Source organism: Equus przewalskii, chromosome 16, assembly GCF_037783145.1.
Source record: "Equus przewalskii isolate Varuska chromosome 16, EquPr2, whole genome shotgun sequence".
NCBI lineage: Eukaryota > Metazoa > Chordata > Mammalia > Perissodactyla > Equidae > Equus > Equus przewalskii.
The window spans coordinates 44710046-44782134 of record NC_091846.1 but is presented as its reverse complement, the minus strand read 5'-3'; the positions used below and the strand labels follow the sequence as shown (position 1 = coordinate 44782134).

General features: G+C 34.0%; 2 pseudogenes; both read right to left on the bottom strand.

Moving 5' to 3' along the window:
- Positions 1–39340: 39340 nt before the first annotated feature.
- Positions 39341–40179, bottom strand: LOC139076364 (uncharacterized; annotated as a pseudogene).
- A 5-nt stretch (positions 40180–40184) lies between these two features.
- Positions 40185–50072, bottom strand: LOC139076363 (uncharacterized; annotated as a pseudogene).
- Between the last annotated feature and the right edge of the window lie 22017 nt (positions 50073–72089).

Below are 72089 nucleotides of genomic sequence, written 5' to 3'. Positions count from 1 at the left end.
GGAATGCTTGAAGTGACTGCAAAGCTTGGGTCTGTGATGTGTTCAGGGTTGGTGGGGGTTGGTTGCCCTGGTCCTTGGATGTCATAACAGGAGCTTCTTCCTTGGGGAAGGAATGGTGTAGCAATGTCTCTCTCTTTGAGAGTTAGTAGTGGCCGTGACTATTGATTATCTCAGTGGTGAAAGCTGCTGGTGTCCTCTGTGGAATGAGCTGATGGCGTTCATGCTGATGAACACTATGGAGTCCTTCACTGTGAAAGCTGTGGGGGATCCACGACTGCAATCTGCTGTGGAGGTGGTCGAGGTCCTCATAGGTAAATACTGCCAGGGTTCTCTGCATAGCAAGCCACTGGGGACCACAGTGGCACTTGCCACATAGCTAATACTGATATCCCTCACCCTTGTATTTGTTTTTAACTGTCTCCTGATATCTCAGCTATGCCAATCTCCCCAAAAATCCTTTGTGTGAGGTAGTTCTCTGTTTTGCTCCACTGTGTTGCTGCAGGTTCTAAATAGACTCTTGAGCCCTCCCACTGTTATTTCCATTTGTGGGGGAGGAAGGCTAGTATCTCCTACTCCACCCTCTTGCTGACCTCACCTACAAAATTCTTTTTATAGATACACAACAAAGAAATGCATTCAAAGCATCAACAATATTACCAAAATATTACAATACCAAGAAGTCTTTATCTTTTGCATTTAAATATTAGCTTATCTGTAATTTAAAATAGATATTTGAAGTTAGATAGATCTCCAAGCTTTTATGACCCTAAACAGTTTGTTAAATGTTTTTATATAGTTTCTGGTAAATTATTATAATTTTTCCTCTGAGCAATATTTTTGCTTATATTCAATGTGTTAATATACAGTGAAATGATTGATTATTTGATAAATATCCTTTTATTCAGGCTTTTTTTTTTTTAATCTAGGAATGTTCTTAATTTTTTTCATTTCCAAGTCATGAGGTTTTTATTTTCTTCTAATATTTATTATGATTTCTAGTTTTCTTGCATTGTTTTGCTATCTAAATTATTATCTGATCAATTTTTTATATGTTGAATGAGTGCTTTGTACTCTTAACACCAGTATCAGGGCCATAATAACACTAAAACCAAAAGTGAACTCAAAAACACACGAAAAAAGAGAAGCTTTTTAAAAACAAAGAATATAATCCTCAGAGGGAATAAAATTAGCTTAATTATATTTATACAAATAACATAAAACACACAAATTTCAAATGCAAAAAATGTAAAAATAAACAGACAGGAACAGGATATTATTAATAGGTATCTTACCTCACCGTGTAAGCCCATGAAACAACAAGTAGGTAAAAAATAAATAGTGGTGAAGACACTATAAATGATAAAGCCATGAAACTAGTAGTGATATTTCACCAAAAACGATCACTTTTTGTAGAATGAAATCTTATTTATTTGTGTTACTTAATAATTTGAGACATATATAATACTATAAAAAGTAGTGCCATGCAGGTTTATAATAATGCCTAATTTTTTAAAAAGTAATAGTGTGTCTTTGTCAAGCAAAGACTAAATGATACGCTGATGTTCTGCTTCAGGGAAGGCTCAGCAGAAATTCAAATAGCAAACATTTTTGGGAGAATTCCGACACCAAATATGAAATGGTTATTTAACATAGACCTAGACCCTAGTGGTACAATATAGACTTAGATAACGGTTGTGTAATATCTACTTAGAACTTTCCACAGCAATAGGTCCACAGTAACATTTTAAACACATATAGTGCACAATCTTTTGTACATATCACCATACAACAATTTATTAATAGAAGGTTTAATAATACATTCACGAGGAAGAATATTAGACAAATTATGTATTTTATTTTTCAGTATTACATTTAGAGTATGATGGTTGAGATAATAACTATGATTCAAAAAATATTTATTGAGTCTTTTCTGAATACCAAACCGTACATAAAACGCACTGAAGGCCTGGTCTTTTGGGAATTGTATTCTAAGCTTGGCAAGCGTGGAGGATGAAAAATAATAAATATCAAATTTGACACAAATATTGAATACGTATTTCTTTTTCTTTAAGTTAGCATTGCTTGTTTCCTATATTCCATTTTAATTCCATTTTATTTATTTTTATCTATTAAATCTTCATTAATAAATTTTAGTCAACTTCTGAAATCTTTGTTACTATTGGGAAATCATTTTTGTAAAATTGGTTGACCTCAAAGTTTTTATTTTAAGGTACATTTTTGTAGTTTCTAGACTTCCTTCTCTTTCTTCCCTTCTTTGTCACACTTATTTTAAAAAATTTTTATTTCATTTCAATTTGTTAAGCCCTGATAAGTGGTGTAAATAATGATTATTTCAGATAATTTTAGGAGGTTTTTTAAATGGATTTTATAGGAATATACTGAATTCCAAGATTTTTCCTGAAGCTCTACTTGTTTGGATTTTAATTTCTGTTTTGTTTTCCACAGGTGACTTTTCTGTGACTGAAACCAAAATAGTGATTTCAAAGGTCAGCATTTTAGGTATCAGGATGGGAGAGGCAGATATATTTTAAGCATTTTTATGTTTCTCAAATTGCACGTTAACACCTTGCTATATTATGGAAAGCTAGTATGGACAGAGCAATTTCTCTTTTCGTGGAGGCAGTTATCTTTATTGGTGACAACAAACACATAGTTACACAACAAACCTTTGTCATAATACTGAACTATGTTAAATTGCTGTGATTTTGTGAATACTCTAGATTATTAAAATAACAGAACACACACCACAATCTCTTTTCAAATGCCTTTTCCTTTAATAAGATTTCCTGAAAAATGCATTTTATAGTTATTTGATGAAATATGTGGCAAGGAAAATTCAAATACTAAAATACAAAACTTTTCAACTTATTCCATTTTAATGGAAAATTCATATACATATATATATATCTTATAAACACAACAGATTTTCCTTGTATCTCTTAGATGTTTTATATATTTTTAGGTATAGCAGCCCAATGCTAATAGTTACATTTTATAGGAAGCTGCTTCTTTATAGTTATAATTGTATAAATCACTTGAAAGTATTATATTTGAAAAAAATTACATTGTGCAACAAACAGAAAAATGAGAAGAAAGTTACATAGAAATGCATACATAATCTAAATTAATATTTTTATGGGTTTTTAAAATATATTTTTGTTTGCTAATTTTTCCTGGGAATTAGATCTCCATGTTTAAATCTGTAACTTAGGAAGCTAGAATTTCTTCCCATTAGAGATAGAGTAATAACTTTGTAATTAGTGAAATCATTGTCACACTGCATAATCAGCTCATTGAACACATACATTATAGTAAGAAAAAATAATAAAAAATCCGTGATAGTAACATAACTGTCCCATTAAAGTCTTGATTAACTTTATAACAATAATGTAGTATCATTTTACTTTTATAAATTAGCAGACAAATTGGAAATACATCAAAGAATGCTCCTGTATCTTTACAGAAGGGAGGGATGCTTAATTAAAATAATATAATGCTGGCAACATTAATTTCTTATTGTGGGGATTTAGCAACTCATTTCAGAATGTGAGGCCAAAATTATATTTCAGCAGTTTTATGTTAAATGTTTCAAGGAAAGCCATACAGCCCCTGGGCACTGCATGACATACAGTAGTATCAGAAACAATTGATGTGTGTAATGACAATTGCGAGCATCCTTTCCAGATGAGCTGACCCACCCTGGTTCCACCCTGCTGCTCCTGTTTGGTCAGCAGGTACCTTTCACCATCTGTTTCTCTCGTAGCAGCTGAATTGTTTCTCTTATTGTGCACCTAGATGGTGAAGCATGTTGAATATGAAATATAGCTTGTAGGTCATGGGATATTCTAAGAATTTCTGTTTAGTTTGGTAAGACTAATCTTAGCTTTGAATGCATTTTCCTTTCGTAGTAGGGAAAGAGTTTTTATTCTGAGCGGAATCGGACCAAGGCATGTAAATTTTTAATAGGGACCGTACATATAATTATAGATATTGCTGTAATTTGTTGTTTGTATTATTAACATCCTATGATGATATAATAATCATTCCTTTTAACTAAATACTTCACGTGATTACTAAACTGGCCGTGAAAACTATAGAGCCTTGAAGAAAACATGTATATTCTGTTGATTTAAAATCTGGACATAATTTTTTCATTGTTCTTTGTCTTTCTTCCAAAAAGATCAAAAATTACATTGTTTTTTTTATCTTGTATTGAAATTTATTAATATTTTTAAAATTTTGATAGAGCCTGAAATAATAATATTATATCCAGGAGATTTATTTATACTTCCTTGAAGCAATTCTGTTCCTCTTGTTTAGAGGGAATGAGAGATAAGAAATTAATTCATGCCAGAGCAAGCCTAAATTGGGATTCTTCTGGGGAACAATTAGTAGGTCCCAGGCAAGAAAAGGGTAGAAAAACAGCTCATTCCTCAGAGAAGAAAGAGAGCAGCTGAAATCTGAGCCTAGTTATGATAAGCAACATTTCCAAGAACATTCAAGAATTTCACAAACTAACATTTATAAAATGTTATTTTCATCACATTACTATTTATTTATTTGATTATTTTAATGTAAGGGTAACTCAGAGAAAATCAAGCATGCTGGTTTTGAATTATTCCATTAGCTACTTCTATGATCTAGGATTAATAATTCAGAATTCAAGATTTTATGGTGGCCTTCAGGTCCTGCATGATCTGGGCCTGCAGTTATTCTACGCACTTACCTTTCATTCTTGCCCTCCTTCACTTGCCTCCAGTCATGGTAACGTCCTTACTGTTCCTTGAAGATTCCAAATTATCCCATCACCAGCTTTTGCAACTTCCTCCACCTGGATCATTCTTACTGCAGATATTTTCACTTCCTTCAGTTCTTCGTTCTAGTAGAACCTATCAGTGACGATTTCCTTGACCAAGTAATGAAAACTTGAGTCTACCCAAAGAACTTTCTCTCTCTCTCTCTTATTCTGCTTTAATTTTCTCCAAGCCCTTCCCAAGCATCTTGACTGAATTGATATTCACTTGTTTATTTTTTTACCCTCTTTTCTACAATATAATTTCTATGAGATACAGCCTTTTCTGCTTCACTTATAGTGTAGACCTCCAGATGCTAGAATGATGCCTGGCACATAGTAGACATTCAATAAATTGTTGTTTCATGAAGGAATTAATTCAATAACCACTTAATCAGCGACCTTTTTGTACCAGCATTATATTAATGTTGGATAGAGATATAGTGCTGCATAAGACAGGCCTGGCACTTGTGAAGATAAACTCTTAGATACAAAATATTTATATATTTATAATGCGATAAATGTATACATTATTTAATCTTTCTTTACCTGTTGTGCATTAATGAAGGGTTGAAGTCACTGATCTCCAAGATTTCTTTCAGTTCAAGAATTCTATAATATTACTGTTCCAAAGTCAAGTTGGAGTCCAAATCCTCCTTAATCTACCTCCATTTCACTGTTGTAACTTTTCTCTCTGAAGCCTCTTTTATAAGCACCAACCTTTATTCCTAAAGTATGCCCTCACAATTACCGACTCTGAACTTGTATAAAAATTCGTCGTTGTACTGAGATCATTCTCTTGCTCATCTCTGCCTGTCTGCATCCTATCCACTTTCAAGGGTGTTCCAAATCCTTCTTATTTGTGAAACTTGACTTTACTAAACCAGCTCACGGTGATTACAATAAGAACTTGCTGATTACTTTAACCAACCTCATTCACAGTGAGAAAGCAAATAAACAGACCTAGAGACATTGCTTCTTACTCAAAGCCTCTAGCTACTTGATGATAAATTTTGCTTGTGTCTCTAAGCTCCTAACTTAAAGATCTTTTGCTTGGACCAGGAGATCATATATTCCTTTGTAGTGCTGTCTTAGTCCATTCAGGCTGCTATAACAGAATACCATAGATGGCTTATAAACAATACAAATTTCTCACCAATCTGGAGAACGAGAGGTTCAAGATGAGTTCCTGGTAGATTCGGTGTCTGATGAGACCTGCTTCCTGGTTCACAGATCGTCATCTTCTTGCTGTGTCCTCACACGATGGAAGGGCAAGAGATCTCTCTGTGGTCTCTTTATTAAGGGTACTAGTCCCATTCATGAGGGCTCTGTCCTCACGACCTAATCAGCTCCCAAAGGCCCCACCTCCAAATAGGATTGTACTGGGGATTAGGTTTCAACATATGAATTTTAGGGGGATACAAACCTTCAGTCTACAGCAGCTGTTAACTTATCTCTTTATTTATAATGCCAAGTAAACTCAAATTAGTGAAACACAGCTTTATGTTGGAAGAGCCAGGGCTTTTTGATTATAATAACTCTCAGAGTTTTCAAAACTATTTTTTCCCCAAGATATCTTATCCTTTTGTAATATTTTCCAAAAAAAAGTGCTATTTAATGGGATCTCAATTTGCATGACAGATTATTGTGATTTATTCTAGAAAAACATTTACATACCCCAATGTGTGTATGTTTCATCTATGTTTTTTCCTAAACAGAAAAATGAGCACATTAGAGATACTTCTTAGATCTTTACACTTTTGCTTAATACTCTTTGGAGATTTTTCCATATCCGTTTTCATTCTTTCTAACGTTTGCAGAGTAGTCCACTCTGTAGAATGCAATAAATTACTTAAGTAAGCATCTGGGCATCTCTTGATGGACCCTTTAGGTATTTCCATCGTTTTGGTTTGCTATTCCCAATAACAGTTAATGAATGGAGAATATATATTTATAAATTTTATACACACACCATATAAATATAAGTCATTTTTCATAAATTTATGGGCCATTTATTCTTTTTTGTGAACTACATGTTCCTATCCTTGGTTGATTTTTGTATTGATTCAATCATCCTTTCCTTTTAAATTTGTATGGGCTCTTTGTAAATTGAAGGTATTAGATCTGTGTCAAGTGTTGTAAATATGTTTTGCCAGATGTCATTGTTATTCACGTCTTTAAGATTTAAGACAACTCATGAAAGTAAGGCTGGGAAAGCTACTCAAAATTAAGTGGCTATCTGAGGCAATTATTCAGCAGAGTCTATCCAAGAAAAAATGCTCAATCACTTTAATATTTCAAAAGGAAGTGTTAATTTGGCTTATTTTTTTAGGAAATAAAATAACTGACATAGCAAAATAGTCTTTTATCTGGAGTGCAATGGCATAAATAATATTTAATAGCTTCTGCAACATAGTTCATATATAATTTGGACATTTTATAGGTGTCACAAGGAACTTTTTCTCTTCTCAGTTCATAGTCATCTCTTGAAAATAGTTGTTTCTGGTCGTATGGACGTGTGTTGTGTCTCCTCTATGTCAAAATCATGAATAACCTAATTTAAAGTAAAACAAAATTGTATCTTGAGAATTAAATACTTAGGAAAGAATAGTAGTGATCATTATGTTGACAAACAAAGGTCATTTAGGATATATAAATATGTTCCAAATAGAGGTGGCATCCTCCCCACTTCCCCAAAATTGAGAGGTCGGCCTGATCTACTTTTTCTGTCTCTTCATAATTTCTGCTACCTACTTGAAAAATCTCAGTTCTTTTTGAGAGAAATTCAGTTGTATGGTCCTCTTTTCTGGTCATTATGTGGAAAGTTTGAATCCCTCCTTTCTCATATAATTTTTTTTATTTATGACAAACATTTACATCATTCTTATTTCAATTTTCACCCTTTCTGGCTTGAATTCTCTCGAGTAGGCATGTCAGCTTACAGTTAGCAAACATGGCCTCAGGGTTCCATGTGAGCTCACCTGACACTTTTCTTCTTTTAAATGATGCTTATTAGAGGCATAGTGGTTTCTATTATAATTTCTTTTTTTAGCTTAACATAATTCTTCTTCACATTTATTTGCTACATATGGAGATACCATTTAAAATGTTTTCTGGAAAACATTATTTATAAACAGATATTCCTATACACACACATAAAATCTTTTAGCTGGAATGAAATAACATAGATAATATTCAACAGCTTCTATGACAAAACGTTCATTTAGAACACACAAATATGTACCAAGCAGAAGTGGGATACTTTCTCTTTCATATCTATCTATTTATCATCTATTTATCTGCTTACCTATACAGATAGATACATATAGATAATAAAATAAAACAATGCACATAACTAAAGAATATATATGTGTGTGTGTATTTACATATATACTTGTATGTGTATATATATATGTGTGTGTGTAGAGAGAGAGAAGGAAGGAGAAAGAATTCCACTTCTATTTGGTACTTTTTCCATCATCTGAAAATATTTCAAATGCTATTCTCTATTAGAGAAACTGCAATGTTTAAAAATACAGAATATCTGGAATAAATCCTACAGATTTTTCTATGGAGAATTGGCAAAGTGAAAACAAAAATAAAACAACTTTCCATCACCTACAGCCAAGGTTTAAGCACTTCTCCTGGGGGACGAGGGAACCAGGGAGAAGTCACACAGCGCAGATGTTAAGAGGGTGGGCTCTGGATGCCTGTGACTGGGTTCCCTAGTTGTGCCTCATTGGCAGTGACATAACTATTCTATGTCTTTTTATATAAAATAAAAATAAGCCTCATAATAATCTGCATCCCATCAGGCGGTGTGAGGGGGAAATGAGTTAATACATGTAAAATTCTCTGAAGAATTTTTGGTGTGCAGTAAAGGCTGAATATCTGGTTGTATTATCACTGTTGTTATCGTAAGCCTGTCGAGAAGAGACTTTTTCCACACCTTCCTCATATGCAGCAATCCCTCTGCTTTATTTGAAGTTCAGGAGTGGGCTGGCTTTTAGTGGAATGCAAACAAAGTGAGAGAGCGAGGAGGGGCATGCCAATTAGTGGAATGGCAGCTGTGCATGTTTGGGCCTGATGGTTCCCATGAGACTAAGACCTCGGGCACATGGGAGGGTTGGCAGTAAGGTGAGAAAGGTAGGCTGGCATCAAACTGTGACCAGTGTCATTGTCCTATTGAAAACATTTAAAAGTCACTGAACCCCAGCTCTAGGGCCAATTTCTACAATGCTCCCTTTGATAATGACTGTCTTTCTTCCTGAACAGTCTCCTGATCAGATACTACAGATATTTTAAGTATTCTTTTCCAATTTTTAAGTGAAAAATGTGGTAGACATAGTAGAATGTTGTGAGAATTAACTGAAATTAAATAGGAGAACTTAGTATAGTCCCTGGCTTTTAGATGTGTTCTATAAATGATAGTTATTATTGTTATCAGCATCATTATTGTTTTTATACAGTTCACCAAAGGAAATGTAAAGGGTCAGAATTACATATATTTACATAAAGAGAGGGGCAAGGAACAAGGCAAACAGACTTTTTTTCTTAAACTACAATAAGACAAATTTTAGATTTGTGTCATTATCTGGCTGGTACACGTTATGTAGACAAAAGTAACTTTAGTTATTTGTTATTGAATGTTATCTTATGTATCAATCTTTTTCCCAATAAATTTCATTCATAAAAGATTGTATGTGAAAAATACCTATGTGGGGATAACATAAGAAACCTAAAAGGCATGGCAGCCAAGTGAATAAGATCACGTCAGCATCCTAACCATTCCACAGCCTGAGGACAACTGCAGTGTAGCCAACACAAGGGCAAACAGAGGCTGCCAAGGAGCCAGATGCTATTGCTGGAAAGAAAATTTTCTCAGCTCAGCATCTGGGTCTTGTAAATGAGATCCAGAAAGCATGAGGGGAAGCAGAGCTTTGTGGAGGGGAACAAAGTATCCTTATCTAAATGCCGAATATATTACAAAAAGGAATATTTGTAATGATTTTTAAAAGTTAATTGACAAACACAAAACCAGACCAGACCTTGCACTCAATATCCATCCATGTCAGTGATCACATTCATGAAGACGTTTACCATTATAAGGGTTGTAATGACATATATTTGTGTCTTTGGAGGAAAACAAGAGGGTTCTATACAACTGTGTCTTCAGGATAACTTCCTCTGGATGAAGAAATCATAAGTGGAAGCTTCTGTTCCTTGCATACCTCTATTTGTAGAAAGATGTAAGACCTGCAGCCTTTGGAATTCTACTGTTTGCTCCTAATGTAAAATAGTCTCCATAGGGAAGAATGCTTATCCATTGGAAAACATCAAATAAATCAGAGATTAAATGGACAAGGCGAGAGTTAATATTGACACCAGGCAGAATAATGTGCTTGTTCATCTGAAATGATTTTATAATCTTTACTTTTTAGAAGTGTATTTTTGTTTGGACAAGAATAAAGTATACACAAAAAGATATAAATATTTGCAGAAAATATCCTTGTATGTCAGATAATTATATTCTGCTGTGCAGAATTTGTCATAATTTTCTGCAGGAATACTTATGTGTACATCTAGAAGTCTGAGATTGGTTATAATGCCATGTCTTTCAATGAATAATCTTAATATCTTAAAATTATAATTCAGTATTTGGTAATGAAAGCCTAAGATTTAATTTCCTAATAACATGTACCTAGCATTTGATAATTTGAAGTTCAGGAAGTTGTGTATTAAAAAATTCAATTTAATCCAATACATTCTAGTTGATGTCCTATAATGTACAAGGCATTAAAAAATTTCTGGAGCCAATTCAAAGAATTGGGATGGACTTTTTCTGCCCAGAAGTATACTATATTTTGACATAACTACAAATATAAATCGCTGATATTTTTCTACCTGTTTAATAAAGGGCAACAGCCAAATATTAACAGATAAAGAAAAATCATTATGTTTTAAAAGACAAATGTAGATCTGCTTTATTTCATTTTAGAAGTCTGCCAATTTCCTATTACTTTTATGTTCTCTGCTAAGCAATAGGATTTATTTGTGTGTTTGTTTGTTTGTCTATTTATTTATGTCTACCAAAACAATTTACTTTTAATTTGCAAACATCCTGATAATTAAAAAATATTAATAACACTTTCTAATGGCAAAATAATAACTCAAAAGTAAAACAGATAAAGTTATTTATGTTGAATATGATATACATTTTTGACTTATAAAACCAAATATGTGCTGAGCTTTAGTGCTCCTCCTCTTTTAACTTAGGTGGTTTTTAATTTATGTGGTTAGAAAAATACCGTCAATGAGATCAGGGCCAAAGTCTAAATTCCCATTTAAACTACTTAATTTCTTGGTCAAGAGATGTGCCAGTAAATTTTTAAGGCAGTTTTGGAAATATGCGACATCAGTGCTAAGATATACGGGCATACCTCATTTTATTGTGCTTTGCTTTATTAGGCTTCACAGATATTGCAATTTTTACAAAATTGAAGGTTTGTTTTAACTCTGTGTCGAGCAAGTCTATCAGCGCCATTTTTCCGACAGCGTTTGCTCACTTCGTGTCTCCATGTCACAATTTGGTAATTCTCACAGTAGTTCAAGCTTTTCCATTATGATTTTGTTTGTTATGTAATCTGTGATCAGTGATCTTTGATGTTACTGTCATAATTGTCTTGGGGTACCATGAGCCACACAAGTAGAAGATGACATATTTAATTGAAAATGTTGTATGTGTTCTGACTGCTCCACCAACTGGTCATTCCCTCATCTCTCTCTTTCTCCTTGGGTCTCCTTGTTCCCTGAGAATCAACTATATTGAAATTAGGTCAATAACCCTACAGTGACCTCTGATTGCTCAAGTGAAAGGAAGAGTCGCACATCTCTCACTTTAAATGCCAAAGTAGAAATGATCAAGCTTAGTGATGAAGGCGTCTTGAAGCTGTGGTAGGCTGAAAGCTAGGCCTTTTAGACCAAACAGTTAGCCAAGTGGAGAATGCAAAGGAAAAGTTCTTGAAGGAAATTAAAAGTGCTTCTCCAGTGAACACATGAATGATCGGAAAGTGAAACAGCCTTGTTGCTGATATGAAGAAAGTTTTAGTGATCAGGACAGAATATCAAACCAGCCACAACATTCCCTTAAGCCAAAACTGAATCCGGAGCAAGGCCTCAACTCTTCAATTCTGTGAAGGCTGAGAGAGGTGAGGAAGTAGGAGAAGAAAAGTTTGAAGCTAGCAGAGGTTGGTTCATGAATTTTTAGGAAAAAAGCCATCTCCGTAACAAAAAAGTGCAAGATGAAGCAGCAAGTGCTGATGTAGAAGCTGTAGTAAGTTATCCAGAAGATCTAGCTAAGATCATTGATGAAGATGGCTACATTAAACAATGGATTTTTAATGTATATGAAAGATCCTGATATAGGAAGGAGATGTCCTCCAGGACTTTCATAGCTAGAGAAGAGAAGTCAATGCCTGGTTTCAAATCTTCAAAAGACAGGCTGACTCTCTTGTTTGGGGCTAATGCAGCTGGTGACTTTAAGTTGAAGCCAACGCTCATTTACCATTCTGAAAATCCAAAGGCCCTTAAGAATTATGCTAAATGCACTCTGCCTGTGCTCTATAAACGGAACAATAAAGCCTGGATAACAGCACATCTGTTTATAACATTGTTTCCTGAATATGTTAAGCCTCCTGTTGAAACCTACTTCTCATAAAAAAAGATTCAAAATATTACTGCTCATTGACAATACACCTGATCACCCAAGAGCTCTGATGGAGATGCACAACAAGATTAATGCCGTTTTCATGTTGCTAACAGAATGTCTATTTTCTAGCCCATGGATCAAGGAGTAGTTTCTACTTTCAAGTCTTATTATTTAAGAAATACATTTCATAAGGCTATAGCTGTTATAGATAGTGGATCCTCTGATAGGTCTGGGCAAAGTCAATTGAAAACCTTCTGAAAAGCATTTACCATACTGGATGACATTAAGAATATTTGTGATTCATTGGAAGAGGTCAAAATATCAACATTAACAGGAGTTTGGAAGAAGTTGATTCCAACCCTCATGGATGACCTTGAGGGGTTCAAGACTTGAGTCAAGGAAGTAACTGAGGGTGTGGTGGAAATAGCAAGAGAACTAGAACTGGAAGTGAAGCATAAAGATGTGACTGAACTGTTGTAATCTCATGATAAAATTTTAATAGATGAGGAGTTGTTTCTTATGGGTGAGCAAAGAAAATGTTTCTAGAGATGAAATCTACTCCTGATGAAGATGCTGTGAAGATTGTTGCAATGACAACAAAGGATTTAGAATGTATTACATCAACTTAGCTGATAAAGCAGCAGCAGTTTTGAGAGGATAGACTCCAATTTTGAAAGAAGTTCTATTGTGGATAAAATGCTGTCAAACAGCATTGCATGCTACAGAAAAATCATTCGTGAAAAGGCGAATCAACCTATGCGAGAAACCTCATTGTTGTCTTACATTAAGAAATTGCCACAGCCACCCCAACCTTCAGCAACCAGCACTCTGGCCAGTTGGCAGCCATCAACACTGAGCCCAGACCCTCCACCAGCAAAAAGACTTACCCACTGAGGTTTCAGATGAGGGTTAGCAATTTTTATCAATAAAATAATTTTTAATTAAGATATGTATATTGTTTTTTTAGACATAACATTGCACACTTAGTAGTCTACAGTATAGTATAACATAACTTTTATGTACACTGGGAAACCAAAAAACTTGGGAGACTCGCTTCCTTGCAGTGGTCTGGAAAGGAACCTGCAATATCTCCGAGGTATGCCTGTGTTTGACAATCTAGTGTGAATACAAAATTGCTATAACTTAAAATAAATCCCTTCTCCCTCCCCCCCAAAAAAACCCCATGGATCAGTAGTGTTTTCACTTCAGGATTATAGATTCTATGTGTGTGTTGTTGTGTACTTGTATATGCTTATACAGTAAATGAAAATGAGGTAGAACTTAAATACATCTGAAAAAGAATAAAGAAAACGTTATTTCACATGTGGAACTTTCCCTGAATAGTTTGTTTTCTGTTAAATCAACAGTTCTACTTGCAAACTCTCTAGGGTTTTCAAAGTCACTGAAGAGAGCCCAAATTAGATTACTTGAATCAACAGCCTCGCGGCTACCCATATATTCAACTCCCTGCTTTTTATTGGATAGAAATTGTTCCAAGTTTTCCAGCTGCATAATCTCTGTACTTTGCATACAAACCAAATCTATTAGATGTATAATAAGGGGGGAGGGGGGGGGCTGTAGCCATGTTTTTTCTTGGTTGTGTCCAAAATAGTTTTCACATCTTCTTTCTATAATTCCCTCAGCATCTAGCATTGTGTATATTGGCATTTACAAAGATTGTTTGTTGAATGGAGGGATAAAAAAATGAATGAAAAAAACAAAGAAAGAAATAAGATATGAAGAATTTAAATTATATTGAAGGATCCATAGAGATGAAAGGGCCAAGGAGAAAAAAAGCAGAATAACATATACAGAATGAACAACCTCACTTATTGCCAAGGATATCATAGCATTGGCCAGAGAATGAGCAGCGGCCCAGTGTTGAAAGGTGAGTTTCTAGCTGCAGCTCCGCCATGGAGTGTTTGATAAATCATATGGCTTCTCTAGGCCTCAGTCTTCTCATCAGTTCTGGTAGGTCATGAATGCAAACTAGGAGCCTAGTGACTGCAAGTGCCAATATATTGGCAATGGTTTTCTGAAACCACCTCTCTATGTAGTGAGCAGTCAAGAGTACTGTGGATGATTGTGTAACAATGGCTATCACAGGCCTGTGGGAATTATGGCATCCCTGAGTTAGAAGTTTTCTGAGTGTTTTCCATGTTTTCTCCGGATTCTTTGTTGTTTCTTTGGGCTTAAAATGCTTCCCTTACCTCTTTCACCTCTTGCCAAGGCTCAGTATTACTATTTTCACTTAAATCTTTTCCAGAAAGACATTTCAAATTCATCATTGGTTAACTGTGAATCATATTCCTTGTTGTCTTTTACTTATTGTTTGGTTATCATAGATGAGAAATTATGATCTTAGGTCTCAGATATGAACAACCTTATGTAAAGCAATTAAAATTTTTAGTACTATAAAAATGATTTACTGTCTATTTAATAAGAAATGCAAAATTATTTGAGATCATATAATGCTTCTTCAATTCCATAAAGCTAGTTATTTCATAACATTAAGCAACTGGTAATTCTTGTATAACATGGAGTTTTCATATAGGACTAAACAGTTACATTCAGGTTTTACCATAACTAATTATGTTCCCAGAAGTGTTACCCTAAACCGCCATCTATTTATTTCAAGGCATTAGCAATCCAGGTATCATCAAATGAATCTGTTATTACCTTTAAACAATTCAGTTCAAATTTTCATAAGTTAGTTTGCACAGGTAGATGCTTAATAACTTGCTGTTATAAAGTTTAGTCAATCTTATTACAAAAATTCTTTTCTGAATAACAGCCATAACAATGTACCGCATCTAATGCATTTTAATTTATCAGTTTAATCAACATTGGTATGCATGTTGCCAATTTTTTGCCTTTAAACAAGAATATATGGCAATTGATCAGAAAGAATACGCTTTCTGTGTGACTTTGAAACTCTGCCGTTCCTGCTGCATTTGTGTGGCTGCGATGGATGACTTTCACGACAGGAAATCAGGCCAATTTAAAGTCCAGGCACCAAGCAATTTGAGAAGCACCAGCTTTATGCAGTAATATAATTATTCCCTCCGAGGCTCTTAATTGTATTCATCACACCATGATTTCTGCACAAATTAAGCATGCATTTACTGCTATATATAACTTGCTTTGCAGTTAACATTCTGGAAACAAATTTCAAGGAGATAGAATTTTGGACTTATTCATCCCCTGAAATCACAAGTTCCAAATGTTCCCTATGCTTTAAGGTCACGTTTTCTACCTTCTAGCCTCTAAATAAATGAAATACCAAACTGTTTAAGAGAGAACAAATATCTGGGACTGGATTTTTATATACATATTTTTCATTACCCTAAAAATTTACAGCACTTCAAATTCTAAATATTTCTTGCATGTATGCTGTTTTCCTTAGCTAAATCTAAGTTACGTGTAAAATCATTCAAAATAAAAAATTGTTTGAATATATATTCAACATGAAATGCTAATTACGCATGAAATAGATTGCACACACTGATGACAAAAGTAAATAACCAAAAATGACCCAATGAATATACATAGATAAACTTCCTATGTTACAACTAAATAGTATATTTTACCCGATATACTCAGAACATGAATTTATATTCGTAAGTCTTCCTAAAAAAATTTAAACCAGAAAAATTAAGCTTCTTTTTGTTATTTCATTTAAAAATCTTAGCTATAGGAACATTGGATTTTTATAGTATTTGCTGCTTATGGCTTTTATTACACTACCTGCCGTTACTCTGCTTTATTTTTACCCATATTAGAAACAGCACTTGCTAATATTTGATAGAGATTACGTATTTCCTCTATTTTGTCTAGATTATAAACTCTGTGAGAGCAGGGCTTTCTCTCTCTCTCGTGTATATATCTAATCTATCTATCTGTACTGCTGTGTTACTAGTGCTCCAATACTGCCTACCAATAGTGAACATTCAATAAATATTTATTGAATGAATGGCTAAGTCACTTTTTCCTGTGTTATTCCTATCTCATTAGATAGATTGTAAACTCCTTGAAGGCAGGAGCTCTAGGGAGACAGCACAGTGATTTGCATTTTGTTAGTCATTCATTCATAAACCTTTGTTGCGCAGCAGCTGTGGACCAGACAGCAAACTAAGAGAGATATATGATCTTTGCATTCATTAACTGCGGTAGTTCAGAGTGTGGGCTTTCAAACAACTTTGCCCTGTTTTAGCTGAATAACAAAATTATTTAAAGTCTCTAATATTCAGTATGTTCATTTGTAAAAGATTAATGACAATTGCTTATAAAATTGCTAGAAATTAGATCCTTTGCACACTGTTGGTAGGAATGAAAAATGACATAGTCACTATGGAAAGCACTATGGAGATTCCTCAAAAAACTGTAAGTAGAACTACTACATGATCCAGCAATCCCACTTCTGGGTATATATCCAAAAGATTTGAAGTCAGGGTTTCAAAGAGCTGTTAGCACACCCGTATTTCTTACAGCACTATTCACAGTAGCTAAGACATGGAAATAATGTAAATGTCTATCAACAGATAAACACATAAAGAAAATATGGTATATCATACAAGAGGATACTGTTCAGTCTTAAAAAAGAATGAAGTTCTGCAATATGCAGTAACATGGATGGACCTAGAGGACATTATGCTAAATGAAATAAGCCAGACATGGAAAGGCAAATACTGCATGATCCCACTTATATGAACTATCTAAAATAGTCAAATTCATAAAATTGAAGACTGGAATGGTGGTTATCAGGGGCTGAGGGGAGAGGGAAGTGGGGAGTTATTAATCAACAGGCGTAGTATTTCAGTTAAGTAAGATGCATAAGCTCCAGTGATCCGCGGTACAGCATTGTATGTGCAGTCAGCAATAATGTATTGTACACTTAAAAGTTTTAAGAGGATAGATCTCAGGTTAAATGTGTTACTGTAATAAAGAAAGATATCATTCCTATGTTGACTTTTACATTTTTCTGAATTAATAAATAATTTTAGAAGCAAAAATAAAGTTAGGATTTAATACAATACTGAAAATATAATGCTGTAAACACATGTCTGGTAGAAAGTAAACACCTAGCAGATGCTAACTGTTACTTCAAATGGATTTTTATCGTCTATATTTTTTGACCTAGTACCTTAACATACTAGGTGAGCAATAAATACTTTTGAAAGGTTGACTGATTTCTTTCTGGCTCCCATCATCCAGTCAATTATCCTTAGATGATGGGAATCTGGAAAAGGAAGATGTCCTGATTTTAATTACAGCTCTGAGAGCAGCTATGAAAATGATCTTTGTCAAAGTTGGGGGGCCTGAGCCATAGAGACATGAGAGGGCCCCCAAGGGAAGTGGGGAGCTCAATTTGATGGGTTGACCTATCCTCTAAGGGCCAACAACTACAAACATGTGAAAGATGTTTTGCAAGATGAAATGTCTCTGGGTATTTTCTGGGAGGTTAAAGAATTAGATTAGAGGAAACTTGGTGACCAGAAAAACATTGTTAAGCTTTCTCATTAATGCAAGTGGAAAACCATGAGGGTGATTGTAAAATGAATATAAAAAAATAGATGAGAGAAAACTCAAAAGAACAGAATAATTGGGTGGTAGGGCTTGCTCCTGGGTGCAGATGAAGTAAAAAAAGTAATCGAATATAAAATTCAGATATCTAAGTGAATGATTATGTCATTTACTAAGAAAGGGAATATAAAATGAAGAGTAAGTATCCTTTGGACACATTTCAAACACATTTTTTAGGCAAAAAAAATATGCTGTATAATTATTGGGCAATATGTTAATTCCCCCTTCCTATTTCCTCACCTAAATTTAGCAAGTTTTCTTCTGCTTGTAAATTTAGTCTGCTCAGTGATCCACAGATTCAAAATGTAAGACTGAAAATATTTAGATATTTTCTCTATTGCTATTGTTATAATAATGAATCTGTAAATTCAATTAATATTTGTATTAATTTGTAGAAAATTCCTATACTGGGGTAGAAGGATCAGGAAGTCCAAATTGTAAAAGTAACATCAAAACAACAAACGACAGAAACCAAACCTTCTTATCTGTAATATGTCATTTTTACATTAATGTTTGAAAGTTGATGATTAGAATAATTGATTCCCTGTATATGCACTTAATTGCAATATTTGCTGCCATAATATTGAGCTGAATATTAGGTTGGCATTTTGCAAACTCTTTCATTTGCAGATTGTAAGCTTTTAAATCCTGTGCTCCCATCTGTCAACTTCAAGTCCATCCAGTCTATATCGTTTTTAAGTGGTGTTAACACAACTTCATTACATAGTGATATACACTGTGCAAATGTTAATTATGTATTTGACCTTGTTAATGACATGGCAATGTTACAATTTTGATTTGCTTTTAAAAACTACAGATAAGACAAATTATGTAAAAGGATATAGAAAAGAATCATTAATGCAATTAGATCCAAACTCATTTAAATACATAAGCATAAAATGTCCCTAACATGTTATTAATTTACTCAATCTATTTTTAGGGGAAAGCAATAACATTCAAGATACATTGTTAATTTTTTTTATTTCATATACTATCATTCTTATGTGCTAATTAAAGAAAAAACTAATATAATAACATGACATTGTTTCAAGGTACATCAAAATAATTTTATGTGTTTTACTAAGTAAAATTCAATCTCATATGTATTCTCTTTTTGTGACAAATGATAGTAAGCACAATACTTTGAAATAGATTATTATCAGGGTTGTGTCTTTTAATATTAGAATATAACAGCCAGTAAATTCTGCGCACTTCTGGATTTATGCTACCCACCTGTCTTGTCATATAATAATTGACATAGTGATAAAGTAGGAGGAATCGGAGAGAGAGAGAACTAGGAACTGCTAGGTAGCAATTTTCCCAGTAAAAAAAGAAATCAACCGGAATAGATTCACTGGTATTTTATGTGCCTTCTCCTTCCAATAGGATCACATTTTCTGAAAATCATATCTGCATAGATAGTAAAATCCAGGGCTACTAAAGTCACTAAGCTCCAGACTTCTCGAATGACTGACAAAGATAAAGAGCAAACAAATAGACAAAAGAGTCTAAAGGAATCAGTTGTCTGCAACAGGAAAGAGAGAATGAATACAAAACAAAAAACATTCTACGGAAGTGTCAAGAGAGAAGAAATTACTGTCAGAGTGTAAACTGCATACAAGGAGCATTTATTGTCATGAATATTCATGCCACTTGTGTTCCACATGCAAGGAAACCTTAGCAAGAGCTCCACGAGACTTCACAGCATTGTAACTAACAAGGTGGGTCCTGAGCGCCTTAAGCAAAAACTAAATTTGCTCTGAGGGAAGAGAAGGGTTGGGGAAGAAAGACCAATTTGTTTTTGCCAAGTGACACACAGCTGTGTGTACTGTTTTCTAGTCATGGGACTTTTGATGGGACAATTCATTGGGCCTTTTGCATTCCAGGTTCACTGAAGAAAGAGCTCGTGCTTGAGTGACAGGCGGAGTCCCGAGTGAGCTGGTATCAGCTGTATTACTCTTAAACTCAGCGCCACAAGTTAGGCTAGAAACGCATTTGTAACAATTTTAAAACAATTAATTCACAACACCTCCCTGAAGACGACTTGCTTTGACTTCTGCTATATATTTCAGCAAGCAGGTAGTGAAAGTGTAAATAAAAGAAACCCAGATAAAATGATTCAGAGGAATAACAACATAAACAAGCAATATTTGAGTCTAAATCTTCTTTATAGTTTGACAATTTGTTGATTGGGAAATCAATTTCCTATTTTTCTTTATTATGCGCAAAACAGACACTAGTTTCTTTTATTTTATATGATTTTTATATTTTTTGATATGAAGAGATACTTATGTATTTTAAAAATAATAGCTGCTTTCATTCTAAGTTATGTTAGTTTGTAAAATTACTGAGTAATGTTTGGTTGTTTATGAAAAGGATAAACGCTAAACTTTGTGGTTTTGAGAATATACCATAAATGTGCAGAAAACATGGTTTGTTTCAGCTATTCTTTTACACCTTTAGAAATAATGTCAATATATCTTAGGACTTTTATAATCTGTATAGACAAGTTTTAATTACACATAGAGTAAAGGCGTAAATCATGAACGTAAAGATTATTCATTCAAGAAAGAAAGTTTTCATCTTAGGAGCCAGCACTGTATTAGGAGCTGAGAATAGAGTCATAAATAAAATGCATATCCTGCATTTGGGACTCTCACATCAGCTTGATACCTAAACATAACACAACATATTTCTGGCTTTGCTAAGTTGAATGAAACATACCTTCTACAAAATTGGCAAAAACTTTTATTGATGGTAGGGAGAGAGATTCTGTACATATACAGGGTAGAAGGGTTAAACCTTTTAAAAGAAAACTGCAACCCCATAAAGATGATGCATTATAAACACACTTTGATGTGAGGTACAGAAATCACATTAGAGCCATAACACTGGAGATTTGGGAGTTGAAGTACCAAAGTACCATAATTAAAAAAAAAGATACATATGGTACAGCATTATACGTGGTTCTTACTCTGAATTTTAGATTTTGTACTTTAGAAGATTATAATACTAAGCATAATATTTTAAAAAATACAGATGTGCATGCAATCATCTACTTTTTATTGGAGATTTGAACCTCTACATTGGCAAGGATGCCAAGGAGTTGGAAGTTAAGTAGCTGGCAAGGGACAATCAATCTGGAAGCATTATCTTAAAAACGTGCCCAACTCACAACAGACTGAGAGCCTTGCCTTCTGCCAGCACTCCAAGCTTTTCCCTCTGTTTGATACTCAAATTATTGACTGGGTCATCAACTGGTGAATAGTCTGCATATTATGTACAGTCACTCTCACTCTTCTATAATGCAATTACTTGTCTCGTCCTCCAGACCGTTGGCAAAGACAGGTTACAAACATTTTTAGTATTGGAATTGGAACAGAAAGGAAGAGAAATGAAAAATGAAGAGAAAACAAAGAAATAGATGAGAGAACGTTAAAAAAACAAAAATAGAAGACAGGAGATTGAGTTAAAATGCTCAGGATGGCTTGGTGTTGAGTAATCTTTAATAGGATCATGATTTAAGGATAGTGAACATGGAAATGTGGGTTTTAAAAGGAAGAGAGATTTATGCCATGCACAGGGAAAGATGTGGGCTCCGTTGGTTCACTGCAACCTAACCTCACAAAAAATCAAAATGAACAATCAAAAACTACATATATATGCTTGCCATGTATACTTACTATATATATTCTCCAAAATGAAAGCATTTCCAATTGTACTATTAATTTTTGCTCCCTCAAAAGGTGTAAAATAATGGCAAGAGCATGAATGTTGGAATCAGAAAATTTGGCTGTCTGTCTTGTAATCGGATATTATGATACTGATAAGATTACTTAACTTCCCCAAGTCTTTTTCCTCCACAGTCTATTGGGGATTAAATTCCCTTGTTTAACTTTATAAGTTTTCCCTGAAATTTCTTTGTAAACTGGGAATCTGGATGCTCCCAGTGTTGTGTATACAAGTGGTCTGTAAGCTCTAACACGCTTTACAGCTGCTCGGTATGTGATGAGAATATGCTTTACAAAATGTTGATTTGCCTCAGCTTAATTGTGCCCCATCCTTATAAATTATTAATTAACTGTAGTTTTTATTTTTCATGCATAAAAAGTAAAGAGCATTAGGCACTATACATTTTCTATCTTAATTTCTTCTCAACATCTTTGTACCTATGGCAGAAATATATGTGGGAGAAAAAAAATCACCCCTTCATGAGCACTGGTGCTTTGTTCTTCTGAAATAATTTATTTTAAAGAGGATTTACAAAATTAACAGTGAAGACAGAAAGGTATTGAGTTATTCTTTATCATATAATCACTCATAGAAGTTTGATTCCGGCTACAGCCATACGAAATATCTAACTTTATTCAATGCTCTCAGCAGAAAATATTTTTAAAGGTCAAGCTGGCTCATGTCACTAAGTGATAGAAATCTTCATGAATTAGATCCCCGTCTTTTGTTACACCTAAAAGAGAAGAAGAACTCCTAGAGAGACATTCCTGAAAAAAAGTCAAATTTCTCTAAGAGCATAAAAGGAAAAAAATCTTAACAGAAATTTAAGGATTTCTCAAAATATCATTGACAATATGAAGGGAAATCTTCTTTATTGTTTTTGTTGTTTCAGTTTAAAAGAAATAATACCTTTAGAAGGATTTACTACTTATTGAGATTTGGAAACTTTTTTTAGTGACCAAATATTTTAAGGAAAGGGACATTTCCTGGGGGGGGGGGGCGGGGGGTGAATTGATTTAAACATTTTCTATACAGTAATCAAGAAATACGTATCAATAATTTTAAATAAATTCACCGTTTACCCTAGGTATATTAAGAAAATGATTTAGAGGGCCAGCTCCAGTGGCCTAGTGGTTAAGTTCAGCATGCTCCGCTTCTGCAGCCCAGGTTTGGTTCCCGGGCATAAACGTACACCCCTCATCAGTGGCTGTGTTGTGATGGTGGCTCACATACAAAAAGAGGAAGATTGGCAGTATATGTTAGCTCAGGACAAATCTTCCTTAGCAAAAAACAAAAGAAAGAAAGAAAAGGATTTAGAATTATGAAGGGGAATAAACTACATGTACTGAGGTGGTATTTTTAATAGGAAAATTTGCCTATAATACATATGTCCATCACCATCTTGTCTTCAAAAAATTTAGGATAGGGAAAAATGTTTCCAAATCTGTATAATTAATAGAGGCAAAATATAAACTATTTGTAATATAAAAATTTTCCTATTGTAGCACGAAAGACTAGAAAGATATACACCAATATAATAACAAGGTTCTGTTTGAATGAGAGCATCATGTGTAATGGATAATTTAAATGTTCTTGTTTATGCTTTTGCACATTTTCAAGACTTCCCATATTTACAAATCCAATATTTTTCATTGAATGCTTAACAAATGCCTAGCAAGGTGTTGGGCACTTCGGCTAAAATGGTGGAAAGGGAGCTAATTATATTTGGTAAAATAGTTTACCATTATTAAATATATTAAGAATTCTCTATAGATGTAACTAAAATCTAGTTTGTATTTTAAAGGTGAGTGTATCTGTTGCTGTTATGTTTCCTGCAATAATTGATCTCAACTCAATTAATTGTGACATAGTGTAGCACTTTTTTAAAGCATGATTGATGTAAAGATTTAGGAATGGCCTCCCATTTCTAGAGTTTTATTGTTATGAAGTAAGTGAGAACGATCCTCAAAATGTATAGAAATTTGGTATTACTGAAAGCAACACAGGTAAAATAAATGTTTTGGGTTTTTTTGCTTTGTTTTGTTTTGTTGTTTGTTTAGTTTTAAGAACCTATGTTAAGGCTTTAGGAGAAGCTGAGAGTTAGCAATTTTAAAAACTCCTTCTTTATTATTTTGGTAAGTTAAATTTTATATTTCTATTGTAATAAAAGATGCATCCATTTAAATCAGCCTTCTTTTGTGATGAACGATTTAGTTCTGTGCAATAATCTGAACCTAGCAAGCACACATATAAGGACTATTATACATTTTCCCTACTTGCCTCATTAGACTCAGCGTACAAAAGAGATCAATGACTTGGCTGAATTGACAAAATATGCATTTTCCCTTTTGCTGATGCGCTAAGACAGGTAGAGAATATTGCTTTCTTTCTTTTTTCATTCCTCTAAAGCATTTCAACTTTCATTTCTGTAAGTGTTATCACATTCGACGACTTCAACACACTCTCCATTTCACTAGCAATCTGTTAGCGATCTGCTCCTTTCATCTCTCCACAGATTTGTCCTAATGAAATCATTATGGCTGAACTGTTGTTTTTCAACCGCCTTTATTCCATCTCTATATGATAATAATGATCTCATTTTATTTTCAGAAACACTGACAGACAGCCTTAGTTTTGAGTCATTATTCTTATGTTTCTTAAAAGAAAAATAATTGATTCTATAACTATTTTTGTTTTGTGTGTTTATTGAAGGTGAATACAAGACAGCAACACTGCATTTATTCTGAAAGATGGTAAAATAGAATGGTTAGTAGATGCCTCTGGATTCAGAATGAGCTGAATTCAAATCTCCCTGCTACTTAGAGCTATGTGATCTTAAACATGTAGCTTATTGCATTCTGCTAATTCATAGGTTTGCTATGAGTATTAAATAAGAAAATGCATATAGAATAATTAGCTTGGTCCCCAGTACGTTGATGCCAAACTAAATACTTTACAAGAAGAGAGTCTACTCTTATGACTCAAAGTCTTTGTTATAGATGAATGCATTTAAGCCATGCTCCGGATCTGTATACCTGGTATGTACCTAGTATAGGTACACTTATGCAGTTTGACACGTCTTTAGATCTGTCAATATCAACTTACTCTTTTTTTCTATCATCTGCCATATGCTTAACTATAACAGACTTCTAATCTGTTGCCATTGATCTTTAGTAAACTTAAAAACAGATAATCACATTTACATAATTGATATTTTAAATAAATGTTAATACTATGTTGAATATGAGCTTGAGGATCTGGTTTAAGGATGGAGGCATCAGGATGTTCATTAACTCTGTTTATGTAAATCTGATTTTTTTCTCTCCATAACCCCTCCCAATTTTCTAATGCTCCTTTGTAATCTCTCCCTCCCACCCATCGCCAGCCTACCTCACTCCCATTCCCCAATCATTCATTGATAGGTTTGTTTGCATTTTCTGGACTTTTATATAAATGGAATCATACAATATGTACCAATGATTTGTCTGACTTATTTTGTATAATTATTTTGAGATTCATCCATGTATGATGATATATCAATAGTTCCTTTTATGACTAAAAAGTATTCCTCTGTGGGCTATAACATAATTTATTTATACGTTCAAGATTTGGGTTTTTTCCAGTTTTTGGCCATTGCAAGCAAGGCTGCTATGAACATTTGTGTACCGGTCTTTTGTGTAAATATTTGCTTTCATTTCATATAGAGAATGTCTGGAAATGGAATGACTGGATTATATAGTAATTCTTAAGAAACTATCAGACTGTTTCCACAGTGGTTATACCATTTTACATTCCCTCCAGAAGTATATGAGAATAGTTTGTGTAGAATTGGTAATATTTCTTTCTTAAATGTTTGGTAGAATTTACCAATGAAGCCTGCTGGTCATGGAGTTTTCTTTACGGAAAGGGTTTTAACTACATATATAGTTCTTTAATGCTTAAAGACCTGTTCAGGTAGTATATTTCTCCTTGAATGAACTTTGGTAGTGTGTGTCTCTTAGGAATTTGTCCTTTTCGTATAATTTCATAGAGTTGTTGATATTTTCTTATTACCCTTTTAATATCTGAGTCACTTCTCTCATTTCTTATATTGGTAATTTGTGACTTTTCTCTCTCTCTCTCTCTTTTTTTTTTTTTGGTGAGGAAGATTGGCCCTGAGCTAACATCTGTTGCCAATCTTCGTCTTTTTGCTTGAGGAAGATTGTCACTGAGCTAACATCTGTGCCAGTCTTTCTCTCTTTTATGTGGGATGCTGCCACAGCATGGTTTGATGAGCAGTGCTAGGTCTGTGCCCTGGATCCGAACCTGTGAACCCTGGGCTGCTGAAGCAGAGTATGAGAACTTAATGACTACATTACCAGGCCAGCCCCATTTTTCTCTTTTTTTGAGGATCAATCTGACTAGAGGTTAATCAATTTTATTGGTCTTCTACAATAACCAGCTTTGATTTCATTGATTTTATTTTCCTGTTTTTCTGTTTTCTGTTTCATTGATTTTTACTCTGAGCTTTATTTTTTCTTTTGTCAATTTATTTTAGATTTATTTTGTTCTTTTTTTCTTGTTTCTTAAAGTGGAAACTGAGATCACTGAATTGAGACATTTTGTTTTCTAACACAAGCATTTAGTGCAATAAATTTGCCCCTTAGTAGTACTTAGCATCGTCCTACAAATTTTGATATATTTTTTCATTTTCAGTCAGTTCAAGATACTTTCTAATTTATTCTTTGATTTCTTTTTAAAATTTCTTCTTTTACCAGTGTGTTGTTTATAAGTGTTTTTTTTGGTCTGTTTTTTTTTAGTATCCACATATTTAGGGATTTTCAGATACTTTTCTCTGCTGTCTTCCTGCTTGCTCTACTCTGTTCCCAATTACATTGTTTACAACGAGATATCTGCTGTCATCCTTATCTTTGTTCCTCTTCATGTAACATGTATTTTGTTTTCTGTTTACTTTTAATTATTTTTCACTGGTTTGGAGCAATTTTATTATGATGCACATTTATTTTTTTCATGTTTCTGGTTTGTGGTTTGTTGAGCTTCTTGGATCAGTGTGTTAATTTTTTCTGCAAATTGCAAAATTTTAGACATTATTCTTTCAAATATTTTTCTGCTCCCTCTCTCCCCTCCTTTTGGTATTGACAATTTTACATACAGTGGACTGCTTAATGATGTTCCACAGCTTATTGATGCTCTTTTCTTTATTTATTTTAATTTTATTTTTTTCTCTGTGTTTTAGTTTGGGTAATCTCTATTGCTGTGTATTCAAGTTCACTACCCTTTATTGTGCTATGTCTAATCTGCCATCAATCTTATTTATTGTACTTTTCAGTCCACACAGTGCAGTTTTTCTCTCTAGAAGTTTTACTTGTGTCTTTTCATATCTTCCATCTTAAGTTTTGAACATATGGAGTGCATAATGATTGTTTTAATGCCCTTGTCTATTAAGTCTATTATCTGTGTCAGTTCGGAGTTGATTATGACTGACTGATTTGTCTCTTCATTAACGGTTTGTATTTTCCTACCTCTTTGCAATCTTGGTGTTATTTAATTAGAAAGAAATCATTGTCAATTTCACCTTGGTAGGTGATGTATATGTTTTTCTATGCTAGATCCTATTGTGTTCCTGTAAATATTCTTTAGCATTATACTGGGTCATAGTTAAGTTACATGGAAACAGATTGATTATTTTGGGTCTTGCATTTGAGATTTGTTAGGTAGGACAAGAGCAGTACTTACTCTATGCTAATTTCTCATTATGGAGACAAAACTATTTGGAGTACTGGCAATGCTGTTGGGAAAAGCCATTATTCCTAGCCTTGGGTGACTGCTGTGGACTGTTTCCTCTAATTGCAGATGATTGTTTCCTTGGCTTTAGGCAGTTTAGTTAAACACATGCGCTGAATAGAACTCAGTGGGATACTCAAGGAGAATGTTCTGCAGCCACATTTCTATCTTTGCACTGTTGCCTCCTCTCTGATTTTCTGTCCCGAACCTCTAGCCACCTTGTTCATCTCAGATCTCAACTCCATTTTCTCAACTCAAACAGCCCACTGGTTCCATCTGGGTTCCCTCTTCCTGCTCCTTAGCATGGAAATTCTTCCAAGGCACTAGGCAGGAGCAATTATAGCATTCAATTGGCTTATTTCCGATCTCCTAGGGGTCATTTCCATAAGTGTGTTCAAAACCATTGTTTTGTATATTTTATCCATTCTTTTGGTTGTTCCCAGTGGGAAATTAAATCCAGTTTCTGTTATTCCATCTTCTACACCTAGATTTGAATCTGTTGTTTGTTTGCTGGTTTGTTTGTTTGTTTGTTGCATTTGAAATCAGAACAAGTGGAGTTTCGTTATACTTCAGTTGTGGGGCATTGGTATATGTTACACATTTAGGATCTTCTAGAAATATTGTAGGCATTAGACTGTTTTTTGTTGCTTGAAATGTGGGCCGTACTTATATTTTAATCTTCTGCTGGCTTATTTTTATAAATTAATGAATAAATGTAAAATAAGATGTTGATTTTATTAGGAAACTTTAAATTACCCACAGAATATAAATAGAGTTGGAATTTTTAAAAATTAGCTTTCTCAAGTATATCATAAAAAACTCTGAACGTGGAATTTTAATGTATTAAACATCCAGAAAAATTAGAAACTTATGATTTGTGGTTTTTCTAATGACCTAAATATATTAAATGACATAAAAAATTTATACATAACTTACAAAATATTCCATTTCTATCCAGAAATTTGATATTAGCCATTGAAAAAATAATCCTCAAGTAAATATAGAAAATACCTGATACCAGTTGAGTTACTAATATTAAACGTTCTCATTATTTGATGCAGGAAAAAAATAGTCTCTGGAACTTAAGTTTAGAGACAATGATGAGAAATCCATAAACAGTGAACACAAAGTGAAAAATAGTCCTTACCCAATAAGTATTTTTTTAAACATAGATAAAGCTGTAATTATAATATTTTAAAATAAAGAAGAAAGTATTAGGGAATATATGTTACCATATCCTCAAAAAACTAATGGCCTTTTCACCAAGAAAAAAAATCTTTTAGACATATTATCCATTTTTATTCTATTTGCTCATTCTAAAAAACGAGTATTCATCTGTATTTCTTTAACAATGTTATTTTAGAAGAGCACAGATGATGTTTGTCACTCTAAATTTTTCAAGCCAAGAAGTAGTCTACTTAAAACTGGCTTCAGTTTTCTTTTCTGTTCTATATTTTTACTACATTTTCATAGTATGTTCTGCTTAAAATACAAACACACAGATGGCAATATAGTGTTACCAGCCATAAGGCTGAAGTATGTTTGTGTGTGTTGGTTGGAAAATACCTATAAAATGAAGTTCTTGTAGACGCTAAACAAAATCCACTCTCTCTAGATTTTTTACAATATAGCTACATATGGAGTATTTTAATGACCACAATACATGCTTCTAAAATTAGGATTGTTTACTTCAGTGAAAAATTATATGGCCTTTGGAGACCAAACCCAAGTTGCCTCCAATTTTTCAGCAAGATGAAAGAGAAGATTTTTACAAACTATAACCTAAGGAAATGAAAAGAAAAAAGGAAAAGGTTTTGGAATTGAAGCTGTTTGACATAACCTGATATATATTAAAATATTTGGTATTGTCCATGCCAATGTAGTTAATGTGGTGACTTTTAGGCAGATACTTATATTTTAAAAGAAACCCATTTTCTTTGACCTAATAAAAAAGAAACCTTTAAAAAAATTGACTGGCTTATTTTATTCCTTCCTTTCCAGTTCAATATTAATTATTATCATGTAAACAGAGAGAGTTCTCCTGAAGAAGCTATTTTTGTTCTTAAAATAGAAAATTAATTAATTTAAACATTTTTGGTTGCAAGATTCCAAACATCTGTTTCAAAATGGTTTAATTCAAAGAGGAAACAGGAGAGACAACTATACCATATGAAAGACATCATTAACTTCCAGAGAAATCTATCAGTATAAAATGTGCCCTCCTTTAAAGTATTGGTAAATGAGATATAGATAGATAATTGATTCAATGGCTGAGAGAGCACTAAACTGAGAAATTCAGTGGAAGTAGATTCAGTCATTATAGATATAATACTGAAAAATGGAGAAAAAGTCAAATCAGTCAGGTTTACTAAAAATATTGCTATTGATTTGCATTTAAAAATCTTATTGTTTGGTGTGGTACTCACAAAAATTATAAAAGTGAACTTTTTTTTTTATTCAAACATTTCTCTTGGTCTCAAGAACAGTGTTAAATAGTCATCAAGATTTTAACCATGGTTTCAATTTCTTTGATTATATCAATTATGTCTCTATGATTAGGGTCAAGTTTCCTCCTAGAAGTGGGAAATTATTTTACTTCTTTATAATTAACTCCTTCCTTGTTTTTCTACTTTAGCTCAGAATTAGTTGCATACAATACTTTGCATTTTAGCTTGTTTCCAGTAACTAAAAGTAGTCAATATATAAATAACTAGGTGTATTTTAGAACAAAAAATAAATTCTATTTTGATAGAGTCAGCGGATAATTGCTTAATTTTGTCTGGAGGTAATCACTCTTTATTCAAATGCATGTTTTTTTCAAGTTATTTTTTATGGATTATATTAATCTTTGGGAGCTTGGAAAAAGTACATATTAAACCTCCTAATTGCTATTTCTCCCACGGATTTTTTTCTCTTAAGCTCCATAATTGACTCTGAAAATTAGCTTGCAATTTGAACAATATATTGCCATTGAATTGCAATTCAATGATAAATGCTAATTGGTAACAAAAGCCAAAATCGAAAGTCATAAATTTGTTTTTGCTTAGTTTGTCTTATCTACGACCTCTCAGAATCAGAGAAGTGGATGCGACATATCATCATTCTACTGCATTGTGGTTTTTTTGTTGCCTTATGTCACTTCTCAGACTCAAGCAATTCAATCAAACTCCAGAAACAGACAGTCAAAGGGCACAAAATGAAGTAACAGCCTTACACATAAGTGAAATAGAAAGTCTTGTATGTGAAATGATTTGAAGAACACTTAGGATTTTCCTCTACAGCTCTTGACATTCTACTGTTAGGCAATCATTGCTTTGGGTAAATCATTGTATCTCCCCAACCTCCTCCCCTAGGACTTCCCCTATAGGACTCCGCTCAATGGAATTGATTTCACTTTATAATGAGTTCATTTATTATGCTATTTTCTTTGTGACAAAAGAAAGCAAGAGAACATGGTAAGTCTAGAGTCATAAGAAGGAAAACAAAGGTGGTACTGATAACTGGAAAGAATAAGCAAATTTTGCTTTTCCTAATTTTGTGAAACCACTCCTTTATATGACTTCAGTTTGGATTATTATCTTTTTCCACTTTGATGCTGTAAAACTGAAATTAACTTATGGAGGCAATGCGGCAGTAAAGAAAGGCAGAAATCCTGTGCCAAAGGGGAGGACATCTCCTTCTCTGAAGCTAGTGAACAGTCCTCAACTCTTCGTACCTTCTTTAATCCTGACCCAAAGGGAAAAACAGACTCCATAAATTAATATAGTTCTTTAACTTGGAGTATGTAAAATAACCTCAAATTAACCATTTGTCCTCATAAATACATCTTTTCTCTTTTAAATAAGCCTATGCATCATTATTTTTATCATGGTCATCTTCATTATTATTAGCGAATTTTGCATCCATTTTTGGGACTACACTCCTTGATCCATCGGCCTCTGTGCTGATCCACAGAGGCAGGCCGCCTCTCTGACAATGACCGTAACCCTCATAATACCCTTAGCCAATTGTGCAGGAAGTCATTCCCTCCCGATTTCTGCAATGAGCAACTTATTCCCTAAAGTGTGAGATTTGATTACCTTTTCTCAGCATGCATTCAGATAAATGTTATTATTGGTCATAAAATTATCCAGCCCAGTGACCTATGGTGACAGTGAATTTCACAAGGTGACTGCCTGCTGAGTGAAGCATCTCCTTTTATTTGTTCTAAATATTTTATATAATTGAGCTTAAAAATAAAGGGAGTAACTTCAGATGTTTAAATACAGTGACACTGGCATTGTAGGTTGGCAAGATTTTGGCATATATCTCTCATTTTCCTTCATTCAGTAGCATGGTCAAATTTAGCAAATAAAAAGGTAGGATTACCAGTTAAATTTGAGTTTGTGATAAAAAATTATTTTAGTATGTTTCATGTAATATTTTGGATATGTTTGTAATAAAATTTGAAATGTGTTTTTTTCTGAAAGTCAAAGTTAACTAAGTTGTCTTTATCTAAATCATTGATTCAATTAACTTTTTGTTAACCATATATACAAAGAAATATTACAATTTGTCTAAAATTCTCCTCTGAATTACTCTGAAGATAGCTAGGGTGGAATTTTTGCTAGAAATATGTTAAATTCAAACCCCGAATCTGTTTCTTAAAAAAAAGAAGAGAATGGGGAAGAGCAAGTCAAATAAAATTTCTTTTAATAGATTCTTTTAGGCAGACACTGAAACACTAGCTCTGAATAAAAATCTCCTCTTCCTTTTTCTCCCCTCTTGGAACTATTCTCATGCATGGATTTGTATGTAAAATTCATAAATGACTATTGAACTGTACCTTGTTGCATCACTGAATCTAGATTTAACTGTCGCCTGAATACAATTGTCACCACAGGGAAATCTCTGCAGCACTGGAAAGGTCAGGAGAGCACCTGCCCAGAAGTTAGTGCATTGTGATTCTCTAGGCTGTACCCTTGGCTGGGAGAGATTATCCATGGAGAAAAACACTAATATATACTCTCCGAGGAAGTTGCTAAGCAAGGCAGCTCGCTTGGTAGGCACTCTGCTAGCAGTGAAAAAACTAGTATGCAAACATTTCTGCCCTCAACAGAAAAAGATGGAAATTTTATTCTGCTTGAGCAAAATTCTGTAAGCAGAGCACTTGAAGTGGTGGAATTCCATGCATACCCACGTGGGAGAAAATGTGTTTCAATATTTGACCATAAATCCTTTCGAAACATGGATAGAGAGCCTTCTATAGTGACTGCCAGACTGTCATAACTGTCCATGGCATTGTCAGTGTAAATAAGAAAGTCACTACAGAGCCTCTTTGGAACATGGCATTGCAGATGCTCTTTAGATTCTCTAGAGAAATTCAGATGCCTCAGTGTAATTTTTGTTGGGTGTGTTCCCCCTGTCAACTTCAGCTATAACAAGAAAACAATAACTACTCTGAGCAGAGGATGTCGAGTACTTCATAAGCATGCAACATAGTGATTCCCAGTCCTGACTCAAAGTTAGACCCAAGGGAAAGTCACATCTTTTGTGTGACACTCAGGAATCCTATTTTGCTTTGAATCTATAGAATTCTATTTTAGAATGAAAAAAATAGCTATAAAAATGAACAATGATGTATCATGCATATAGTGGTGGATGTTGTTGGAAGGAGATTAAAAGCAGACTAGCACCACTGCTATCAGTGTAGCTGATGGTATGAAGAGGTTCATGAGCATATGATACTGTATGCACCTGTGTGCAAAAGATTTTAAACAATCGTTCTTCTCTTCTATAGGAGGTCACAATCTAAAACCAGAGAGTGGGGAACTGGACCTTCAAAAGAGGGCCTTAGAAATAGACAACTAAATATCTCAAAAGTTTCAGCACAAAGAAGGAAGGCAAAAAATCTACTTGGACGTATTTTCACTTTCTTTAGGAGACATAATCAATTATGATAGCTATAGCTACTGTTTATTAAGGGCATACCGTGAGCTTTATACACACTATCTCTATTGTTCCTGTCATTGTTAGAGTTAACACAGATGGAGCTGAAGTATTGGATTGTTATTCCCATCTTACAAGTGGGTGTCTTGTTTGAGTTCACACATTACATCATAGGATCAAGAGCAAAAGAAACACTGGAGTAACAAAAATGAACTAAACTAAACTAAATAAAAAACATGTTTTTTCTACTATACCTTCTAACCAGTGGCTCTGGACAGGGGAAGATTTTGCCCCTCAAAGCCAATTTGGCAACGTCTGGAGATATTTTTTGTTGCCACAACTCTGGGAGAGGAGAGGGGAGAGTGTTTGGTATCTAGTGGGTAGAGGGAAGGATGCTGCCAAACATCCTACAAAACACAGGAAAGTCCCTACTACAAAAATTATCTGGTCTAGGTGCCGAGGTTGAGCAACAGTGATTTAGAAAAAACTTGCTGCTAAGCTGTTTTGGTACCTGTGTTAGTTTTACCTTTTAAAAAAGAAAATTCTCTGCTATACTCCAGAACTGCTTAGGTAATGGACCACAGAGACTAAGAACTCAAATATTCTTGCTATTGCAACAACAAGATGTGTACATTTGGGTGTATCTTCCCAAGGTACAGGTTTGGTCCTGTTGTAATTCAACCATTTTTACGATCCTGTTGCTTTCTCCAAGGAAACAGTTGAATTATAATAAATAAAATTGTTGTGATTCTAATAGTCATCCTAATCAAGTCAGACACACACACACACGCACACGCACACACACACGCATGCACAACTTATCCCTTTCCCAAACTTGGAGCCTTCAGTATCATTCTAGTACCTAGACTCAAATCATATATCTATTCATCCTACCCCTCAGGCATGAACCTTACTCTCACCAGTCTTGTTTTAGAGACTTATTATGTCTTACTTGTGCTTTTTCAAAAGCCTCTCCTTTTATCCAGTCTGGTCTGTGCACACAAAATCTTGAATATGTCATTCTCTGGTTTAACAAAACAAGCAAACAAAAGCAATTTGTCTCTAGATTTGTTCTAGTTACAAGTAACACAAGACCCAACACAGTAGTGGCTAAAGCAGTTCGAGCTCTGTTCTCTGAAGTTCACAGGGATCCAGACTACTTCCAGATCACTATTTCATCATCTCTACAGTAAAACCTCTGTCTTGTGGTCCAAGATGGATAGTACAGATCCAGATTTCTGATCCATGTACAGGCAACAAGGAGGAGGAAAGAGCAAAGAACATAGTCCTTTCTTTGAGGACACTTCCTGGAATTTGCACACAGAACTTCTGTCTTTCTTTGGAAATAGCTTAGTCATATGATGGCACCCAGCAGCAAGGGGATCTAGGAAATGTGATTTTTATTTAGGGTAGCCAAACTACAGGGCTTCAGTTGCTAAAGAAGAAAAAGAGCCATGGATAAGGGAAGACAGCCATCAGTCTGCCACACAAACAAAAAAGCAATTCCCCATTGACAAGAGAATAAGTATCAAATTATTTGACATGACAATTGAGGCTTCTAAAGTAAGCCTCACTTTAGCTTTTCAGCCTCCTTTTCTACAGTTCACAATCTCCACCAACGTCAAACCTTCTTTAAACATACCATCATTACTCTAGTTCCTTCTTTGCAGGCTTCCATTCTCATTACTTCCTGTCTTCAAAAGACAATGCTAACCATATTTTGAGGCTGAGCTTGGATTTTTTACCATTACATCATAAGTCTTTCTATTACTCCCTGGTGGAAAGATTCTCCTCCCTTCCATGTCCCTATAGCTCCTGGTGATCCTCTTGCAGTTCTTCTGTCATTGACAGGGCATTTGTAACTCTCTTATTCCCTCCTCTCACCTGCAAACTTTAAGAAATGTTAGTGTTCAATGTTTTCATGCTCCAGTAGTTCTTTCTAAGAGCACTATTTACATTAAACATCAACTAAACTCCAAAACCTTCTGCTAAAAATCCTTTACTAGATTTTGGCCTTGGTCAAGAGATGTTAAATACTTTAGAACAAAGAAGTACTTAACCTTGGTGAACATTCCCTTGGCTGATCAACTTAATCTCTCTTTCTCCTTTGCGCTCCTTCAGTTTGATCACATACCAGAAAAGCCTTTTCCATGTCACCTTCACAACTTATTTTTGCTCTCCCTCAACTGCTTTGGAAAAACAGTATATTCCAAAAACTTTTCATGCGTGATCAGAAAGGTAATCATTTTCTTCAAATTTTAGCTCTAAATTTGATTTCTAATCCAAAGAATAATCAGCTCAATAAATGTGGTGATAGTTGTACCTGGATCAGGAACTGTCTTAGTTCAGGCTGCTATAACAAAATATGATCGAATGGGTCGATTAAACAACAAACATTTACTTCTCGTGAATCTGGAGGCTGGGAAGTCCAAGATCAAGGTGCCAGCCATTCGTTGCCTGAGGAAGGCCTTCTTCCCGGTTTGCAGATGGCTACCTTCCTGCTGCATCCTTCAATGGCCTAGAGAGAGAGAGTTCTCACATCTCTTATTCTTTTTACAAAGGCATTAATTCCTTCACGAGGGCCCCATTCTTATGACCGAATCTAAATCTAATTACCTTCCAAAGCCCCGCCTCCCAATACTATCACATTGGGGATTAGAGTTTCAACATATGAATTTGTGGAGGCAGTGTTGGGGGCGGGGACAAAAATATTCAGTTCATAGCAGGAACATATGAGTTTGAAGTGAATGCTACCTCATGTGGCATCACAAATTGGGGTTTGAAAGCAGAGGTTCAGAGCAAGAAGGTATGAAGTTTTGAGGTAGAAGGATAAATAGATCAAAAGGGGTAATTTTCTGATTCGTGAGCGATGAAAGAGAACTAGTCCAAAGAAATTTGTTCTTAGACAGATGTGCCTAAAATTTTCAGACAGACATATAGTTCTACTAATAAATAGTAAAGAAGTTTATAAAATGTTTTGCAGGTATGTGATTTGTTAATTTGAATTTACACTTTTTTTCTAGAGCTGTTTTTTCAAACTTGTTTACATTGTTGTACCCTAAGGAAAATTTTAATACATATTTTTTTCCTAATCGTCTTCACCTTCATCAAATTTTAATACCACAGGTATACTGTCTATGTATTTGTGTACTGTAGTGCTTTGGAAGGCCACAGATTATTCTAATATCTTTCATTTCCCAAGAACCACTTTCCCTTCCTAGGGGGCAATATTGCTTCAGTTAAGAATTCTTATTCTCAAAGGAAATAATTAAATAAAATGACTCATAAATGTAAATACTCTTTTAATTTAAACATGTTAACCTAGTATTGCAAAACTTTCAGGTTCTTTCTCCAATTTATTTTCCAACTTTACTGGAGTGTTTTAAAAGCTGTTTCCCTTAAGGAAATATTTAGGTGACGTTAAAGTTTTAAAACTGAAAGGAATCAAGTTGGTCTAAATTTGAAGTCCTTTCAGGATACCCCATTCCGTATTACTCTTGTCTTTGATGATCCTACCCTAGTCAGACTGGCCTGCACGTGCCCCTAGGAACTAATGAGCAAGATACTTTTAATCTAGAGCAGTTTATCTCTCCTCTCTTTTTTCATGTCATTGACTTTAGGCAGAAACTGCCTTAGCTTTCCTGTGGAATGTCCCACATTCTGCATTTGTGACTGTGGTACTTTGTGGTGTATTTACTTTGTTTTGCTATCTTCCATATTTAATAAAATAAAAGTTTAATTTATAGGCTTGGTGTTGATTCAGGTTTAACTTTTTTTTTCAGCTAGAACACCCTAAGGTGACAACATGTGCTACATGTTGCCTCACATCAGAAACTACATAATATCTGATTATCCCACTTTTAATGATGATTAATCAAAGGATGTAATGATTGAGAATGAAGAGATAATACTGTCTTTGCAGATTACTGGAGTTTCTATGTAGAAAATCCAAGAGCATCAACAAAAGATTCCCAGAATAAATAAGTGAGTATAGGAAGGTTGCGGGATATAAAGTTAATATACAAAAATTAATCACTTTCCTATATGCCATCAATGAACAAAAACAATTTGAAATTAAAACCACAATGCCATTTATGTTAGTACCCTCAAAAAAGAAATGCTTAGGTATAAATCTAACATTATATTACAAGATCTATATAAGGAAAACTACAAAGCTCGGATGAAAGAAATCAAGGAGCACTAAACAAATACAGAGATATTTCATGTTCATGGATAGGAAGACAATAATATCAAGATGTTATTTCTTCTCAACTTGATCTATAGATTCAGTGCAATCTCAATAAAAATTCAAGCAAATTACTTTGTGGATATTGATAAACAGATCAATGGAACAGAATAGAGAGGCCAGAAATAGACCCACATAAATATAGTTGACTGATTTTTGACAAAGGAGCAAAGGCAAAACAGGGAGAAGAGATAGTCTTTTCAAGAAATGGCACTGAAACAATTGGACATCCACTTAACTCAAAAAGGATCACAAATTTAAATTCAAAATTCAAACTATAAGACTCCTAGAAGATAACGTGAGAGAAAATCTAGATCACCTTGGGCTTGGCAGTGACTTTTTAGATACAACACCAAAGGCATGATCCATGAGAGAAAGAATCAATAAGCTAGACTTCATTAAAATTAAAACTTTCTACTCTCCAAAAGTCACTGTCTAGGGAATATAAGGTCAAGCCACCATAGACTTGGAGAAAATATTTGCTAAATACATATCTGATAGAGGACTATTATTCAAAATATACAAACCGCTTTTAAAACTCAACAATAATAAAACAAACAACGGATCAAAAAATGGCTAAAGACCTTAATAGACATGTCACCAAAGAAGATATACAGATGGCAAACATATGAAACAATGCTCCACATCATATGCCATCAGGGAAATGCAAATTAAAACAATGAGATACCATTACACACATATTAGAATGATCAGAATCTGGAACACTGATAATATCTAAATGTTAGCAAGGACATGGAGCAACAGAATCTCTCATTCATTGGTGGTGGGAATGCAAAATGATGCAGTCACTTTTGAAGACTATTTGGCAGTTCTTACAAAACTAAATATAATCTTATCATACAACCCAGCAATCGCACTTCTTGCTATTTGCCAAAAGGAGTAGAAAACTTACATTCATACAAAATCTGCACACGGATGGTTATAGTAGCATTACTCATAATTGCCGAAACTTGGAAGCAACCAAAATGTCCTTCAGCCGGTGAATGGACAGACTATTGTACATTATGACAGTGGAATGTTATTCAGCCCTGACAAGAAATGAGCTAATAAGCCATGAAGACATAGAGAAAACTTAAATGCATATTATCAAATGAAAGAAAACAATCTCAAAAGGCTACATACTGTATAATTCAAATTATATGACATTCTGTAAAAGGCAAAACGATGGAGATAGTAAGGAAAATAGTAGCTGCCAGGGATTGGTGGGGAGGGAGGGATGAATAGGGAAAGCACAGGAGAGTTATAGGGCAGTGAAACTACTCTGATACTATAATTGTAGATATTTATTATTATAAATTAGTCCAAACCCATAGAATATACAACTTGAAGAGTGAATCCTAATGTAAACTATGGACTTTGAGTGATAATGTATCAATGTTAATCAATTCGGGCTCAGATTCATCAATTGTAATGTTCAGATTTGTTAATTGTAAGAAATGTACCACTCTAGGGGGGGAATGTTGATAATGGGGGAGGCTATGCATGTGGAGGCAGAGAAGATACAGGAAATCTCTGTATCTTCTGCTCAATTATGCGGGGTACCTGAAACTTGCCTAAAAAATAAAAATCTGTTAAAGAAATTTGCTGGTGAGTCACTAGGGTTAATATTGGGTGGTGCCACTTCCATCTGCATGCCTTGATTCCTGGTCCCATGAGCCTTGGCTGTGGGAGAAACAGCAATATATATTGGACACTGATTCAGAGCATATACAACCTTCTGAAGAACCTTTCCCCAGTTCTGCAAGGTGTTGCGACCTAGCTATCAATGTGACTGAGTCTTCAAAAGGCCATTTTATAGTTTTATCAAACCAGCTACTTCAGGATGATGGGGAACATGATAAGATTAATGAATTCCATGATCATGGGTACATTGCCACACTAATTTCCTGTGAAGTGAGTTCCTTGATAAGAAGTAATGCTGTGTGGAATACCATGATGGTGGATAAGGCATTCTGTAAGTCCACAGATGGTAGTTTTGGCAGAAGCACTACATGCAGTGGAGGAAAATCCATATGCAGAGTAAGTGTCTATTCCAGTAAGAATACATCACTACTCTACCCATATTGGAAGCAGTCCAATGTAATCAACCTGTCACCAGGTAACTGGCTGATCACTCAAGTAAATGGTGCCATATCAGGGATTCAGTGCTAGTCTCTGATACTGGCAGATTGCGTACTCAGCCATGGCTATGGTCAGCTCGGCCTTAGTAGGTGGAAGTTCAGGTTGCTGAATCCACGGATAACCTCCACCCCTGCCATCATGGCCACTTTGTTCATGAGCCCATTTGGTGATAACAGGGGTGGCTGGGGAAAGAGCCTGACTGGTATCTACAGAATGGGTCATCCTTTCCACTTGATTATTAAAATCCTTCAAGTCTTCTCTTCCTCTATCAACTGATTGTAGGAAACTCTCCATGAGTCCATAGGTGCAGGCTGGGAGAGAGAAGGGAGTTTAGCAGCAGTGGGGACTATGGGCATTTGGGCCACTTCATGTAATTTACTTGCACTTTCAGGGACTGCTTGGGCATGACCTCATTTATACCATTTCCATTTGATGATAGAGTGTTGCTGTGAACACTCAGATTTATGTCTTGGTGAGTCATATAACACCCAGTTCATGATGGGCAGCTCAATTTGTATGGTAACTTGGTGGCTCATGGTTAAACATTCTACTCCGCCCCAGTGGCAGGACAAGAGCTATTTCTCAAAAGGGAAGTAGTTATCTGCAGAGGAATTTGTTCCAAAATTCTAAGGGCCTGTGCTGTGATTCATCTGGAGGGGCTGCCAAAGGCTCCAAACAGCATGCCTATCTGTCACTGAAACTTTAAGTGCCATTGTATCTGCTGGATCATGTGGCCCAATTGTCAAGGCAGTTTGCATAATAGCCTGGAGCTGTTACACAGCTTTCTCTTGTTCTGGACTGCACTCAAAACTGGCAGCTTTTTGGGTGATTTGTTAAATGGGCAACAGAAACACAACCAAATGAGGAATAGGCTTCCACCAAAATCTAAGGAGATCTTCTTTAGGGAACACAATAGCTTTCTGGTCATTTATGCAGTTCTTAAGCTGTGAATTTGAGTCCCCAGTGATATTAGGAGCAACCAGCCAAGCTCATTATATTCATAATTTTACCAAAAATATTTGAGAGTATCATATACACAGTCAGTCAAATGCTTGCTTCTTACAAATCTTTGATTAGGGTGTCCAATGTTGATATTTGGGGAAGCTTTATTGACAGATCACACTATGGACTGTCAGTGTTCTCTCTCTCTCTTTTTTTTGGTTGGGAAAGATTTGCTGTGAGCCAACAACTGTTGCCAATCTTCCTCTCTCTCTCTCTTTTTTCCCCTCTCCAAAGCCTCAGTGCATAGTTGTATATTCTAGTTGTAAATCCTCCTATTTCTTCTATGTGAACCACTGCCACAGCATGGCTACTGACAGATGAGTGGTGTGGTTCCACACCCTGGGAGCCAAACCTTGGCTGCCAAAGTGGAGTGCACCAAACTTTAACCACTAGGCCATCAGGGCTGGCCCAGTGCTCTCTCTATTATTGGAAATAGAGTCATTAGCATCTTTACATTTTATCAATTTAGAGAGCCAGTTCCAGAAACCCTGAAACCAGTTCAGAAAACTCATCCTTAACGTTGTTTCTCTAGACTTAGTCAGCACCAAAACATATATTTGTCAAGGTTCTCTATAGAAACAGAACCAAGGCAGTATTGCCTGGATGCTTGGGCAATATAGTGATTTATTATAAGAAATTGGTCCCTGTGATTACTAGGGCTGACAAGTCACAAGATCTGCAGTTAGAAAACTAAAGATCCAGGAGAGCTGATGGTGTAGTTCCAGTATGAATGCTGGTAGGCTGAAGATCCAGGAAGAGCTGATGTTTCAGTTGGAGTCCAACGACAGGAAAAAACTGGTGTCCCGGCTCCAAGGCAGTCAGGCAGGAGGAGTTACCCTTACTCATGGCAGGATCAGCTTTTTTGTTCTATTTAGACTTTCAATTGTTTGGATGAGGCCCACTCATATTAGTGAGGGCAGTCAGCTTTACTCAGTCTAAATCTACTGATCACATGCTAATCTCACCCGGAAACATCCTCACAGAAACACCCAGAATAATGTTTGACCAAACGTCTGAGCACCCTGTGGTCCAGTCAAGTTGACACAGAAAATTAACTATCATGCTCCCATTGTAAAATCCTCTACTATAACCTTTCATTTATTGGTTGTAACTATTGATGCTCATTGACTGAGGTAACTATTTGATTAAACGTTGCCAAATGGTTACTTGTTTATTTCAATATTCCTTCTCTAAAAAAGAGAATTTCCTTTTATCAACTAGAGCTATTACGGTACTCTGAAATGTAATTCATTCCAAAAAGAGAGGATTAATGTTTAATTTTTTTCCTTCTATTTGCTGTCTTAACATAAGGAGTTAGTTCCCAAGTTACATCCAGTGGGGTTCAATGAGTTGTTTTTGCCTTTTTTGTTTTCTCTCCATCTTTTTAAAAACGTATATAAACTCCTGGGTTTTGTTAGTCAATGTTTCAATTTTATTCATCGTTTTTGATGCTTAAATTGCCTGAATTTTGGTTAGAGTCAGTCCCTTCATATTGGCTTTTGTGTTTTTTGCATAATCAACTGGTCTTTGAATGTTTTCCATGCTTTCTGGAGCAAACAATATTTACAAATCTTGTATATTTCCTGGCCCAGACCTAGAATTAGCCACTCCTCAAGGAGCTCTGGTCCTTGGTATTTAAGGACAATAATCTGGGTGCTGATCATGTTTATTACTATTAGGTAGCCATTGCTTTTAAGACCTTTTTATACATATTTTTGAAAAGAAATAAATAGGTTCATATTGGTATTTAGCATGCAAGTTCAATATGACTATGTTCTAATTATGTATAAGAGCAAATAGAGTTGCAAAATTTTTAAAACTAATTCAATGTTCTTATTTTTAGTAGTAATATTGGTATTAATATTTAAGACTATTTCATATATGGTAGGATAATCTGAATTTAAATGTCATTTTCTCCTACAAAAGCATCTCATGGTCCTTGAAGCCTGCCTTTTAGCATACTGTACTCAAAAGCTATGGAGTCAGCCTGCTTGGGTAAACTCCTAGGTATGTTATGTATTAGATATATGATCTTGGACAAACAGCTCAAACACCTGATTCCCAGTTTCTTCAGATGGCAAAATATGAAGAATAATAGTATCTATCTGCCTTACGTAATTGAAGGATTAAATGAGATAATATATATTAAAATACTTGGAACAATGCCTGAAAAATAATAAGCACTTGGTAAGTGTTAGTAATTCATAAATATGGAACATTCTACATTGAATTATATTCTAAATAGAATTATTTATGTGTATTAAAATCATTTTTAGTACACTTTAAGCTTTGAGAGGACAGAATCTACATTTAAATCACTATTATATGCTTGCCTAGGTCCAAAAAAGTACATCGTCTGAGTTCCTTTGCAGAATGCCTTGCACCCCGTGCGTACTCAGCAATACTAGATAATTGGAAGTGTGTGTCTGTGGGTGTTTATGTGTGTTTATGTGGGAAAGAAAATGAGAGAAACAGAGGCCGGGAAAGAAAAGGAGGAGGAAATGCAGGGGAGGTGGGGAGAAAGACCAAGGTTGAAGTTTGTTTTTCCCCTTCATTCTTCAAAGTTCACTAGTGTGTTATCCAGTATTTGCATGGAGATTAATCCACATAAAAATGCAGAATTCCAAAGCTGTCTCTTACAATGTTTCTTCAGGTAGATTGGTAGAATGTCTGGATTACCTGCTGTTTTCCAAGGAGGGCAAATTCTCAGACAACTCTCACACCTGACCTTTTGGAATGACACTGGCTGGGGATAACCCATGAAGACAGGACTCCTATCGCCCACCACTCTCTTGGGAGCTCAGAGTGATCCATCAGGTCCATATGTCAGGCTATGGTGGTACGCTGGCAACAAATTTTCATGTTTTTAAGTTGCAGGATTAGGGAACCGGCCCCTCCACTGGTGGACTTAGAGGACAGGGTACAGAAGATGTGATATGGCAGTACTTTATTTTCGGCCCTATCCTGTCAGCTCAGCAGTTGAAGCTGGGGAGAGCATCAGTGCTTCCCCTTGTGTGATCAGGAAATTCAATGTTGCAGTTGTGTAACACAGCATGGGAACAGCATTTGCCATATTAGTGATCATGGCTGAAGAACCAGTAGGCCCTCCACTGCTAAGAAAGGCTGTGTGTTTATGGGGTGAGTGGGGAGGGAAGAGGGTGACCCTTGGAAAAAGGTAGTGAGGCATGTAATTTGTCATTGGTATTGTCTGGAAACAGAAATCCAGAATATGACATTCTTGTGGATTTCTTCCTTTCTTTCTGTTCTCATCTCAGTCTTCTTTGCAAATTATTCATTTTCTACTCTGATTATAAATTTTGGCATTTAAAACATCATTTATTCCCAATGAATTCCACATTTATATTTCTAGCTCAGACATTTCTTCTGAATTAAAGACTGATGATTTATTCCTTTTCTCATGTTTTCACTATGTCTTGAAATCCACCTTTGTGCTAGTCGTTGTTCTAAGCCTTAGGTATACAGCAAGGAACAAAATTAAATGTAGCATTCTTTTTGCTTTCTGATCTGTGTTTTCTTGTTCTGCTGAGGAGGATTCACCCTGAGCTAACATCGATTGCCAAGCTTCCTCTGTTTTGTATGTGGGTCTCGGCTGCAGCATGGCTGATGAGTGGTGTAGGTCCATGCCTGGGATCCGAACCTGTGAACCTAGGCCACAGAAGTGGAGCATGCCAAACTTAACCACTAAACTGCAGGCCAGTCTCCTGATCTGTATTTTTATCTTTTTCATCTTTTTATCTCTTCTTTTGTTGTTTGAATTCTGGGTAACTAATTTATAGGTATTCTCTATTATTTCTATGAAATAGTTTTTGGCATACCTCATCAGGCATATTTTTCATGCGGTTTCATGTGACTCATTAGTGGTTGTTCGTTTTTCCAAGTGTTGCCTAATTTTGGATTTTGCACTCATCTACAATGCTGCCTCCATGGAAGGATGTCATTCCAGAGCAGTTTTACATGATTTATGGCGCCTATGCATCATAAGTGAATCATTTGTTTCTTGGCCACTATTTTTTTTAAATCCAGATGGTGATTGAAACAGAGAAGCTCTCTAGTTGTGTCTTGATTGTGTGGGGAAGACATTTATCTCATTTATTCCTTATTCTGTCCTGAGGGTACAACCTTTTGAGTGCCAAGCTTTTCCCCCCATAACCATTTGGTTACTAAAACAAAAATACCATTTCACAGAGCCTCCCTCCCCTCTAGCAAACAGATCAGTGTCAACTTAAATGTTTAATAGTGTCTTCTCTTTCTTTGTCTATTTTTACTAAGCTTATTAAATATTTAATATTTATTAATGTAAGTAGTGTTTATATGTAATGGTATTTATATATAATTATGAATATGAATGACCATATAAGCTATAGAAAATAAGGCAATAAAGACCCAAACTATCATACACAGAGATTAAACATAAAATATTGCCAGTAGAATTCAAGTTTTCTGTGGAAACTTCCCCAATTCTGTTCCCCTTCTATCCTCCTCAGACATAACCTTAATTCTGAAATTAATATTTATAAATTCTGTGGAGATTTTTAGACTTTTTCCATGTATCTATGAGCCCAAAAATATACACATTTTTCTATGATAGTAATGTACAGTGTATACCTTCCTGCAACTTTAATTTGCCAAAAAAAGCTGTGAGATTAAATCATATTAATATATGTAGCATTAGTCATTCATTTTCATTTTCCATATTGCATTTCATTGTATAAATATGCCACTATTTGTCAATCCATTTATTTTTTGTTTGTAGACACTTAGGGTATTGCTACATTTTGATATTAAATGAAATACTCCAAAGAACATTCTTATATAAGTCTTTCTGTATACAAGAGTTTCTCTAGTATTTATACCTAGTAATTGCTGGTTACTAAAGAACGTAAATTTTAATCGTTACCAGATATCTCTAGATTATTTCCCAAGGTTGTTTTTTAAATCAATTTACAACTAACAAACCAACAGTGCATAAAGTTTTCTATCATTCTGCATATTTTTCAACACAATATTGTCAGATTTTTAAAATTTTACCAGTCTGACAAGTCTAAAATAGTATTTTTATAGTGGTTAACTTGTATTTTCCCAATTACTATGAGGCTGGGCATTTTGTAATATTTCTTATTTTTTAATTTTATCTCCTTCTCATTGCCAATTCATATACTTTATTTACTTTTCTCATTAGAATGTCTATCATTTAAATTATTTACTGGAGTTCTTTATAAATTCAGATACTGATCTTTTATTTTATGCATTGTGAATATTTGTCTCTGATCTTTTTTTTGCTTTAATGTTGTATGATTTTTATCACTAAGAAGTTTTTAATTTCAAAACAGTCAGGTTTATCAATTTTTTAATGGTTCGTACTTTTCATATCTTGTTTAAGAATTTCTTCCTATCCCGAGGTCATCAAGATAATATCCTGTTATTTGTACAAAAGTTTTAAAGCTTAACTTCACATTTAGGTCTTGTAATCCAAATGGAATTTATTTTTGCCCATGGCTTAAAACAAGATTCCAAATTTATTTAATTCCAGTGAATAACTAACATAATTGACTAGTGTGTTATTTTCCTGCTGATCTGTAACACTAAGTCTTTGATTTGTCAAGTGTCCCTAAGAGCAAACACAAATGATCAGTGTCAAATCAGGCTCACATGAATCATAGATCTGACCCAGTATCAAGCTTTATAAATAATTTTAAGGACACCAATAATTGAGAAACCCAAGTAAAACAAGCTATTGATATGTAGTAGGTACTTGAGGCCCTGATTAATATATGAAGTCTCTCAGAGAGGTTTGCAGTCACATTGCTTACAAAGATGACAGCTGTATTAGTCATGAATAATGTATTCATGTGTTAGCTACTTTATACTCTGTTACATTTCCTAGGGAACCATGGCCCCCAAATCCCTTGATTCCAAATTTTTTGTCCATAAGTCACCCATACAGACTAGGAAATAGGATTTTCTCCCCTATAAGCTAATATCATTAATGTGGTTGCCAGAAAATTTTTCATTAAAACGTTTACAAGGTAATTTGATCAGAGCATCTTCCTTCTTTTTTTTCTGGGGGCATCTCCTTTCTAAGTTTGTTGATGGATCTTAGCCTTGCTGTTAACCATTTCCTTCCTACCAGGCCTAAGTGGATGCATTTTCTGGGGTCCCTATTATCTTCTACCAATCTGTCAATTGATGTACCAAAATTACATTGAATTAATAAGAACACAGGAAAGTGAAGCATAGTAGTTAAGAATGCAAGCTAGACTTGACTTTATTTATTCCTGGTTCTGCTGTTTAATGTGTGATCTTGGGTACCATTCTTTGCCTCTGATTTCACATTTCTTTGTGTTACTTTCAATATAAATGTTAATGCATATAATTTCTTAGATGAATGACTCAAATTTAGTAACCCTTCAATAATGTTAGCTATTCCTGCTATTATATAGTTTTATAATAGTAAAAACTGTATTTATTTTTGGAAAGATATACTTTGTAATTTAGTCTTGGAATTAAAGTTATTTTTGTATAGTGTTGTTATATGCACTGATTTTGTTGAACTCATTAATTTCTTAATTTGTCCATTTTCTTTGTTTTTTTAATGAAGGCAGCCATTATTTATTAACTATGATAGTTGTCTTCTATCCTTTCCAATTATTTTACATTTTATATATTTTCCTTGTTTGCTGAGTTATCTAGGACTTATAGGACATTGTTGAATAAAAATTCTTTCTTCTTGACTATAAAGACAGTTCTTATATTATTTCACTCTTAAGTATGTAGTCTCCACTTGTTTGTTGATTTCTTCTGTCAGATTAAGGAAGTTCCTTTTATTTATAGTTTGTGATGAGTTAAGAATATGTTCTAAATTATTTCAAATATACTTCTTGTATTTTCTATGGTGGTTATATATATTTTTATTTAATTTTTTAGTGCAATGGATTTTATTAATAGATTTTCAATTAGGTGTCCTGTTATGGTTCTAGGATAAACCAAATATGGTCATGCCATATTATTTATTTTTTAAGACATACTGGATTCTGTTTGCTAATATTTACATAGGATTTTTGTATCAAAGTTTATAAGTTTATGCCTTAAAATTATTATTTACATAGTTTCCTTTAATTTTGTATCAAGTGTGTACTAGTCTTATACAATAAACTGGGGAAGAATTCTATCTCTGTGTTGTGTAAAAGAATATGTTTAAATTGGACACTGTCTACAACTTGAAAGTTTTGCAACACTTGTAGAAAACCTTGACTGTTAAGTATGTATGTGAAGATAGTAAATTATTGATTCAACATTTAAAAATTTCATGAGTTAATTTTAGGAAGTTATACGGTTCTGAAATTTGTCCATTTCATGTAAGTTTAAGATTTACTGATAGAAAGTCCTTCAGAGTATTTCTTTAATTATGAACCATTTTCATTATTAATATTATTTATTTACGAAATCTCTCTTTTCTTAATCTACTCTGAATGTTATTATTTTTTGTAAACTTTTCGTTTGTACTTGAATCAAAGTGCATTCTCAAATATATTTTGGCTGAATTCTCATATCCCATAAATTTGCTAGTTTGTGTTTTAAATCATCATTTGCCAAATTTTAGTTTGATTTATATACAAATAAATAAGAAATTTATATTAAAATACCATACCATATTATGGCTTAACATTTTCCCTTTATAATATTCAACTTTTGCTTTTGCTTTACATTTTACAAGGCTTCTTATTAGGCGCACGAATATTCAGAATTGTTTTAGGTACATAGTCAATTCCTCCTTTTATCAGTATGAAGTAAATTTCTTTATTTCTAGTAACCTTTTTGCCTAAGATGTATTTAGTTTGATGTTTGCCTATATATTTCATTTACCTGCTACATATTTTTACTTCCCTTTTTCTCTTTCCGTGTATTGTAGGAATGCATATATTATGTGTGTCTATTATAACTATTGTATAGTTTTTGCTTTTTTTCTCATCTGAAATCTTTTTCATTTAAATGGATTAATTTATTTCTTCATATTCATTGTATGTAAACTTATGAATGCAAGATAAGTACAAATTTTCTTTCTTAGACGGGCCCAAGGCTACTAAATGTATGCTGGTAAATATTTAACAACCACCTCTAAAAAAAAAAAAAAGAAAAGCCTTAATTTTTAGTGTTTGCCAATTGCTGTAATGTAAATGCTTCCACTCGGCTGATTTCAAACTACCATCACTGAAATGGTGCATACTACTGACTCATAAGCCTGTATGGATCTATATCTACTGTGTCCACAACCACATATCTAGTACCTAGGATACTAGACATACAGTAAGCACTTAGTAAAAAATTTGTTGAACAATAGAAAAAATTTGTGGGATGATGTGAGATACAGGACAAAAGTGTAAAAGTACTTACAAGTAGGTTTACTTTCCTTGCATGTCATCAAAGTGTATTCCAAAGAAGAGAAGTATCATTAAAAAATTCCAGTTATAAAGTATCAAAAATTATTTTAAAAAATTATTACACATTTATATTCTGTTCCTCTGAAGGAACTGTGTTATAATTCTGAAATGATAAACATTAAGTTTGTTATCAGATTGGTATGTTACCATTTAAGCCCTTTCTAAACTCAATGTATTACCTAGATGAGTTACTTTATCCTTCTAAGCCTCAATTTTATTATCTGTAAAATAGCTTTTTTAACGGCTACCCCATATATTTGTGAAAAGGAGTAAATGGAATCAAAATGAAATTATACAGCATCTTACTTAACACATTACAGATGCTCAAAAAAGCCAGCTCCTTTTGCTTATTATTGCCAACTAGTTTATGAATGTGCTGGAATCATCTTTAAGGATAATCTAGAAAGCATTCATTCAATCTTCATTAAATTCTGAACATGTGCAAAGTACTGTGAGGCCGCTGTGTTTGGGTTCCATGGATAGTGTATCAGTTTTCTAATGGCATAATAATTCTGTGAAACAAACTAGGTCAACACTCACTGGCTCAAAACAATAACCGTTTATTTGCTTCACAAAATTGCAGTTCAATAATTTAAGCTGGACTATCCTCCGATCTTGGCAGGGCTCACTCACGTGAGTAGGGGTACACTGGCTGCTCATTGGGAGCTGATGCATCTGGGAGTAAGTAGGTTTGCTATAGAATAGAGTTGCTTAGCTCTGCTCTCATATCCTTCCAACAGGCCAGATAGGCATGTTCTTATGAAGGTAGCAGGAATCCAGTATGCTCCAATTATTCTATTGGCTATTGCTCCATTGGTCACAGTCAGTCACACGTCCAAGTCCAGAGTGTAGGAGGGCAGTATTGAGAGACTTGCAAACAGGTAGATGTGAACAATTGTGGCCATTAATACTATCTACATACCAAAAGTAGGATTCAAAAATAAGATTTTATCTCTGACCTTTAGGAATTCAAATATCCTTAATATACAGGACATATGTGTAGATAACGAAAACATGAGGGAGTATAGAGAATGTGGAAAGAAAGAAATGATCACTTTACCCAGAAATCATCAAGAAAACCTTTAAACTGGAATTTCAGCTTACCATGGAAAATGGAAGAAGGGAGAAAACTCTCTTTGGAAGAAACAAATACATTAGCATAATCATAAAGCAAGACTGAGTATGGTGTTTGGAAGAGAATGGGAAGCCTGGCTAAAGCAGATTCGTGTTGGAATATGTCAAAAATATGGCTTCAGACTGCTTTGGATTATGGTACCTATAAATGCCTTATATCAGATCACAATTTATCACTTTTCGTTTCAAGATAAATATAAATACATAGGAAATACTTCAAGTACCTGAGTGATGAGGGTGAGATATTTGTAGAAGGTAAGAAAATAAACAAGAATAGTATTTGGGAAAGGACCTGTAATCAACTTGCTTATAACATATTAATGAATGCTTCAGATAATTTAAAAGAAAATACTATCATAAAACTAATGTTATAAAATCTTAAAGTATATTGAAATGTTGAGATGTATCTAGAGGTTATATTTTGAGAGTATACTGAAGAGTTGCTATGATAACTTGTGGTCTCATAATCAGGGTGAATCAGATCAAGATTAAGTTTTGAGTTAAGTACTCAACTAGACACATTAAGGACACACGATGTCTAGCTCTTTACCTTGACTCATTTTATTTTTGAATATAGACAAAATATTAGAAAATGTGTCCAAATAATTTCTTATTTTATCTCAGTGCATACTTAGATTACTTTTATATATTTTTCAGAAATTCCATGAGATTGGTAAATTTTTTGCTTGAGAGATACTTTCATGTCACTCAACTAGGTAATTTTTGTCTAAGGGCAATAGGAAGAGAGAAAGAGAGAGATCAAAATGCCTTATGTAAATTTTTTCTGAATTCATTCATATTGTCCTATGTGTCTACAAGTATAGACTTTATACACTTTACATTTAAGTGAACTCTAACATAAATCAGAAGCTTCTAAAGGCTCAGGGTTTAACTTGAGCAAAATTCTCAATCCCATACTCTCAAACAGATTGGCAAACCCAAATGTTGCAGTATTTTTCTCTAATAGTAAATTTCATTTAGTCTTTGTTTTATGTTAATTAGCTTCCCTCCCTAATATACAGATTAGTTTCTCCTGTGCTATGCGTTCACCTAAAGAGCCACTGGTAAAACAATAGATTTCTACCTATATGGTGATCACATTGTTATTATGTCGGTACTCTAGGGCAAAAAGAAGCAATATGAAGTTTGAGGGAATTAAGTTTAAAACTATGCAACACTAAGACTCAGTTGAAAGTACCACATCATTTATATCAATATGAATTGTTTCATTGTGAAATATTAGTTTTTCTTTATATCAGTTTATCAGAATTACCTAAAATAATAAGTGCATATTCTTGTGTGCATTTAGAGCACCCCAAATGTATTCTTATAGCAAGGGACAGTAGAGAGAGATATGCAACATTACAATCAGGGATGACATTTCAGGGTCAGTGAATAAATTCCATCAAACCCCAAGTGTTTATTCTTGACTTACTTCGTGTACATTGACCTTGACTTTACACAGCTTCTTAGGTTTGCTCGCATCTGTGGCTCAAACCACAGTTTGCTTTAGCTAACAGTATCATTATAAAGTTCATTAATCAAAGCCTTTTGCGGCGTATTTTTCCCCTTCAGTTCTATTCTTTGTTTTAAACCAATTGGTCCCTGTTTTAAATAATCCATGGCAGCAGTTCTCAAACTTTTGGTCTGAGGATCCCTTTACACCCTTAAAATTTATCATGGACCCTGAAGAGCTTTGGTTTATATCTATTAATATTTACCACAATAGAAATTAAAACTGAAATATAAAAATATATATTAACTATTTTTAAAGACAAATGTACACCCACTATTAATATAAATGATATACTTTAATGACAAATAACATCTTCCAAAAAATTTAGTAAGAAAAATAGCATTCTTTGCAAATCCCTTTAAATTCTGACTTAAAAAAGACAACTGAATTTTTCATCCCCTTCTGCTTCCAATTTATTCTTTTTTTTTGCTTGAAGTATATGAAGAAAATTCAGCCTCAAACAGATATATATTTGGAGAAGGGAGAATTATTTTAATTGCCTTTTCAGAAAATTGTGGGTATTCTTATATGATATTATACCAACCTCAATAAATGGTAATTTATAAAAGTTGGTAGCAGTCTGGAATCTGAAACCATATTAATGAATTTCATGTACTTGCAATGAAGTCTAGGGGTCTATTTTCACTTTGAACAGGTTTTTACCCAAGCATAATTTGTAAACTATGCTTTGGTGTCTTGGAAATTATTGCTTTATGTTGTTATGCAAATCTCATCAATGTTGAAACATTTCATAATATAATATAGAAAAATACTATTCATTAATAGCAACAGTATTCTCCTCACTGTTCTGAATCTAAGTTCTAAGGGGGAGGTAGAAGTTTCTTAAACTTTTAATATCACTTGAAAATTTGAATTTTATCATAGGCAATAAATACTATTATTTGTTTTCCGTGAATAACAGACTCCTTTTGTTCATTGTCAAGAAACTGTCTATCACCCAAGTCTGAATAACCATTGATTCCTTCTCAGTTCCTCTTTCAATTAAAAATAGTGTTCTCTGATAAAAGTGGCTGGTTCAGCTCATAACTCAGAATATCAAGTAGGTGCTTTTCCTAAAAATGGTCATCATACTTTACGCAGCAATAGTGTTTTATGTTTACTTCTCATTTTGTCACATAGAATATTAAGAAAATGTAATTCAAGAAGATTTAATCAGATTAATAACATTTACTACTTCATCAAGACATTCTTAGGTCAAACTGGATCTTTTTTTTTTGGTGGGGATGGAGAAGATTAGCCCTGAGCTAACTATTGCCAATCCTCCCCTTTTTGCTGAGGAAGACTGGCTCTGATGTACATCCATGCCCATCTTCCTCTACTTTACATATGGGATGCCTACCACAGCATGGCTTTTGCTAAGCAGTGCCACGTCTGCACCCAGGATCTGAACCGGTGAACCCCGGGCTGCTGAAAAGCAGAATGTGCGAACTTAACTGCTGCACCACCATGCCGGCCCCTGGATGTTTTGCTTTTCTGCAAGTTTGTGGCAGTGAAGAAAACAGTAACTACTATCGATGTTTGGTGCCACTGCCTTGATTCATACCCAGTGTTAGCAATTTACTTCGCCATTGTTTTGGCATCACCTGTGCAAATATCAACATGGTGAAAAGGCAAATAACATCATAATCTTATTATGACAATATTTTTGACTTTAAGACTCCCTTAAAGGATCTTGGTACATCTCCTCCTCCCCTGCTCAGGAGTACCAGGAGGTCCACAGACCACACTTTGAGAAATGTTGATCTATTAATTGAAAATCATTTACTTGTGAGCACAGATTCAATTATTAAATCAATGCCATCCAAAATTCAAATTATATGCATAGTAACCTTTTCAAATATGAAATATGTATGAATCAATAATATTTTCCATCACAATTTTTAAAATTTAAAGTTGTCAATGTTGAGTAAATTTGCATTATGGAATTCAGATTTTAAAAACAGTACAACTGAACATAAACCGACTTCAAAAATATCCATTATGTTTGCAAACTCTGAATATTCAAAAAGTATCATAAAAATTTAATAAAAAAGAGTCTAACTTCTCATCTCTGCAAATGTGTCTTTACAAATTTGGAAAATCTCCTTAGGTCTCTATCTTTTAATTCTATTTCATAATAACATGATACAATAGAAAAAACATGACAAGTGCCAGGCACACATACACACACATATGTACATATATATTTACACATATGTGCATATAGTTCTTAATCATGCCCTTGAAGAATTTTAATTCCAGTTAAATCAGATTTTTTTTTAAAGTTTGGGTTAAAACTCATCACAATATAACAGTATTTCAATGGACTCTTCCATCCTCAAATTATCCCTTTTAAACCTGATAGTTCTTTTTTCAATATTCAAAATCTGTGGAAGTTTGGGGCCAGCCTGGTGGTGCAGACATTAAGTTCGCATGTTCCATTTCAGCAGCCCAGGGTTCGCCAGTTCAGATCCCTGGTGTGGACCTACACACTTCTTATCCAGCCATGTTGTGGCAGGCGTCCCATATATAAGATAGAGTAAGATGGGAACAGATGTTAGCTCGGGGCCAATCTTCCTCCACAAAAAGAGAAGGATTGCCAGCAGATGCTAGCTCAGGGCTAATCTTCCTTGGGAAAAAAAAAAATTAGTGGAACTTTATAGTTTTTTCAGCTAGCTCTTTCACTTACTATGTCAAAACTTTGTCATATCCCTATTATCTTTTATCTCTCAAGACCAGAGTCAGACAATATTATTTATTCTGTTTAGGAAGCTTCCCCATTCTTGTGTCATTTTATTTATCAGTTTGTGTCTCTTTTATCCAATTATTTTATCTGTTTTCATTGATGGAGTGACTTCATAAAGTCCACTAATGGTTAAGACATTATTTAATGAGTAAATACTGAGTGTTAGCCACAGTGTAGGGACCAGGAGATCCAGTGGCAAACAGCTCAGTCATGGTCTCTGCTCTTCAGAGTTTACAACCTAGAGTCAGAGATAGCCTAGAAACAAGTAACCCTTTGTGGTACCTTTAAAATATTTTCAAAAATTTCTAGATCCTCCTCCCTTCAAAGCGCAAAGGCTAATTCTCCTCCCCATGAGTTTGAGCATCACTGGTGCTCATTTGTAAAGGACAGGATACAGAAGAAGGGATGGTGTGAGACTTTGGAGCAGGTGATAAGAGGCCCAGTAACTTCATTCTTGGTCTCTCTCTGGGTTCATCACTGAAGGGAAACTACCAGCCATGGCAAGCGAGCACTCAAGCAGCTCTATTCAGAGATCAGTGTAGCAAGGAACTGAGGCCTCTGCCAATAGCTCTGTGCGTGAGCTGTTTTGGAAGCAAATCTTCCACCCCCAGCATCCCTGAGCCAAAGATTAGCTAAGCTACTCCCAAATTCCTGACCTACAGAAACTGTGAAAGAGTGAATGTTTGTGTTTTTAAGCCACTGCAGCTCGATGGTTTTTGTTACGCAGCCACAGATAACTAATACCTTGTCACGGAGTGGATCAGTCTGGTTGGAGAGGTAAGCGTAGCCTACAATGAGAGCTTGAAAGTGTGGCTTCTACACCGGTCTGATAAGGTTTCTGACTGTAACTAATGTTTAAGCCAAGACTTGCTGAAAGAACAGAAACTACAGAGAATTACTGATTTTCTTTTTCCTTTTGCCTTAAGCTTCTATATGGCCCAGTTGATCCTATCCCTATTTTAAATTTTGACATGTTTTTGTCATGTATTTTTGCGTTGATTTTGATTTTTAAACATATTTCATTAAAATGTTATTTGTCTCAATTTTTGTTGGAACTCCCTTAAATTTTCACCAGGGTGACATTTCACTTGCTTCCCTCTAGGCCGAGCCATGCTGGGAGCACAGTAACGTTCCAGGCAGCGGAAAGTGCGTGTGCAAAAATTAAGGCAAGAGAAAACATGCACTTTGTAGTATTTTCATCAAGAGTTATGACCACCTATTTCAAAGATTTCCTAAGTACTGGCAGCATTCTGTTCCCCTGGGGAATGGCTGGAATTATTGTGATGTAGAAGAAAGAAAATTCTATATAAATCCTAGATTTACTACTTATAAATTTATGATCTTCAACAAGTCACTTAAGCAATTTGAGCCTCAGTTTTCTGCAAGGTGGGAACCATAATACCCAGTCCCAGACTGTTAGAAAGTTGAAATAGGATGATGAACGTGATACCACCTAGTTCGTTAGAGGTAGGTCAGCATTCAGCTGATAGTTCAGTTAGTGACTGTTGGCTTGACTCTTTTGACTGCTGTAATTGTGAACTGAGGACAAAAGCTTTGCGGTAGAAAATACTTTGGTTCTTTTGTTATGCATGATTTTCCTAACCATGGCCTATATATTTTTGCCTGCGCAGACAATATTATAAAGCTACTGTGTGGCTTATTTCTATTTTAATATCTCATACGGCATTTTTCTAAAACTTGAGTAATTATATGAAATGTAAAAAGTTAACATTGCATGCCAAGCACAGTGGTTAGCACACTAAAGACACCTTCCTTCGTTCTCACAAGACAGGTACTGTTGTTATCCCCATTATATAGCTGTGAAAACTGAGGTCCTGAGGGTTTAGTAAACTCCCGAGGATTATGCAGCTAGTACCTGATAGAACTTGGATTCCCATGCAAGCATTCTGAGTGGAGAGACTACGACGTTGGTCCACCGCCTCCCAACATTTACCTGTGCATCCACTTTTTCGTTTGGTTTAGAAAGCTCTTAATTGACTCACACTGATTTCTTCTAGAAAATGCCTGCTTTTGTTTACTTTTTAAAGTCAGTTCTTCCACCATATCTTTCCCTGTAATTCTACGTTAACTAACATTTTTAAAAGTCTTTTGGAAATAGCCTTACCAAAAGCTTTGATATTCCTAAATATATCAAATTTGTTGGTTGTTCATTTAACGTCATTATTCACTTACTTCAAAGAAATTATTTAGATTTGCTGGGTATGTTTGCAGGTTTCAAGGAAGAATGAATACCTTTCAGATATTTGCAAAAAATAGGCAATACAGGACAGCACACTGGCTGTTGAATGAACTGTTCAGCTGTTCTCCATGGTAATAGTCTGGTCTGCAACATTCTGGCCATTTTCCTTAAAAGTTAATTTGGTAAAATTTTTAGATAACACTCCATCGTTTGTATCATTTCTGCTTTCCTTTGGCCTACTTCTATTTTTACAAATTATATATAGAGAGACAGATATAGATACACGTGTACATATATGTATGTATACACACATATGCATACAAATATTTGTATATTTCTATGGGTACATCTATTCAAAATTTTTAACAAATTTTGTGTTTAGAGTTTCTGCTTAAATTAGCAAAACCGCATTAATTTTTCATTATATGCCATGTTGAAACCATACAGTGGTTTACATATTGCACTGAAATACTGTCAAAGGAATACATCTTTGGTTTACAACATCCTCTAACTACTGACCTGGGCTATATTCGGCTGATGACCTAGGATTGATGTGCTCCACACCTTGTTACCAGAATAGTTAATGATGAATGTGTGAACATAAAGAGATTTTACTCCATGATCAAGAGTACTTGCTATTGTCATTGCTATAAGTATTTGGGGGGACTTTCTTAATTAAAATCAATATTTACTCTTGCTTTTTTTGGAAATTGCCTTTCTTATAGTTAGATTTAAATTATATTGAAGAAATTTTAAAACCTTCAAAGATATCCATAATAGTCATGCTTTCTTTTTCTTTATTGTTTTCAATTGTTATCTGCAAGCAATTTTATTAATTAAGCTGTTTCAAAGTTTTCTATATGCCCATAAAAATTTCACTTTGTTATGTCTGTAACTAACTTTCTTAACGGACCCTGTCAATTTTTGTTGCAATACATGGCGTTTTCCCTAGAGCAGTAATGCCCTTTTGTAGAGTGGTAGCTAGTTCTGTACTATGCACAATGAGGAAAACTGATTAATTGCTTTTAGAATAGTAAATGAAGCTTTTTAATTTAATGAATATTTCAACAGAATCAATTCACTTTGTCTCTCTAAAGGCAAAATCCCATAGGGAGAATTTCTTTGGGGTGACCTAGAGAGCAAATTGGAACCTCTGTGAGGTTGGCACACAACCATATGTTTTCACAAGCACTTAGATTATCTGTAAACCTCTAATATATTACCCCTAACCTAAAATGCATTCAATTTCAAGAGTTTAGATTTACAAATTATCCTTGGGTATTGTGACTTGTGAGGCCAGGGCACGAGTACTCTCCATCTGAGAACTGTCTGTTCTAAGTATATCGCTGAAGTTGGATTGCTTAAAATGCAGGAGGTATAATGGATAGGTTGGTAGACTAAGAGCATGTCTATGTGTGGTAAAGGGAATGAACTGCATCTTAAATCCTGTGAGCTTGACACGATACAACTCATTTATATGACATAGTCATTGAGATCTTTGAACTAGCTTCATCTTATAATCATAGTCTTCGATGATAAGCCAAAAATCAAGGCAAGTTTTTTCTACTGCTTAAACATTTACTTATTTCTTTTATTTAGTCTGTTGGACCTCATTTTCCATTCTTTTGGAAATGCAGTAACCACATTGATTTTTAAGTAGCTCTCTGTGAACATTCTTTTTCTCTGATGGCAAATTACATAATGATAATTGTTTATAATTATTTTATTTAGTTGGAATAAACATCGTTTTCACGAATGTATATACATAAATATATGTTTGGGGACATTTTAAGACATTAAATATTACCCTCAGAGGTAAGGTGAATATCTGTTAAAAGCAGTTGCACAGTTTGGTCTTTCTGATGCACTTGGCAATTTAATTTTTCTGATTTTTACAGAAACTTCAGACACATGCCTCATGATTGCTTAATATAAATGCACTGAGAGTAACATAGAACAATTTTTTTTTTTTAAAGATTTTATTTTTTCCTTTTTCTCCCCAAAGCCCCCCAGCACATAGTTGTGTATTCTTCGTTGTGGGTCCTTCTAGTTGTGGCATGTGGGATGCTGCCTCAGCGTGGTCTGATGAGCAGTGCCATGTCCGCGCCCAGGATTCGAACTAACGAAACACTGGGCCGCCTGCTGCAGAGTGCGCGAACTTAACCACTCGGCCACGGGGCCAGCCCCCAACATAGAACAATTTTTAAAAATTGTAAGCTGATAATGGATGTTAGCATTCTACCACTCAAAAATAAGCCTTTTTATATCCATAGCATGTTAAAATAGATTGCAATTTCTTCATTTGCTTATATTTATTTTAATATTTGCTTACAATTATATTATTCCCTTGGCTGTCTTATTTCAAATTAACTGATACTTCTATTCTTTCAATCCAATGAGGTGTTCTAAATATATTCATAAAATTCAAATCAATGGAGATTTATAAAATACAGTGAAGTACTTAAATTAAGAGGACTAGCCAACAGGGTGTAAAGTTGAATGATAAAATACAGTAGGAAAAGAAATTACAAAAACCATCTTCACAAGTCCTGTTTTACACCAAGTCAAACTGCAAAGATGAGCAAACTAAAAGACTTCAAAAACATTTAATAAGCTTTATGATTCTTTGTACATTAACATCAACAAAATTGGGAGATAAAATCATATTCCTAATATTTAGATATTCAAAAATTAGAAATTCAGGTAAACATTTGTTAGAAGATAAGTGTAGAACAATATTTTTCAATTTTTTTGACCCAGAACCTGTATTTAGAAGTAACTTCATAATGAATCTCAGTATTGTATATAAAAAGATAGAGCTGGATTTCCTATGTTTAAAGCTTGAATGGGGTCTTAGAGCCTTTCTGCTTGGTTTCCCTTTATCTTCACCTTCTCTCCCCAACAATCTTTGGGAGGTTTCTCAGACTGTCAGTTCAGAATACCTGAGAAAATTTGCTGAATAGAGTCAGAAAAAATTAAAAGATACAGTTAGCGTTGTTTACAAAATCAAGTTTATTTGCATGTAAGATGGCATTAGGAACATTTTATTCTCCATTAAGTTGTTTTAGATTTGATTTTATCTCAAATTTTTTGTATATTCTTTCAAGACACTTTCAAACACTCATTTTACAAGAGTCATCATTATCCATGAACTGTTTTAAGTTGGGCAACTCATATTTTCTCTTTGGAAGGTAATTTGAACAGCTTGGAACAGAAGATTTATGGAGGACATGAATATACGAAGATACTGAAGAAGACTAATGCACCACATTTATGTAGTCTGAAGTTTATTGCTGCTCTCATTAAACAGCTGGCCGGAACTAAGCTGAAAGAGTTTTTCTGACTGCTGTGAAAATGTGTTTGACCCTTTAGGGTCAATCTCAAAACTGGTTAGGAAGCAGCATTCTATGTCACTCTTTCTCATATTTAATAATGCACAGAACTCATATAAAAATAAATAGCTTCTGCAATGTTGACTATGTTTGTTTGTTCAGACCTCTATAACAAAATATCACAAATTAGGTAGCTTATAAACAAAGGCGCCTTCTCTATTTCTGATTTCTTGGTCAGCATATCCAGAGGTGTATTGATTTTGTTGATATTCTCAAATAAACAGCTTTAGGTTTTATTGATGTAGTTTATTACTTATCCCGTATCTATGTAATCGATTTCCACAATTTAATTTTTTGCCTCATGCTTACTTTGGTCTTAACTTGCTCTTCTTTGTCTTATATCCTGAGATATAAGCATAAAGTTTTAGTTTTAGACTCTTCTTTTCTAATGAAAGCATTTAAAACTGTAAATTGCCCCCTAAGAATTGTTTCAACTTTATATCACAAATTTTGATATGTTCTAAGTTTTTTAATCACTCAATATTATCTAATTTTCATTGTCATTTTTTATTTGACTCATGCATAGGTTAAAAGTATTTAGAGCTCCTTTCAAATTGTTGTTAATCCCCAAATTAATTCTCTTTTGCTCAGAGAACATACTCCATATGATTTCTATCTTTTAAATTTATTGAAACTTATTTATGAACTAAAATATGATCTATATTGGTTGATATCCCATTTGCACTTAAAAAGAATGTATATCATGCAATTTATGTGGCAATTAGGTGAAGGTGGTTTGTATATTCCTGCAGATTGCTTTGGTCTAGTTTTTTTATCAGTTACTTAACCTAGTCTGTTAAAATTTCCAACTATAATTATGTATATCTCCCTTTAGTTCTGTCACTTTTTATTTCATATATTTTAAAGCTCTATAGGCATATCTATATTTATTATTATTATGTCTTTGGGATATACAGAAATTTTATCTTGATTAAATGCTCTGTATCATTGTTTCTAATATTGAGTATTTAAGCTTTATTTTTCTGATATTAATTTAACTAATCCAAATTTTTTTATGTTTTTTTGTTTGCTAGGAATTTCCCCCTTTTAGCATTCAATTTACTTAAGTATGTATGGTTGAAATGTATATCCTGTAGCATAGTTTGTTCTTGCTTTTTTTTTAACCACATTTCAGCCTTTTGATTAGAATGTCTAGCCCATTTATATTTAATGTAATCAATGATACATTCGTATTTATTTGTCTGACATTTTAATGTTTGTTTTCCCTTTTGCTTTCAGTATTGTTTTGTTTCTGCTCCTCTGTTTCTTCTTTCTTAGCTTATTTTGTGTTAATCAAAAAATTTAATATTCCTTTTTAATTCCTTATTGACATTCTAGCTATATTCATTTACATCAATATTTTTATGGTTATTTTGGGGATTGAAATATGCCTTTTTAACTTGTTGCAATCTCGTTACAATTAATATTGAATTACATCTGGTAAAATATTGGAAATGTACTTACAATGATATATTTCCATTCATACCCCTATTCTATTGATAATATTTTCATGTACATTATATCTTTAGGTACAACAATATAGTGCTACAATTTCTACTTTAAACAGTTACATGGTTTTAGGAAAGAAAAGACTAAAGTGTGTGTGTGTGTATGAGTGTATTTTCCAACAAACTTACGATTTCCAGAATTTCAGTGCTTTTCATGCACATTCATCTTGCCATCTGGGGTCATTTTCTTCAGCTTGAAGAACTTACTGTAGCAATTCCTGTAGTGCAGTTCTGCTGGTGATTAATTATTTCACGTCTTTGTTTATATGAACATGTCTGTATATTATTTTCATTTTTAAAAAATAAATTTGCTGGATAAACAAATTTTGCTTGGTAGGTATATGTTCTTTTTCTTTCAGGATATAGGATGTAATGTTGTTTGTAATGAGAATCAGCCATTAATCATGTTGTTTTCTCATATATGTGAAGTGTTTTCCCCTGTGTGTGAATTATCTGTAGCTGCTTTCACAATGTACTCCTTATCATTGGCTTTCAGCCATACTGAGGAATGGTGTTCTTTGTTTTTATTCTGCTTGGAGATTATTTACTTAGGGGAATTTTTAGTCATCATTTTTTCAATATTTTTTCTGCCTTGTCTTATTTTGTGATTCAAATTTCCTTCATTTTTTAACACCTGATATTTTTCCCATGAGTCTCTGAGACTCATTTTAGTTTTCTTAAGTCTTTTCCTTCTGTTCTCAGGTTGAAAAATGACTTTTGATCTATCTTAAAAATACTAATTCTTTCTTTTGCCATATCCAATCTCTGTTGAAACAATCTAATAAGTATGTTTGTGTTTTTTTGGTTATTGTACTGATCAGCTTTAGTGTTTCCATTTTTATAGTTTCTATTTCTCTTCTTAGATCCTTTGTCTCTCCCCTCTTTATGGCCTTTTTTCCTTTAATTATTTGAATATACTTTAAAAATCTGTTTTGAAGCCTAGTTTTGCTGTGTCCAACATCTCTGCCAACTGACTTGGAATCAGTTTCTATAGATTGCTTTTTGCTCTCAGTACAGGTCTTGCTTCCATTTCTTTGGATGAGTGTAAAATATTGGGTGAAAACTGGATGTTGTAGATAAGATGTAGTCATGACTCAGATTGTGTCATCCTTTTCAAAGGATTGTCAATTTTTTTTCTGACAGATATTTGACTTTCTTGACTCAAATTGTCAACTCTGTTTTCTTCCACAGTGTGTAGTAATGGGTATCTGCTCAGTTCTTGCCTGCTGCTTATTTTAGCCTATGGCCTTTTTATTCTGGCCCTCCAGAATTTTCCTCTGTAGCTGCAGAGTTTGGTGCTCAGTCAAGTATTTGGGTATAGTTTATCTACCGATTTGGGGGTTCACTCTTTCCTTGTCTCTTTGTTTCTATGGAACGTGTCATAAATTTCTAGTTATGTGTTTTGTCTTTGTCTCTATCTTCCCATACTTCAAAGAGTAAGGTTTTAGCTTCCTGCTGCCCAAGCTGTGCTGAGATTGGAAATGCACTCAGTTCAAAAACAAACAAACAAATAACAGCAACAAACTCAAAAATCTCACCCAGTGAAGTACATTCGTGGGTCCCTGCCTATGAAGGAAGGGCCCCATAGTCCATAGTGAAAATATTTCAAGCCTATAGTTACATGGCAAGGTGATCTCTCTATTAAATGTAAGCTTAGCTAAATACCATTTTCGTACATGCAGGATCTGAGAAAATGTACTTCCCATGCATCCCATCCCAGAAAACTACTGAAAGAGATGCTCCCTCAATATGGAGTAAATCAGGAAAAACATGAGAGTTCATCTAGGGAAAAGAGGGATCAATCTCAGGAAAGTTGCAGAGGAAGTCCCCAGAGTGATAATGAAGGAAACATCTATAGTGTATGCTGCGCATCAAAAATGGCAAAGGGGACACATCTCTAAGAAAGGAAAAATGATGGAATAATTGAAGCATGTGAGGGAACTAAGAAAATTTAGGCTATTGAGGAAAGTCTGACTGTAAATTAGGTTTAAAATCTACACAAAACAAAAAGGTTCAGAGAAAAATTTCAGATAAAAAATGTTGTATAAAAAAGGTTACAATAATCATTGGATGTATGAGGCTCATCTGTGAATAGTTTACGGGATCATTGTTGTGTTCCCTATAATGATGATCTCATCAAATGTTTATATAATGATATCGAAAAGATTGAGGAGGGCTAGTGCTGCCAAATAAACGCAGGATGCCCAGTTAAATTTGAATTTCAGGTGAAGAATTTTTTTATGAAAGCAAACAAGATTTAAGACATTTTCACACTAAAAAATATTTATTTTTGAATCTTAAATTCAAATTTAGCTGGCTCTCCTATAGTTTAATTTGATATTTCTGACAATTCTAAGGGTGAGAAGTGCTGAGGTGAGGGTACATGAAAGAGAGCTGAATTCTTATCTTACCTAGAAGAAGATAGAGAAAAGTGAAAATTATGAAATAAAAAATAGGCAATATACCTATATTTTTAGAGACATGGAGGTAAATGCCAAAATAAATAGCTACAATAGTTGAAATTAGTTGCCTCTAAGAAGTACAAAATATGTGGGAGGTGATGGGAATTACTTTTTCTTTAGTAGTATTATAGAAATATATATATATATATATACACACACACATAAATAAATGTAGTGAAAATAGAAACAAAATTAACAAATGATAATTCAAATGCAATCAAATGTACAGAATAATAAAAATCAGAAAAAATAAAATTAATTTAATGAAAAACAAGTATTTGGGGTTGAAATTACAACTTCACTCAAAATATGAATGTGGTGTAACTCCCATAGCCATATTCTTTGGAGTTTGGCATGCCTATAGTACTATGTATCATGTGTTAACTCTCAATGGATTATTTTACCATTTCTATTTTAACCATTACAGAACTTTATTGTGACAGATCAAGATATCACTTGGCTTTCATTTAATAGTAAGGTTCTATTTATGTATTCAATGTTCTTGTCATTTTCTCATTAACAAACAACATAAAGAGTATTATGATGTGGCACTAATGAGATCATGAACATAAAGACATGAGCACTAAAATTATTCACTAATGCTTAGAATAAGTGATTGTCCAGTTGAGCGTTATTTTATGCCAATAATAATTTTTATTTTAATATTAAAATGGAAATATAAAAGTAAATATTGGTATGGAAATCTCAAATATCGATGAGATGACTTCCATGAACACCTAAAATTCATGTATGCCACTTTGGAAAATGATTACTGCCTTGTTTCTTTCTTTCCTGCCTGCCTGCCTACCTGCTTGTCTCCCTTCCTCCCTGCCTTTCCTTTCTTTCCTAGATGAGAAGAAAGAGAAATTAAGATATTCAACTCATAACTCTGAAGTCTCATTGAATTGTCAGTTGAAATGAAAATTTAAATGAAAGACTTTACAAGATCTGCAATTTTCATATATATATTTTTTAAATATAAGAAATACCCTTGTAGATTCATAGAATTCTCACGCAAATCCTGTTAAATAGATTTCATTTTGCTCCTTTAACAAATGCAAAAACAGTCAAAGAATTTAAGTATCTTGTAGTTAAGTAACATACAGAAGTCAAACATCTTCTAAGAGTTGGTTACACTCCAAAGTGCCCCCACATTTATTTTCTTATCTTAGGCTATATTACTCTCTCTGATCTGCTAAGGATGGTTGCTTTAAATTTATTTGCAAAACTCTAATGACTTTTGAACAATAGCCTATCCCTGCACATCTTCTTTTGTTTAGTGTCAATATTTTGCATTCAGTACTATTTTTAATGAAATGCTATGCTATGAAATTCTTAAACAAAAAAGACAGTATTTTAATGAGAAAACATATATACTAAAATATATGTTTGATGTTCACTATCTGGTGAGAGCATTACTATCAATTTAAATACCCTAACAAAGTACAAAGTTTTGGGCCAATCTCTACTAAGTATGCTTGTTTTCAGTGTAACATGATTCTAAAAACTGTTTCTTAAAGATGATTTTTTCTGATCTCCATTTAAATTTCCGAAGCTTTTAGCTTGCATAGGAGAGAATGCGGAAAGGTTAACTGCATAAACATTTATCATTTTTAAAACAAAATCATGTACCATAAAAGACACATAGTGAAGTCCCAACTTCTACATACCATGAGATTATCCACTTTCAGGATGATAACGAAAAATGAATCAGTGTTGTATGTGTGGTTTACATCTGCCTTTTAAATATTAGGAAATACTTCTTTCAACCACTCCTATTTACTTCATCTTTTCAGATGGGAAAACACTTTTCTCTGAATTGATGACTACTTATTTTTCAGCTAAAGTAAATATAGGTCTATATCTCTTTTCATTTGTGTGAGAAGCTGACACATTCTGTCACAACATCATTGAGTAAATGGGAAAGTGACAGCTTCCTGGCAAAATTTTAAAGAGATAAACATCTATTTTTGTTTAAACAGCCACTAAAAAATCAGATAGAAGCTTTCCAGGTTGAAAGGATAAAGAACGCGTGAGTGGTGCAAATTGGTAAATGAATACACTCTAGAAAACTTCTGATGTTTGCCTCTACGATTTTAACCACAGCTAATATTTTCTGGGATTAAATAATAAGTCTCCAGAAAATAAATTCTATCAAGATGGTATAATTACCATCAAAATAGATTAACAGAATTTGTAAAAATCAAACAATAACATCCTTAGATATTAGTCAAATATTTTATTCCTAAAGGTTATATTACTTGGTTTTAAAACAGCTGTAATAAAATTATTATTACTTAGTCTTTACATAACATTTTTAAAATAACATATTTTAGAAATGTTTTTCCTTTATAGCTATTTTACAATTATCACATAAACTTTACCGCTTTTGTCTGGCTTGTTTCTCTTAAAATCTATACACATAGTATATTAAATTATTATCTCAAATCATATTACTTACAAAACTTGCATTTTTTCTCCTGTTTGCAATTAAGTCTTTAAACACAGAATCTTATAATTCATCATTAATTTACATAAGATAGGGTAAGTGGATACTTTCTATTAAATTTAATATGAAGAATTTAGTAAATAAGAAAGTTTGTGCTAATTATTGAGACATAAGATCACATGAATGTCAGAGGTAGGTATTAAATATGTCATTATTAGATTTTATGGCTCTCACATTTATAATTCCTACTCACATTTATAATTCCTATTGATATTAACCCTCTTTATGTCACTGTATGATTCTTCTTCAGAATTTTCTGGAGCAAATCAACTGATATTTAATCTATGATGTGCATTCTATGTTGTTTTAATTACACTCAGTGAGCCTACCATTGAAACAACCATAACATAGTTCTGCATTTTGTATCATCTCTTTCCACATTTCCCCAGCCAAACCACTCCCTGTTTCTTGGAAGATGAGAATGGCAAGGTATTTTTTTACTTTTCAGTTATTAAACAGAGGCCAAAAGTAGTAAATGTCATTTGTAGACACGGCTGCTGATTAGGTAGAATCATATGCTGATAACTGATAAGTTATATGATTAACACAATTACTTGCAAATTAACCAAACAATAGCAGTGTTCGAACTATTCCTACAGTCCAGCTAAAATGGATTCTTTTGTAGAAGATAATTGAAGAAGAATCACAAATTATGAAATGTACTTTATCTAATATTATTTATTGAACTATCATGTAAATTTGGAATACTTTATTCCTGTCAAATAAAGCTCTAAAACATTCACTAATTTCCTTTGAATCTTACTGTTCATAAACTTTGGGAACACATATTATTAAGGTTTATATGTGACAAAAAATTTCACTAGTTTGCATGTATCTAAACATCTAACCTTGAACTTCATCATGGACTTTGTCGCTTGCCTCTGCTCTGACAGTCTTTCTGACTTACATACAACAAGGAGAACTTAAGCATACACTCAAGAGATTCAGAAAAAAAAAGGAAATGCAACAGCTAAAATAATATTGACTCTTTATCACGACCAGAATCTCCAATATCCGGACCTTAGGATCGAACTACTCTGAATGAGAAAGGTGGGCTGGCCTTAAATAAACAGCATATTCATTTTACATCGATGTCTCTTGATTAGCAGTAGAAGACATGGCTCCTGAAAGCATCTGCAGTGTCAGTAATTCCATTAACAAAGAACCCACTTTATTATCAACATACTGTAGATTCATTTTAATGTGTCATTTGCACTTCAAAGTCACATAACTTTTATTATGGTAAATCAATTAAAACTATTTCTCATGATAATTTATCTTCTGCAGAGTTTATCATCTCAGAGAATGCAATATTTCCCAATTTAACTTCCAAGACAAAAGTGATGTAATTTGAATGCCTTTTACTGAGCTTATTAAGCATAAAGATCACAGAAATTTCAAACCCTGAAAGATAACTGTTTCATCTATGTGATAAAATGGAAGCCACATTTTTTTGTAGAGTGCTATAGGTAGTGGAGACAGTATGCTAATTAGTAACATAACCTCATTTACTGACTTTCTATGTCTCCCATTTTAAAAGATAATCTAGTAAAAGCAGATAGTTTCTCTGATATTAATTTTAAGGAGAACATAAAGATTTATATAAAAAACATTTTATTGAAGATTTGCAAATGAACTGAGTTTCAGGATGATGCAGTCACCTGTTTTGTTGGTTTTAATGACTGTAAGAACATGCTTCAAAGATTTACATCCGTTTCTTATCTTTGAAAACTGCCAATATTTTTCGACCTTTGTTGAATATTTCTAAAATAAGCAGTTTTAATATGCATTTGCAGTCTGAGAATGTTTATGTGAAAATGAGAAATTTTATGCTTTTCTAAATTGAGTATTTAAACTTAGAGGGTGTTTTCAAACATTTGCCACACTTTTTTTTAGCTTTATTGTCCAATTGAATTTAAATCAAAACTTCTGTCAATAGAGCTAGAAGAGAAGAAAAAAACATTTGTAATTTTTTATGAGAGGCAATCAGAATATGTTATGTAAGTACTGTATAAAGAAGTACAGAGTATGTTTACTTAATAATGCAATTTCGTTAAGTTTTGGTTTATTTTACGATAAAGTTAAACAATTTAAATGGCATTTTTTTCTTCTGAGATTATATTTATATTTCTTGAAAAACCTCATTAGAAATGGATGCATTATTCGTTTTCTTCTCAACGTCGCTAGGTTATCAGTTTTGAAATACTGGGAAATTTGTTCTTAACAAACATGTTTTTATTCATTCATTTAATTTCTTCAAGGAGATTGTTTCTAGCATCTATAGGAGTTATAGCATCTATAGGAATAAAGTTACTATACACTATCAGAAGCGGATAGTACCCTTGATTTCAACGTTTGTAATAGGGAAATTATAATCTAATATCAAAGAGAATTATGCTTGTAAAAATGACCAGAGAGTACAATCAAGTTAATTATAATGAATTTACTACCTCCCACCATCATGGCAGTGCCTAAAGGATTTCCCGAGGACCCTTGGGTCTTAGCAGAATAGTTTGAGCACTGCTGATGTTGAAAATCATGAGGATTGAAGCTGGAGAGACCTAGTCTAAAACCCTATATATGTCATATATTTCATTACTTTAGAAATTTTACAATATCCCATACCTGTTTTGTTGCTGTTGTTGGTGGTGGTGGTGATAATGGTGAAATGATATTAATATCTATTATTGTAAGAATAGTATATGTAAAGCATTTGGAATCCAACAGCATTCAAAGTAAATACTGCAAGCTGTGATTCTGATCCCTTTATTCAGTTTATTCCACTAACCTGGACGCTTTTAGCATCCCTGAGCCTCCTAGCTATGTATTCCAAACAGTAATTAGGTTTCCGCACCTAAGTGATCCTGAAATTGACCAGTTCACCCTTCTTTTCCTCTCCCTGCCATATAGTGTGACTGTAAAGATGGGCCTATACAGTCCAGGGGAAAATCTGCAAATGCACTAAATTTCAAGATGATGCAGGTGCCTGTTTTGATAGTTTGACTATTATGACTTTGTAAGAACATGCTTCAAAGATTTACATCCATTTCTTATCGTTGGAAACTGCCAGTATTTTTGTCCCCCTTCTTTATTGAATATTTCTGAAATAAGCAGGTTTAATATCCATTTGCAGCCTGAAAATGTTTGCATGGAAATGAAAAATTTTATACTATTCTAATTTGAGTCTAAATATTCTAAATTGATATCCACTCTTTTACACTACACACCTCCAATATATTATGTGTATATTTATTGATGTTTAGAGCGTATATATATGAACTTTTATACTAGTGTATTATATATCTAGGAAAGCACTCACATAGATATGAGTTGGTAAGATGTCTTCCTAATAATAGTGGCTTAATGTTATCAATAACTAATATCTCAAGGGAAAATATGCACTTAGGGAAGGCTACTAATGCCAGTGGACTTAAATCAACTTTTCAACTGTATTTCTGATAATTTTGAATTATTTGGAACAATTTCATGTTAGATATAGTTATGTCACAAATGTTTTACCTCAGAGTAAGGCAAATGAAGAAAGCTTTGAGCAGTAAACTGTCAACTCTGCTATAACCTTGTTCCTCTCCTGTTCTTAAATCATCGGTATTATCATCAACTCATTTTGTAGAAATCTTGTTTAATCCACTTGTCCATTTTGCATGGGTTAGAGTTAAAACTGGATGGCTAAGTAGCAAATCCCATTTAATTATGGAAATATACATGAAATATTCCACAATACACAAAACTCACGAGGATAGCTCCTTCAGCTCTTTTGCATTGTGGCAATCCTTCTCTTCTCTCAAAACTTCCGTTATAAATGCAACACCTGGCATGCAATAAGACCTGAGAAAAGCTGCCATGTCAATTAGCACACTAAAAACTTAAACACTTTAATAAGCTTATAATTTCATAAAAAAATTAAAAATAAATAGAAATTTTAACATTTTCTTTATATCTATGTAGTTTGTCTTACATAACCTCTGGAGTGTTTTAATTCTTCTTTGAAACCAAAGCATCAGATGTTGCTAGTCAAATGCCATGATTCAGTTTTCTTTGTCCAGATACCAGCACAAATTACAGGAATTCTCTGCTCTAGGAGAACAATCTTACTCCCTCATTGTTAAACTTGGTCTAGTGTCTTAGAATGTCAGCTTTTTGTGTTTAGCTCTGTCTGTTACCCACTGCAAACATCTTTCAAGGAGGCTCCCAACTAGCGCAGTTCTAAGTTAGAATTGGCTACTACACAAACCTTAAAGGCCTCCCTTTCTCCCTTTGAGAACCACACCAATGCATTGACAAGTTTTATTTTGAAACCAGGGGAAAACAAAGAGTCTTTTATCTTCAGTTCCACACCCATCCAGGACCATGGACTGCTTAAACCACCAAAGTGGTGCAACCCAAGCTTCCAATGGGTTCTCCTCTTCACTCCTCAAGAGACTCCATTCTCTAAACTCAATAGTTACTTATTGTTGCTCTAAGGAAGACCTTGTAAGTGATTTCTAGATATATTCTACAAGAAAGTGAATGCATCTTCACCAGATAATTCCAAGGCACTCTTTACATACATCCCATGAGGGAAAGTGCCCTTAGTGAGTACAAAATTATATTTAGCATATCCTTAATAAATAAGCACAAATGCAATTTCTAGAGGGAATAGGATGCCAAACCAAAATAAACAACAAAAACGTCTTTCAACACTTCTAATCATTTTGCTATTATCTGTTTCTTTTCCTTCTATTGTGAAAATTCTTGAAAAAAATTGCTCTCTGTCTTATACACATATTCCTAAATTCCTGTCATCATTGTACGAAAATGATTCTTTGGAATTTCACCACTGGCTTCTCTTCCTTGGGAAATGAAACCAGTTACACATTTTAACAATATTAAGGACCAAGAGGATGTCTTCATTTTGATATTCAATTTGAGATTCAACTGTCTTCATTAATATAATTATTGATATGACTATTACAGGAAACATGAATAACAATATAAATAGAAAATTACAGATAACTTTATTATTTTTTTCAAGAACTTCCTGAAAATCCATTTATCTAATAATAGAACTAGTCCTAATAACAGACCCTTCCCAGAACAATAGGTTTCTCAAAGGAGCTCAGAAGACTGTTTACTCTTTAAGACTTCTTCAAAACACTTCATCAAAACTCTTTCAGCGCGCTGGACTGGTTGCGTAGTGGTTTAGTTTGTGCACTCCACTTCAGCAG